The sequence below is a fragment of the Buteo buteo genome, chromosome 6 (assembly GCF_964188355.1).
Source record: "Buteo buteo chromosome 6, bButBut1.hap1.1, whole genome shotgun sequence".
Taxonomy (NCBI): Eukaryota; Metazoa; Chordata; class Aves; order Accipitriformes; family Accipitridae; genus Buteo; species Buteo buteo.
The window spans coordinates 5387867-5459044 of NC_134176.1; the positions used below are offsets into that span (position 1 = coordinate 5387867).

General features: G+C 45.3%; 1 protein-coding gene across 2 annotated transcripts; it reads left to right on the plus strand.

Moving 5' to 3' along the window:
• The first annotated feature begins 396 nt into the window (after positions 1-396).
• Positions 397-34971, plus strand: TMEM260 (transmembrane protein 260). Of its 2 annotated transcripts, XM_075029539.1 has the most exons (16): positions 397-555; positions 6122-6153; positions 6919-7070; positions 19790-19967; positions 22338-22451; positions 24760-24939; positions 27369-27409; positions 27782-27865; positions 28229-28346; positions 28527-28690; positions 29841-30012; positions 31017-31165; positions 32031-32207; positions 32781-32834; positions 33270-33360; positions 34447-34971. In XM_075029539.1, exons 1-16 carry the CDS (start codon positions 429-431, stop codon positions 34714-34716), a joined length of 2103 nt encoding a protein of 700 aa, XP_074885640.1. In that variant the 5' UTR covers positions 397-428; the 3' UTR covers positions 34717-34971. The 2 variants fall into 2 exon arrangements, with proteins under 2 accessions (XP_074885640.1, XP_074885641.1); XM_075029540.1 differs by lacking the exon at positions 6919-7070 and having other exon boundaries at positions 441-555.
• The last annotated feature ends 36207 nt before the right edge of the window (positions 34972-71178 follow it).

The window sequence follows — 71178 nt, forward strand, 5'->3', positions numbered from 1 at the left end:
GAACGACCCCGGGCGGGCGGGAAAGGCCCGAGGCCCTGTGCCGCCCCCCCCCCCCCCGCCGCTCCGCGGTGGTTTCGCCCCGCCCCCCCTCCGCCCCCCAGCGTGGTGGTCCCGCCCTGCCGCACGGCCGCCCTCACCGAGGGGCGCGCTCCTCCGCCCCGCCCTCTCCGGCTGTACCAACTACACTCGGGAGGGGGGAGAGGGAGGAGGAAGAGGGCGGGAGGTGGCGCTGATTCGGCCCACAGAGCCGGCGGCCCTACTTCTTCCCTATCTGAGCGTGTTGATGACCGGCGGTCCCGGGAGGCGGCCCGGGGGGGGGAGCGGGGAGGCGGGAGATATGAGGACGCTCCCCCCTGCGGGGCGGTGGAGTGGTACAGCCCGCCCGCCCCGCGCGGCCGAACCCGGAAGACGCGGGCGCGGCGGCGCACATGGGCGCGGGGACCGGCACCGGGAGCGGGATCGCGACCGGGACCGCGACCGCCGGGGCGCTGGGCGCTGCCGTGGCGGCTCTTTACACGGCCACGCTGCCGCCCACCCTGCCCGGCGGGGATGCGGGTAACGTACCCAGCGCCGCCAGCCCGCCCGCGAGCGGGGGAGGGGCGGCGGGGCACCCCGTGGGGCCGGGGCGTGGGGTCACCCCACCGGGGAGGTGGCACCGTGGGGACCCTCGCCCCGTAGGGGCTGGTGCATCGCGGTCACGCTTCGGGGGGGGGGGGGCGGGATGGGGGAGGCTGAGGCCTTAGGGGTTGGTGCATCGTAGTCACCATATAGGGGTGCTCATCCTATAGGGGCTGGTGTATCACTGTCACCCCATGGGGCTGCTGTCACCCCATAGGGTTGCTCACCCTATAGGGGCTGGTGTGTTGCTGTCACCCCATAGGGCTGCTCACTCCAGAGGGGCTGGTGCGTTGTTGTCACCCCATAGGGTTGCTCACCCCATAGGGTTGCTGTCACCCTATAGGATGGCTCACCCCATAGGGTTGCTGTCACCCCATAGGGTTGCTCATTCCATAGGGGCTGGTGCATCGCTGTCACCCCATAAAGTTGCTGTCACCCCATAAGTCTGCTGTTACCCCATAGGGTTGCACACCCTGCCCCCACAGGGTTGCTCACCCCATAAGGTTGCAGTCCACCCCCCCCCCATAAGCCCTGGTGCCCTGCAGTCATTCTCTGGGGTGCTCACCCCATTGGGGTTGGTGCATTTGAACCTCCCCATAGGGGCACTTGCCCCCCAGGCTGGTACATCACAGACACCCTATATTGGGGTGCACACCCCTTGGGGCTGGGGCACTGCCATCCCCCCGTGGGGTGCTCTCCCCACCGAGCCTGGTGCGTTGCAGTCACATCTCGGGGGGCTCACCCCCTTGGGGTCAGTGCTGCACAGTCACCCCGTGGGGCTGGAGCCCTCTGGCCACCCCACACTGACCTGATCCTCGCCCCCCACGTGTTTGCTTTGCAGCGAATAGTTTGCCTGTATTTGAGGCTTTCGGCAAAGGATTTGGTCAGGGGCCCTGGGGATGACGTCAGAAGGCAGATGTGGCGTCAGAAGGCAGATGTGGCGTCAGAAGGCAGATGTCCCATCCTGCCAGATGTGGTATCGCTGCTCAGGCCGTCGCTTTCTCTGGCCTGTGCAGCCGCAGCTGATGCAACAGTGAAATCTCTGGATCTGCCTGTCTGGAAGTGCAACTTGCCAACAGTGACAAACTGTCTGATGTTTTGTGTTCCACGCTGCCGATCCCACCAGGCGGGACAAAATTCTCCTGTTTGGTCCTCCTGCAGTTTTGCTGGTTTAGTCTGGTCTTGCTTAAAAAATACCTGGCTTTTGCAGCATGTGTACAGCTGTGATTTAGGGATAGGAGGGCTTGGATTTTCTAGGTGATGCTTTGATATCTTTTTTTTTTTTTTTTGATGGCGTAGGTACCCTGCATGCTTTCCTTTTTTCGTATCCCAGAAGAGCATTGAGTGGGTCTGTTTAACTCAGTGCCTCTTGGCCATCGCTAGTTTTGGATCCAAGCTGTGCATAAAATTCCTTATAAATAAATGGGCTTTTAATGGATGCATATATTTTTACAGCTTCAGTATGTGTGGAGAGAGAGAGAGATACATGTTTTAACTACAACTCTTTAAAATTTGCCGTTTGTTTTTGTTTAGAGTTACGTGAAAGACAGTTCTACTTGGTAAAAGCAGGATGGTTTTGTCTAGCTGGGTGTAAGGCAGCATGTATTCAGCGTAGCAATTCACAGACAAATGTAAAGTTGTGTGGTGATTCAAGTGGGGGTTATTTGATTTAAAGATAACAGGACGGAGCTGTGTTTTCATTACACTAAGCTCATCCCTAGTCAGCTGGCTCTTGGAGATGCAACCTTGTGTTGTCCATTTTCTCCATTCCCGTGTTTGGATCAGAGGGACCCAGTTGTCAGAGCTGTATTAAAAGAATTTCTTTTTAAATCCCTTCTCCATAGAGCTCACATCCCGCGCTCCAGACGAGGAGTGCAAGTGCACCCTTGCCAGGCTGGCTGGTGTGCACCCTGATGGCTTGTGCTTCTGCTCCCCAGTTTGTAAAAGGGCTGGCTTTGCTCCTTCTGGTTGTATCAGTTAAGATGTGATGATTGATATATTTACAGTTATTACCGTTTTGTCTTTTAAAGCACTCGCCGATGGGAGACGCGTGTCTATGAACGTGCAGGGTGCCTGTGCTCCAAGCTGTTCCTGCTGCACGAAGCCTTGGGAACCTGGTTTTTAATTGTACTTGAGCTTGGGTTTTGCCTCTGGGATGCAAATAACCGTTCGCACCCTTTACAAAGTGGGATGTAGGTAGGTTCTCCCAATAAGGTGATGCTGGGATTTATTCCCTTCTTGATGTGAATTATCCCGGTAGATACAGTGAGCGGCCAAGCAGCACAGGCATGGGTTTGCCCCACTTTCCCAGGGTTATCGTGGTTATTTTATCTCATTTTGGAGGCAGGAGAGGGATTGCTCTTCCCCTAATTTCGGAAGGCATCCTGGTTCTTCCTAGCTCAGCAGCTGCGTGTATAGAAATGCACGTGTGTACGTGCAGCGTGCGTCACTCCTCTGCTAATAACTTTTGTCAGAGGTATGGAGGACACTACCTAGGCACGTGCTGCAAACAGGGCGCAGCAGGGAGATGCCCGGGGAGTGGCTGGACTGAGGGACTGGATGCTTTAACAGGCTTCCAGCAACCCACATTAGAGGGAATTCTATTAGAGGAAATCTCTCGGCACGGTGTCCCCTCGCTAGCCCATGACCTCGCTCCCCATCTCCCCTTACTGTTTTCTTTTTACATTTTCTTCTAAATCTGCTGCCTGAGTTGCATGTGTTTACTGGAGCTGAACAGAGAGGGGCTCGTCCCCATCACCCTCTCATGCCTGTCCCAGCCAGCAGCCACCCCATCGTTGTTGTGTTAAGACTTTTTTTGGTTATTCTCCTGGTTTCTCATGGCCTGAGCAGCCCATGGGATGCTTCAGCCCTGCCGCATGGCCAGAGTCCCCTGGAAGGTCTCTGCACATCCCTGCTCGAGGCGATTAACTTGCCAGTGCCTGAGCACGGAGCTCAAACTTGTGCCATCAAAAGCACTGAAGCTACTTGTGTGAGTAAAGAGCCGCTTAAGGATTTGCTGTATCTGCTTTCAGGCAGGGAGCCTATTATTTTATTTTTTTTTTAAGCTATCTGTATATTTTTAATTGTTCCTGAAGTTTGCAGTAATCCAAAAATGTAAAAAGCAATAGGTATTTTCATTGGCAGCTTTCTTGTGTTACTTAGCGTTATAATAAAGAAATGAGAGAATGAATTCTAATTCAGAAACATCCACAGATGTTAAAACAGCTTAAAAAGGGATCAAATAAACTCAAGTTAAAAGAAAAAAAAACCCCAAACCTTCCCTCTGATGTTTCAGACATCAGCTCCCAACCTTGCTGGGTATAAGTCAGTTTTCAGGCAGCATTGGGCCCATTGCCTGAAAACCTTTATTGGGCAATCAAGTTGGACGGTCAGAAACATATTTACACCAAGATTATGCAGGAATAAACTCTTCAACTTGAGCCGGCATCTGAAGATGCTGCAGGTCATTTTCTCTCATAAGAAATATGTTAAAATCGAGTTTGCGGATGCTGTAGTCCTCCTCTGTGTGTTTTGTCATTTAATAATAGCGCTCTGCACTTATATAGCCCTTATCTTCACTTATATAGCCCATAGAGGCTGTAAGCGATGCCGGGGTATGTGGGTGGGAGATGGAGAATTACCCTTATCTGAGGTGCTGGGTGTTACGTGCTCCTTTTGGCTTTCCCAGTGGAATTCAACAGGCCTGCAGCCTGGGAGCTTATTTTTGCAGGTTTTCTTACTTTTTTTTTCCTTAATTCTTACGGGGCAAAGTTGTGCTGTTGGCTTTCAAAGCTTGGCAATGGCATCCAATGGTATTTTTTTTAATTTTTTTTTTTCCCCCCCAGCTTTCTGGTTGGTTTGTGTCTGTATTGCTTTGGGGTTATTCTTGTCCGTGATTTGAACCAACATCACAGCAACGCACGTGAACTTAATCTTTAGCCATTTTAGATGCATGTATTGCTGTATCCCAGAAGGACTTTAATGAAGGTGAAGCCGTGCCCGGCTCGGGAGCAGCATCCCAGCGATGCGATGGGTATCCACCCTTAGCCGCTGCGCAGAGCGCCGAATTTAGGGTTTCCTTTATTAGCATCATCTTTTGGTGCATGCGGGGCGATCGATTGCTTCCCAGCCTCACCGTGCCCTGGAAACATCGGAGCTGCTGAACACTAAAGGGCTCAGCTCGGGATGGATGGTTTTCCCATTGCATCTGCTTTTTCAGGGCTGTCTTGCAATAGGTTGAAACTTTCCTAAAATAGAGTAGCAATAAGAATAGCTGGCGTTTGCAAGCGCGGTAAAATCCACATCTGAGAGGCTTTTGTGCAGAAAGCCGCGGGGTTGTCCCCTGGGCATCGCACGGGGCGAGAGCTGTAATTTTAGGGCAGTTGCCAACAGCAGTAGTGCATTGACTTGCATCTTCCTTTTAAAATATATTGTTTACAGTCACGTCAAGATTTAAAGGTGCCATTTGTACAATCCTCCTCCTTTGCCTTGGATGGTAAGGACGTAATAATGTGCTGAAATTTAAAATATTGTTAATTTAGCATTTAAAGCCAACAGCGCCCTTCGTTTTGCGTCTTTACCATCTAACGATGGGACAAAGCTACCGTGACCTTGGCACTTGCAAAATTTGCAGGACCAGTAAGACCAGGCTCTGCAAAACGGGATCATGAAATTTGAGGGAAAGAAGGAAAACCAGCTGTAATTTTTAATTTTGTCGCCCTTTGGTTGTGCCCTTCGTCCCTGAATGTGTTGTGCCTATTGAATATATTTAATACCCGCTGCTCAGGAGCGTTGCAAACTGCTTCAGTGTCAAGTGCTCTAAAAATGTCAAGTATTATTAGCTATTATGCTAACATGGATCTTTTTGTGGCAGTTGTTTGTCGTGGCATAAAATACACATGAAATGCAAAATCTGAATGGTGTTTCTAATGGGAGCGGCCGCTGGATGCGGCATCCGCTGACAGGTAGAAGTGTTACTTGCAAAGCAGATGCTGCAAGAATTGCTTTAGCATCGAGGGAGAGCAGCGTTCCCAAATAACGTGGATGCAGATTTGCACGATCACTGATTATATTTTTCCCTCTTTAAAACTATAAAGCTGTGGGGTTTTTTAATGAGAAACAACTGGGTTGTTTAAGAGACAATGCAGCTTAAGCGTTGCAAACTGTAGTGCTTGAAAGTTATTGAGTCAGTTGGTTTTAAATTAAAAATATGCACAAATGTCTGCATTTTGAATATCTCGGGCCATTCTTTACCCGAGCCTACCTATACTTTCACTTATCTGTTCATAAAAGTCTTGCGAAAATATACAAAAGATATTTTGTGCAATGACATCAGAGGGAGAAAATATTCTTAGAAAATTTCATGCTGTTAAATCTCTACAGATTTACAGTTTTATCCAGTCAAATTAATGCAAAACCCCAATGCAAGCATTTGGATTTTGAAAACTTTGGAGGAGTGTCATTTCCTAATAGTAATTATTGGTTTTACATTATTTTTTCACAGGGGAGCTGATCACAGCCGCATATGAGCTTGGAGTAAGTATTAGTTTTATTGTTTAATCAATGCTCTCATTAACAGTTTTAGGAATTAAGGAAGTTTAATTAAGCATGGAGTAAAGTAGATTAATTTATTTTCAAACCACAGTTTTTACTAACTTATAAGTACAGCACGCGACAATTTACTTCAAGTTTTAAATCCAATTAAACTAAATTATAAAGCAAAGGCTTTACTGTATATACAGTAGCTGGCTTATTATCAACCCAAATTTTGTATAAGCTGGGGAGAATAAAATAAATCGGGTTAACAATTTTAATAAGTTTTATTATTTAATAAACTTTATTATGGTGCATGATCCCTTTAGGCAAGACCTTAGGACTGTCAGCGCGGTGGTAATCCGATAGCAGTGTGGTCTTTCAACTTGCTAACCAATAAAATAGTTGAGAAGCCGCTTTTTTTTAAAAAAAAAAAAAAAACAAACAAAAAAAAAAACCAACAACAGCCTTTTGAATGACCCTAATATACTGTGAACCCAAACAAGGAGCCCTTTAAGGCACGCTAATGAAACGTGGCACCTCCTTTTCTCGCCGCCTCATTATTATGGGCGAGGCGTGGAGCCAAATCCACTAAGGAAAAATATTTGCGGAGTTAAAAATTGGTACGAAAGGCTGGGTCGGGGAGAGGCGCTGCTCAGAGAAACCCCCCCCCCCCGGGCTCCTGCTGCCGGACCCCGCCGTGCCGCTCTCCTTTTGATTTCGTAGAATTTCCCTTCTTTTCAACCCCCATATCGATCTTGTCCGTAGGTCGCCCACCCTCCCGGCTACCCCCTGTTCACGCTGCTGGCCAAACTGGCCACGGGGCTGCTGCCCGTCGGCTCCCCCGCCTACCGAGTCAACCTCCTCTGCGGCTTGTTGGGAGCGGCTGCCGCCTCTTTGCTTTTTTACACGGTTTTCAGGTAAAGTCATCGGGGGTGTTTTCTCGTTGGCGTGATGCTGGCAGGGCGCTTCCCCGTCGGCTCGGGACGTTTCCGAAGGTTCCCGCTGTCCCCTCTGGCCTTCGGACTAGCGTTTCCCCCCTTCCCTCTCCAGCTGTAATTAGTTCCTCTGATTAACCTAACAGCGGTTTAATCTGAATTTGACCTTCTTTCCTGCACAAAAGGTCCCTCTTTTCTTTTTTTCTTTTTTCTTTCTGTTAAATAATAATAACAGTTATAATAGAAAGTGCACCTTTCCCTTACACAGACGTGACAGGTTGTTCAGGCTCATTATCACAAATCACCGCTCGGTTTAACTAACCAGAACTAATGAAGTTTGTCGTTCTCGGAAGATGCAGATGGTCTGTTTAAATTAACAGGATGAGCTTCACCTATCGGGGAAAACCGTGAACCCGGTTTAATCACGGCTCCCGGCAGAGGCGGATGGGCAGTTCCTGCCGGTGGTACCCGAGGACCGGGGCGAGCATCGGTGCCGGCCGCCTTCCCCCGGCAGAGGTGCTGCCGGGGACCGGCTGGATCCCATCCGTTTTTCTCCGGACCTCTAACCTTGGGAGAAAAAAGGGAACAATCGGGATGCGCACGTGGTTTGGGGGGTTTTGTTAACCCCGCTCGTCTTTGATGTGCGAGTTCTGGCTGCTCTTAACCTCAGCCTGACCCATATTTGAGAGGATTATCGCAACCCGTACAAACAATTTCTGATGTTCTTTTGCAGGGAAAATAGGGCACGTTTTGAGGCTGCAAACAGCGGAATCTGAAACGATATCGGGGCGCTTCCTTGCCGAGATTAGTTTGACAAAAGCCCTTTTCTCCCATCCGCTTCCAGAGCCGCGTCGCCCCTCGGGGAAACCTTCCCAGAGAGCGAGAGCAACCTAGAAATAAAAGCAGGAATAAATGGGGGGGGCAGATCCTGCATAGCCCGAGAGCCCTGAGCTCACTTAAACTTCGGTCCGTGGCGTCCGTCTGTCCGGGTGCATCTTCCTCTGCTGAAGAGGAGTTGCTTTTTGCCCATTGCCTTTCACGTAGCAGTGCATCAGCTCCCAGGCACACCTACTGGAGTTGCTTAAGTAATTCCTTGATGTTTCTATAGGCATTTAAAGCGATTGCTTTTACTGTTGGGTAACACATGTAATTAAGTCGGCGTTATTTAATTGAATATCCTGTATTTTACAGCGTATTTGGGGAGCTGGAAGTGCCGCTGCCCTCCCGTGCACAGTGCCAGGCGCAGCGTCAGAGCACGACTTGTTTTGATTACATTAAAAACTCCTGCAAGGAGTTGCTAAAGGTTTTGAATGTTGGGTTCTGATTTTTTTTTTAATTGTGGTTATTCCTGTTATTACAGTTACTGTGAAGATCTGCCCCGCTTTTTAGTTCTAACTCCAACGTGACAGTTCCTTACGTGCCTGTTTTGTGCATATGAAATGATGCGATCGTTGCTTTAGAGAAATAAGAATACGGGAGGCTAAATTTGGGAATTATTTTTACACTTCTAGAGGTTTAATTTTTTTTGTTGTTGTTTAATTGGATTTGGAAGACGTTGCTTCTGTCAAATTTAAAACTTGCGCAGAAGAACGGAAAACCTGGAACTGAGAAATGATAGAAACTATTAGGACTTACAGAAAATTACTTCATAGATACAAGGCACTGACAGGATCAATTATTCAGCCTAGCAGCGATTGATTTTTTGGAAATTAATTGTAAGGTATTGTGGGTCAGTTTTATTTCCGAATGACAATGTTATATTTTTCCTTTCAAGTGCCTTAAAATTCATTTATTTTTTTACGACATTCATTTAGCAAAAAAAAGTTTTTTCTCTCCTTTACCATCTAGTTTTTTTAAAAAAAAAAAAATCTTTCAGAAAATGTTTACTGGCACCGACTGCGTGAAAGCCGTAACTATCTGAAGGCGACGTGTTTTGGTTTTAACCGGGCTTGTCCGTACTCACAAAGGATCTAAACCGGTCTATCAAATCCCCCCGCATTTTTGTGTTTTAATTAAAATTTAGCTGATGGGGTGACCCCTGCGAGGTACCAGAGGAAAAATAAGCACCTGCTCCTCTTGCCGCATGAAATGTGGATGTTAATATGAAAATATGTAGATGTTAGGAATACAAATAATTGATGAAGTACACATCCTTCGGGAGCAACACGGTTCAAGTGGCAAATCTGTCTCCTCAAACAATAGCCACCCTTCAGCGGGGAGGAAGCCATCTCTATGGTAATGGGGCTGATGCTGCCCTATTGATCGAGTGGAAGAAGACATTATACAATGTCAGTTGGGTTGTTACAATTTCATTTGTCGTCTGACCTGAACTTAACCTCTAAAACCTTTCTTTTCTCCCCACCAGCCGGGCAGCCTCGCCGTTTACCCTCGCGGGGTTTTTCCGTGCCTCCCAGCATCCCCGTACAGTAAATCTCTCCCTTTTTTTCCCCATTGACTCATTTTGTTTTAAGAGGCATTTCCCGAGTTTATTCCTCGGCAGGTCGGGACAATTTCTTTTACTGCTTAAGGAAAGAGTCGCCGTTCCCTCCGTGGCTGGGTGGTGTTTGGGATGTTTGGTGTGTGCAGGATTAGGATCGAATTTATTCCTTAAACAGATTTCTCCTCTGCCAGGTGATGGCTGGCGGGATGCTCCAGACAGACACCACCGGGTTGATGGGAAGCAACCCCAACATCTTGTTTGTTTATATATTATATTATATTATTCATTTTGGGTTTTTTTTTTTTTAAGCCCGGACTGTGCTTCTTAAAACAAAGTTATGTCAAACTGCATTGATGCAAAAAGCTCTTTTGTCAGTAATCCAGACTATCGCCAAACGAGTGGTTTACTCTATTGAATTAGTTCTCAAATATTTTTTTTCCCCTCTCTGCACAGTCTTAATAAATTGCTTGTAATTATCGTAAAATGGCATTTACAAAGAGTTTTCTCGGACTGCTTGTAACTGAAGCAAATAATTCATCTTTGCTTTGAAAGACGGGGGGAGCTGCTTTATGTTTTTAGGACGCAGCAAGTGCGGCTATAGGATTGTTTCTTTAAACAACTATTTATTTGTTTTACTGTGGGAGGCAAAGCATAGCAACTTTACAAAGTAAACCAATTATCTTCTTATAATATGATTGCCAAAGTGTCATTTTCTGCACACATGATGCATTCTTTGCATTCTCTATTGCAAAGAGAAATACGATGCTTTCCCCTTCCTTAAGTGCATTTTTTTTTCGGTGTATACCTTTCATAGCTTGGCTGTTTTGCTGTATCTAAATATACAAAGTTAATTTATTGCGGGGGCAGTAGCAGGGTAGAACGTGTCATTGCCCAAGTACTTCTAGTAAGTTTTTGCCAGCTTTATTCTGGCAGAGTTGCATGTGGGTTTTTGAAAAGGGGGAAAATGTTGCATTAAATTAAGCAGTTCATGTCTCTTTGGTTTTCTGTTCTGGGTATCATGTTAAGTTTTGGCCTTTTATATATATATATATAGACAGATAGATATATAGAGATATATAGAGATATATATATATATAAAAATATATATATTCCCTGCCTCTTAAACCTTCCAGGCAACACACTATGGATGTATATGAAAACTGGAGCCAACTCTTCTCCCACTGCCAAAAAAAAGAAGCGTTACGCATGTTTCATAATCAAAACATCAAAATGGTTTGATCATTTTGAAATCATCAAGGTGTTTTGGACATGGCACTTGACCATCCTGGTGGCCCTGAGGTTTCGTGCTCCCGTGACGTGTGTCCTGGAGCTCTCACGAGAAGGTCCCTGAGAAGGACCAGGCGCGTTGGAGCACCGATGGGCGCGCGATGGGTCACCTTCGTGGTCCTCCCCAGAGGGACTTCGTGGCTGATGCTCCCCTAAAATTAACTGGTGCTGGGAAACGTTGTCTGCTGCCTGCGACGAGTGGGGAAATACTCCGTGTCCCTCGGGTGTGTGGCTTTGCTGGAGCAGGAGTCATCCCCAAATAGTTTGACTCCTTTTTTTGGGGCATGGTTTGGGGAAGATGGAGGGATAAGAGAGGAGCACTCCTGCCTGGTGTGCCGGTGCCCCCTCGGCCATCATGGGAAATTAAAATATTGGGCTTTGGGGAAGGTGGAATCTCCTTACAGGGCGTATTTGGATTTTTCCAGATTACAGATTATCGTAGATTATCGCCGTTGTAGCACAGCATGAAGATCTTGGCTGTTTGAAAAGCAGCTGTGCTTAGTAACAAGTAGTTATGAAGTTTTAGGAGGGAGAGAAGAAAGGAAGGTACTCAAGTATTAATTTGCTTTCAGAAGAATATCTACCGTGACCTCTGGCTAATTGATCGTACATATATATTATATTTTTCCCCTTGTCCCCATAATAAACCAGCACTGAGTTCAGTCTGTTTGAAGACGTTACCAAATCTGTTCATTTGCATTTTGCTCTAAAGTAGGCACATTAGGCTGCAATAACTTTGCTTCGTTTTGAAGGGGCGGGGGGAAAAAGCAGGGCAAAAAACTCTTTTTTTTTTTTTTTTTTTTTTTTTAAAGACTGAAGAGTCTTTTCTGACAGCTAGTCAGAGTTAGAATTAGTTCAAGGAAATGTTAATAATGCACTGCCTGGCTTAATCCCTTTGATATCACCAGGTATCCTCCTGTTCATGGGTTAATTGCTTTAAAAGCGGAGGCAATATTCTGAGCGGTGGGCCGCTTCACCTTTTCACAGCTGTTACCATTGAGTGACAACTAAATCCCATGTGTAAGATGAGGAAGAGCTCAATCTCCAATTGGGAGAAAATTTATGTAAACCGCAATCCCTTCAGAATGTGCGGAAGTCACAGACTTTCTTGATTTACTCTGCTTTTCCCAGAAAGCTCCATTGTTCCCTTCCCTAAGTCCCATCAACCCTTTGTAGCAGAATATCACAGCGGCGGCAGATAGCTTGAAATATATAAATGCTATCATAGCTCTGATTAATAGCGGCGCTTATGAGTCAAGTCTGATAACGGAGCAGCTCTCCACTCAATTTCAGATACCGCTAATGGAATCTGTCTCCTGCAATTGTAATGTGAGAAGGGCTAATTTGCCATGGAGCTTGGAGCTGTCACCAGCCGGGGATTGGGGGGTCAGATGGGAGCTGCCAGGTTTTTGCCCTGCAGCTTGTATCTCTCGCTTTGAATAGCGCAGCCCCCTGCCTGCCAGGGAGCTGATAGGCCGCCGGGGGGTTTATGCCACTCCGTACAATAGCGAAGGGCTGCATGGGCTGACTTGGTAATTGTGAAGCCAGCTCATTTTTATTTTATTTTATATTTTATTCTATTTTTTTTTTTTTTACTTTTTTTTTTTTTTTTTCTGCGGCTGCATAATTTCTAATAAGGGGTTTTAACAAATGTCAGATTAGGAAAAGTTTCTGCAATTACAAAAAAAAAAAAAAAACTTATAAAACATTTAAATAGCTAAAGTCGGTTCCTACCGAGGGTTGGGGTTTTGGAAGTAGGCACCGGTTATTACAGGCGCCCGGGATAAAGGCGTACCTATTTTCTAGGGATTGTGAATCAAATAATGGGTCTAACTGATAGACCCTTTCTGCTTGCAAAGACACTGGGAGAGAAGTTCTCCTTTTTAATGGCTGGAAGCACAGGTTTTACAACTCGCTCTTTAGCAAGGTGTGAGTGCGGGGTGCTATTTATTAAAGCAGCGCATCCCTATATGCGTTTTATCGATCTGTCGTGAGTTGTTCCACTCGTTGAACTGCTCTGGAATAGCTTGACGTGGAGGTGTTGAATTTAATTACCAGAATTTCGTGGGAGGGGGCTGCTGCAGGCGGGCTCCGCTCCGGTCACGGTGGTGGGCGTCCAGGAACGTGCGAGGTTTGAGGTCGGCGCGTCCCGTTCCTCCTGAAGTCCCATTGACGCGAAGGAGAAGGCGGTCGGTTATAACCAAAGTACCAGTTTTGGGTTTTTTTTTGACGGCGGTCCTGCCCGTTTGCTTGGTTTCTGTTCTCTCCTTGTGGCCATGAAGACTCGAGCAGGGGAGGCGAGCCAAGCCGTGCTCTCCTACCTCCTCCTCCGGCGCCGGGAGCGGAGGCTGCGGGCAGGGCTTAAGTGGCTATTCAGCTCCAGGTCCTTGAGGAAGAATAAAATCTGGTTTGCTATTCCCTGTAGTACCTGTGCTGGCTCTTCAGCGCTGAGAGCAAGAGAAACTGCCTTTTGTCCATCGAGTGGTTGTGACTGAGAGGCAGGCAAACCCAGAGGGACTGGGGTTTTTGGGGATAATTATTATTACTTAGGTCCTAAGCTCGTGTTTGGATTTTTATTTGTGTTTTATTTTTAAATGGTTTTTCTATTTCAGCACCAATGCACATGCCCACTTAAAATTTATCTGTGGAAAGCTTGGTTGTTGAGTCTTCTAAGTCCCATGCTTTTTAGCCTACATCAAAAAAATTTGTTTTTTTTTTTTATAAATCAAACAAGTGAAACCTCTTAAGTTAAATTCAGAACATTAAACCTACAATGCACTAGTCTGTTATACCGTGAAATAAAAATACATTGAAGGGATATATCTTTGCTACTGCAAAGCAAAGTCACAGCATTGCAGAGGCAGAAGTTGCTGGTGATGCACCTGGAGCCTGTGCAAATGTACAAGGAACCGCCAACATCAGGGCCATCGTCTGCAGGTGCAGGGAGAGACTGAAATTAAAAAAAATCCATTCATTAGTTTATTAGTGGAGATTTTAAAAAGCGGGAGAGTTTTTTCTTATTCTGCTGACTAAAAAAAAAAAAAAAAAAAAAAGATGTGAGGCTGAGATCTGCTACCTGTAAAGTTTTGGAGGGAACAGAAGGCAGAAATAATTGCCTTATTTCATTAGGTACAGATAGGTGTTTCCAGTGTTTAATACATCAGCTTCAAATATAAAACATTCTGATTATCTTACTTTTCTTCTTTATGAATCCAGTGCACTGAAGATTTCATTTAATGAAAATATTTTAATTAAATCCCAGTTCCCATACCAATCATTTAATAAGTTTTTGCAAATTATTAAATATAAAATGTCTGCCATTATTTTCTAAATAAAAAATAAAGACACTGATCGAGTTCTTTGTTAAACGTGTATAGATGTAACCTGTGCTTTTGGCTAACAAAAAGTTTTACCAAACTTAGAGGAGAGGCTAAATTTTAAATCGCAAACTGACACGTTTTAGTGACTGCCACCAAATAAGAAGCTAAAAAGTGTAATTGCAAAACCAGATTAAAATAACTAATTTCAGTTTTCCCAATTGTTCCTGCAAACTCTTAATAAAAACCCTGTGGCTAAAATATTCCTGATTAAAGCAAGTTTCTGCTGCCCATGTCCTTGAAGCTGAGGCCCAGCCACACATTCTTTCACTTGGGTGCCTGAAAAGGAAAACAAAAATAATATTTTTTTTTTTTTCTCCAGTCTTTTCCTTTTATGTTTAGGGATGCCATAGGAAAATATTTCTCACAAAGGACTGTGTGACCTCTCCTTTGCTGACTGTTTCTGTCCCTTCCGAGTGCGTTTTCAGATGATGGGAATTTCTGCCCATGTTCAGAAGATTATAGTCGGTCGACTGATAGGAAGGGACCTTCTTCCCTCTTGTCTTATCTTGATAAAGTGCTCCATGTGCTTTCAGCAGGTCTTGCCCCAAACTAGTTATTTTGCAAAATCAGAGATACAAGCTGTTCCCTTGGCTTTTCCTCCACGTAAGATAAACAAGCGCGGAGGGCAGCTTTTATTCAAGCTCGGCGCTTCAATCCTTCTCAAAGTGGGCCGGCGGTGGCAGCTGTAATACCCCTGGAAGAAGTTACGAAGACTCTCCCACTCTTGCGTTGGCTACAGATGTTTTCTTCTTTCATGAGCTGATTTCTGGGCGCCGGGGCTGTTCCGATGGCAGGGTATTACTACTCTGAATGCTCTCTTCTAGGTGACCCAGCCTTCTTCTCCAAGAGATAGTCCTTACCTAGCCCGAGCCCACAATCCCCTCTCCACTGGACAGAGCCTTATAGCAGGGCTTTGCCCACCTTTTATTCTTTGTAAAGCCCATCTTCTTGAGGGAGTCACTGCAAGGTAGCTTTATGCCGACACCGTGTTGACAGATGAACACCGGCTGGTTATTACCATTGCCACGGCTTTGTTTTTGGCAACCCGTTGATCCTCTTGTTCCAGTCATCTGTTCTTTCTCATACCGGTTCCAAAGACTGGGGGAAACGTGCTGGCTTTGGGAGAGTGGGAAGCTACCCTCCCTGCTCCCCAGAAGCAGTGGGATAAAGCCCTCCTAGAAGTTGCTTTTACATGAGGCCAGTCGAGGATCCAGCCGTCATGGGTCTTTGCCGTGTTTTATGTAGCACCTCAACTGTACTTGAAAAATGTGTTCAAAGACAGAAGCGTGAGTAGAAGTCACGTGAGGATAAATCTCTGCCGCTCTCTGTTCTGGAGCCCTGATGTGCTGTCAAAAGGACAGACAGTGTTAAGCAAACAAAAGGTGTTTTCAGGAAAAAACCCAACTGTTTCCTGACCACAGGGCACCTGCAAGCCTCCAGCCAGTGTAGATGGAAGAGTGTGTGTCTCCAGGCTGGGTGGAAGAGGCTGGAGTCTGTGTGTTTGCTTCTTGTCCAGCAAGGCTTCACTGCAGGAATTATTTGCAGTGTCTGTGTCAGACCTGGTGTTTGATTTTGGTGAGGCATGTGTCTATGTACCACGAGAAAACCCCTTCTTACCTTCCACACAAATGGCTTCTTGGTCTTGTTCCCTCTCTGTCTCGACACTGGTAGTTGGGTTATGGAGCTTTTGGGAAGTCTCCTTTACCTCTTGTGTTAACCTTCTTCCACAACATACTCTGTCTTAACCACAAAAATGCTGTCTATGCCTGTAATTAAAGCAGCTGTTATCTTCTGGCTTCCTAACGTCCTGCTTCCTTATGCAACATGTTGTAGATGGCACTGTCCTCCTTTGCAAATCTTTTCATCCTCTTTCTTGGCTTCAAGCTTCTTGACCTCGGGTCCAGAGTTCTGCCCCATCCCTTTGCTCTTTCAATTCTTCTCGTCTCTATTTTACTGTTATCTTTGTGCCTTTTCTGTTCTTTCATCTCTTTCTGCCTTACCTGACTAAACACCCACCAGTGTCTTTCCCACCCTGAAATTCTTCTTTGGTCCAAAGCGTTGTAGGTGGCTGACCTGCGTTGTCCGTGCCTGAGCTGCTTTGTCACCTCCTGGGACAGTGTGTGGGTTTGGGAGCCCATCTTGGTGCCAAGGCAAGAGAAACACAGCACAGTGTCACTCTGTGCTGGAGAAGTCCAAGAGGCTGCCAGATGGCAGAGTGCAGTGGTGCGTGGAGATCCTCGTGTCGATCAAAATGAGCAGTATAACATTAGCCCAGCCACAAGGTAGGGTTGATTTAATTTGGCCCCAGCATCGTGCTGATAGAGTTGCATGGGATTAATTTCTGCTTGTCCTGCACCATGAACTGTTGCATTGGGTGGACCTGCTGGACGTGTTTGGGTTTTTTCTGCCAGGTGGTCTTCATCCTCATCTGGAGATACATGCTCTGATTGCTTCCACTTCCAAGGGTCTTTCCTTCTGAATCAGCAAACTTGTAAATCTATCACTTCCATTGCTGGTAACAGAATCGGCAAAATCTCTTGGTCTCCAGCTTGCATTTCCTAAAGCTACTGTCTTGATGTTCTTCAAGAATGCAAGACATTTCCATTTGATTTTTTTAGCAGCTAGTATACTTGTAGGAGCTTGGTGCTCCATGCATGCAACATGCTTTCACAAAGTCAGCTTAGCAGCCTGGCTTTCCCACGAGTTTCACAGGGAACGAAAGGCAACGCCGGCTCTGTTGACAAACAGATCTGTGGACTGTGCTTAGTGCTGGATCCTGACCCTGCACTGCTCGGTGAGCAGAGGTGTCCTCTGTCCCACATAGCTGGGATAAGTCTTTAAGCTTTGGGTTGAGTAGCTTTTGCTTAAGCCTTATTTCATAAAACTTGAATCGCAGGTTTGAGACTTTTTATCAAGAGGATGGGATTTCTTTCATCTCATTTGAACTCTAATGATACGCTTGAGTCTTTTCTGGGAAAGACAAGGAGAATTGGTAAATGATTGGGACATTTGCCTGAAATGCTGCTTTTCATCCAAAGGTTTTCGGGAAGGTTGTTTTACCTTTTTTTACCTTATTTCCCTGCAAGGATTTCAAAGGGATTTACGAAGTTGTTTCTTTATAACTAAAAGTTTGTGCTGTTTAAAGGGTTTAGTCAAAACTTAGGGATGTTGTGTAGTGAGGTTTGTGTGTCGGGGGATCTCTGGGCTTTTGAATACACATGGCCCTGCTGCCCTTTCCTGGTATTTTTCTTTAGGAGCAGAAACCACTCCTGGCTAGATTCCTGCACACTCCATCTCATCTTTCCTTTTTCTATTTGGGTGCCACATCTTTCTAGTAACAGGGAGGAGGAGAGCACAACCAGAGCCCTTGAAGCTGAGAACCTTGCCAGACAGGTCGTGTGTGTCCCCTCTCCCTTGGAGGAGATGGACTCAGGGCTGCTGGGCTGGCTTGGTAGCAGAACTGACAGAGCAGCCTTCATGTCTTTTCTATATGCAACTGTGTGATTTTGAAGTGTTATATTAATGCAGTGAGTGACAGGTCTTGCCTTGGAGAATTTCATGCCAAATACCCAAACCTGTGTTGAACCACAGTGAAGTTTAGACTTTGGAAGAGTCCACCACGGTGGCATGCATTAGTGAGCACAACAGTGGATACTAGCAATTTGCCTGATTTCCTACAGAAAAGGTTCCATGTCAGCTTTCTTCAAAAGCTTATAGGGTACTTTGCAGACACAGATTTGGTCTGAAACGGTCCCACCTGCTGTCAGTTGAGAATTTTCAGACTTTTCTTTCCCCTTCCCTTGATTTTTCAAGACCCCTTCCTACAATCTTGATGCTGAAACTCTACGTCACCCTGAGCTTGTCTCGCTCTGACCTCAGACACCTGAGAGTTGGTTTCTTTTTCCCTTCTGTTAACTTAACTGCCTTACTTCTTGCCCTCCAGCTACCTCCCGCAGCTGCAGATCTCAAAATGCTTTACAAAGGAGACAAAAATCCTATTTTGCAGATACCTGGGGCAACAGGAGCAGAGTGGCTTGTCCCAGACCACCCAGCACGTCTGATGTTGGTGGCAGGAGGAGGAACAGAGACCTGCTCTTCCTGAGCCCTCATCCCAGTCCTCTCCTCCCCACGAACCCTGCTTCGCATTTTTAATGGATTAAAAATTCCCGTTCTGACTGCACAAGCCCTTCTTTGACATCTACAGAAAGAGGTTGGCTGTATGGAGGTCGTTTTGGGAAGGTGGAAAGAAAGCGTAACTAATGAGAGGAGCCCTTGCTAGGGAGTGCTCTGCCAGCAGCTCCCTCACCTCTCTTCGTAGGGGCTGTAGGTTTTGTTTATTTGGTCTCCATTTATCTCAGAGTTATGTGAGGAACCCCATAAGCAAGTCCTACGTGGATGGCCACTCTCCGATCTCTGATGGGCAGAACAAGCCACCTGGGGACTTTGGCTGTGCTAGAGGATATTGCCAGTATTTAGGAGCAAATTACACGGGTAGCTTGATGATAAAATTGGCTAGCTTATCATCATTTTGCTTTAAACCTCCTGGAAACATTAGGACTAAATGGAAGTGTGAGTACCTGGGGTGGGACTAGAAAAATACCCGTTTTGTGGTAGAGCCTGGCTTAGTCTCACAGTGGGACGGTGAATTTCTGGAGAGGAGCTTTGATCGTAGCCGCAGCTATTTCTGTCTTTGGATAAGGCGTAATTGAGCTGGTTGTGGTGCCCTACGTGGCATCTTTTCAGGGTGACTTCCTGAAGGGGACACCTTCCATGCGGGCAGAGCCAGAGCTGCCCCCGATGCGACTGGGTGGGAAGAACCGCTATTGCAGAGCAGGCATAATAGGTTTCCCGGGCTAAATCCCACCTCGTGGGCTCCCCGCGCTGACTGCAGCATCCAGCCAAGTTGGGCAAGCGGCTCTGTGGGGAGCGTGTGCCATAATCCCGTCCGGGAGTCGCAGAGGTGCCTGGCTTTCAAGCTCGCGGCCATCCCAACCCGCTCCCTCCTGCTCGCTGGAGCTGACACCCGTTTTCCCCACTCCCGATCCCGGCGGGCACTTCTCCCTGCTGGGACCACGGGTGCCGCAATCTTCACCTACCCCTGAGACACTAAACATCCCCCCTCGGGAAAGCTCTGCTAATGCTGTCCATCGTGAATAGCTCTAATCCACTCTTTATTCAGCACCCCGATGAATTTAAGGCTGCACCCTTGCTGGCGTCTCCTCCGGCGGAGAGTATCCCGTTAGAGGCGTGAATCCCTGGCTCGGCGTACCACGACCCGCTGGGCCATCGCTCATCGGGGTTTCCGAACCAAATTCAATACTGGAAGTTTTCACGGCGCTTGCGAGAAGAAGCCGACTCTTTGGTGTTGGGTGGCTTGCAAATAGACAGGGCTGGCTAACGCCTGTTCTTCCTAATTGCAATTCTTTGCGAAGAAATTATTGGGAAGATATTAACCATATAATGTTTTGGCAGGGTGCTGGGTGGCAGTCATCATTTCTGCTGCTACAGTATGTTAAAAAAAAATTAAAAAAAGAAGGACAATAAAGTAGGCTTTTTTGTTGGAAAAGAAGATTTCATGTTATCTGTGTTTGCAGGCTTTCTGGCTCATATGCTGGAGGAATCCTTGCTGCGGGGGTGTTTTCATTTTCTCGTCTAACATGGCAGTGGTCCATCGCGGCGGAGGTTTTTAGCTTAAACAATCTGTTTGTGGGGCTGCTGATGGCTCTCACCGCGCATTTTGAGGAGGCATCCACTGCAAAAGAGAGATCAAAGGTAAAACATCTCAAGCAAAGTGAATAGTTCTTTATTTTTTTTTCAATTAGTTATCACGCAGCTGTTTAATTTCCTATTCATTTAGTGCTGGTTTAGTTTTGTTTAAATAAAGAAGGCCAAATTTTGGGACTTGGTTCAGCACCTGTGCTGGCTGGTGTCCATCCCTGACCTACCTGGATGTTCAAAAGTGCCAAACACTGAAAAACGCGTCCACTTTGCTTAAGGGTTGAGTTGGGACCTGTTGGATGGGTTTGGGGTTGGTTTGTTTAATACACGCAGGGTGGAAACAGGAAAAGCAAAATGATTTTCATCTAAATGTTTTAGTGTAAAGTTTGGTTTCCTGCATCAAAGACTCAAACTAGGCTGTTCAAGTTTTTGTTTTCAGAACTGATATTTTTCCTTGGGGAAAATAGATATATTTTACAGAAAACTTCATCTGGTTAGAAACACAGGATTTTACTGAAAAACTGAAATAACCGAATTTTCAATCAGTTCTTCTTTTGAAATTAAATGTGCCCCTAAAATAATGGCATTGTTAAATACAGAGACTTTACATTTCATGCTATATTCTCTACTTTATAAACAGACTAGGCAGCCAAATGATATTTTTACTCAGCAGTCTTGTTCTTTCTACTTCTATTTGCCTGAACATCTGATCTCTTCTCCTCTCACAGACTTGCCTGCTGTGATTCCTGTAAATTGTGTGAATAAAAGGATTTTTGTCAGGCTAGGCTAGAATTTCAGGAGTCCGCAGTGGTAGTTTACTCAGCTTCGTGAGTTCTCAAATAACATGTTTTATCAGTGGTTATAGAGACCTTGTTTCGCCACTGGATTTTTATTTTTTTTTCCTTTTCTAGTGAGTACTGTCCCAAGATCCCTACAACCCGAACTCCACGAAGATGGAGTTGGGCATTTTCCAACCTGCTTCCACGTTTCATGTGCCCAATTTCCAATGGGATTTTCAGATGAGATTTTCAGAAGCAGTTAAGGAGCTTGTTTCAATGTTTTTTAGGTGTCTGACATCCCACACCTTGAAGAAGCCAGGCTGCCAACAGCAAGCTCACAGCGCTTTTCATGTATCAGATGGTCGTGCAAACATCTTCAGGGGTGTGCTTGGAGTTCATCAATACACTTGAAAAATTACTGAGGTTGTTCTGAGTCCCACAGGGCAGCTCTGAAGCCTGCAAATGTTTTTCAGAAGTTGGGGCAGGTGTTTTCATGGCAAGGCAGCATCCAACATTGAGTGCTGGGCAGTCAATTAAAAATTACCAGGTGATCCCATCACCACGCCAAGGCAAGTGTTTGCATCTCACAGGCCATCCTCACCAGTGACTGAAATAAGGAGGGGTGATGATCTGATGGTAGATGGAAGCACCGTCCTCCTTGGGGATGGCTGGGGAGGTGGGGATGGGTTGTCGGCTCCTGTCCAGCAATGTCTGTGGGACTCTGGTGGCTTGTTGCCCACCGAGGAGCTGCCCTGGGGCATGGCTTCAGGTTGTAACGTGGACCAAGTGGCCAGTGATGGTGGAAGAGGAGGCAAATTCAGAGGAGGAGCAGTGGCCAGTGGTGTACGTGGCACTGACCCAAGGTTTCTACATGGAGTTGCTCTTGTAGCCTTGTCCTCCCCCACTGAACGAAGAGGACTTGGCACTGGTTTGATGGTATGGGGACAGAGCAGAGCATATGGCAGTGTGGGGCAGAGAGAGGCTTTCCTTAGCATCAGCCAGGGATGGCCATGGTACCAATAACGAACCTGTGAATAATCCTCAGTGAGTACCAGAAATACACTTGCACCATGCTGTATAGTCTGAATACATTACCCATTTTATCAGAAAACTCTTTCAAAGCTGCTTGAAAATGAGCTTTTAGACTAATTCCCTTGCTTAGGAAGTTTGTGTCGCCCTGACTTTAGCCCTCTGTGCCTGAAGAAGAGGAAAAAATAATTCCTGTTGTATAAAATGAAGTCTCTGTACATAATGGCATTATTTTAGGGTATGGCTTCTGAAAACTTAGCATCCTTTGGGGTTAACTGCTGGGCAGTCTCCCCTGTGTAGCAGGGGTTCAGGAATTGGACCCCGGTGCATCCTTATGACATGATGGTGCTACGGATGATCTCTGTATACATGGAGACATAGCCGTTGTGTTGGATGCTTCTTTAAATAACATTTTTTGTTAAACAAATGAAATCTCCCTGTAAATAATCAAAAATAGCCTGTGTTATCTGTGTTATAATTGATCAGTGCTCACCAACGTATTTGCCTGTCTCCTGCAAGCGTGCTGTGGGCTGCACTGGAGCTCTTTTGGTCTCTGGATGTTTTTGCAAACCGTAAAGAGTAATTGTGAATGCGTTTGGTTTTTTTCCCGTTTCAGATCTCTAAAGTTGGTGCCTTTTGCTGTGGGCTCAGTTTGTGCAATCAGCACACGATAGTGCTTTATATCGCTTGTATTGTGCCTTGGGTTCTCTCCCGGCTTTTCAGAAAGACGGTACGTATTTTGCTGACCCGTGCCTCTGTTTTTGTAAGGCAGTGAGTAATTCTTCTTTGCAAGCACTCGTGCCACTTTTATGTTGATGTACAAACAGGGACAGTCAGTGGTCTGTCTAAACTAGTCAGTCATAACCCACCGAAGTTACAGTCCATCAGTCTGACACCAGAGCCACCGATGACAATTTAGGGCCCGTGCTCACACCAGCAATCGGCGACCTGCCCGTATCTCCTGGCGCAGGAGCGCTCTGCCCCACCTGCTTGCAGATACCCTGTGAGCAGCTACGAGACCGATACTTGGAGCTAAAAACTGCTCAACGTGTACGAAATAAGAGCATGTTCAATGACCTACCAAACAGGAAAGCAGATCAATACCTGTTGGTGAGAAGTCACAGCCGTGTACAGTCTGGGCACTGCTTCTCCTGGCTGACGGCACGGGCTTTCTCGTGGCATCAGCTCATTTGGAGATGAGTTTCTGTATGTCGATTCCCTGGTGGCAGCAAACGAAAGCTGTGTCCGCTCATTGCAGAGCACCTTGCAACTGCTGTTGATGGTTGAAGGCTCAACCAGAATAAGCAGCACAGCAGTAAGGCTGCAGATGCTTGTCTTTAGGGAAGTCTTCTTCAGCATCTCCTTGGGACGTGCCTCCAGCTCTGATGCAGCCAGGACTCGTGAGTCCTACAAGAGATCAGCTCTCGGGTGAAGAGCACCTGGCTCGTGCCAGCTGGGAAAGGCCAAGGGAATGCTGACCTGCAGTGAAACAGCAAGCCCCTGATCTGGTCAAATATGTCCCTTTCATCTCCTACCAGAGATCCCATTCTCAAGATGTTCCTCCTTCTACACCTCTTTTATTAAGCTTGCTAGCTGTGTAAGAAGGTGAAAACACCTTTTTGCATGCTTGGCTTATGAAGGTAATGTGCATCTGTCTGCTGTAGGTGATCTTCTGCGAGTCAGTGCATCAGGCTGGATGTAGACATGTTGTAGAAATTCTACTTTGCCCTGAAAACAAGCTCCACATCTCAATGGTGCAGATGCTCTGATCGCTTTGCCCTGAGAAGCCTCCATCTCCTCCTCCTCTCTCTTTTGCCCCGCTGAAGGTCACAGTTGGGCAGGTTTCTGCCAGGCCAGTCCTGCCTGTATTTTTCCACCCTTGACCTGATAAATCAGGTGTGGTTGTGAGTAATGGCACAGGGTATAACTAAGCCTGGAGTGAAGCATGTGAGCTGCAAGAGATAAGATGCAACTCAGGCAAGCTTGATCCAAATTCTGTTCGGCACCTCCAGCAAACCCCTTTCTGACTATATATTTCCTTTAACACAATGAAGACTCACTTTTGCAATATATTTGTGTTCTTTAAACAGAGCTCTTTTTTTTTTCAACCAGGGAGGTCCAGAGAGACCTCTGTGATTTCCAGCAAGGACAGTCCTGTGCCAATATAATACTCCTGGGAAATACTTTAGCCAGCCCAGTAGTGCCTGCTGCAGAAAACCACCTGAGAAGAAGGGTATTTGATGGAAAACAGTGACCTCTTAAGTAAAAAAGAGCCAGCTTTCTTCTGAAGGAACTCTGGCCACCACCATTATTAAGCTACTTTTTCTGCTCTGTAGATCATCATTCTGAATGGTCCCTCTTCCCCATAACCCCAACTGCTGAAGAAGTGCTTTGATTGACAGGGCAGTGGCTAACGATAAAGCAAGCGTGCAATATTCTAGGGTGGGATTTTCCAAAGCACTTAAAGGAGTTAGGCACAGAAGTCCCTTTGAAAGTCTTGTCTTCCTGACCCCTTAGGCAGTCTTGAAAATCCCACCCCAAAAGTTGGCCTATCCAATTTAGCCAGTGTAATCGCGATAAAGTAAATGGCAAAACTGACTCCTGATGATGGTGATGATGTGTGTAGTTGTACTAGAGCAGCATTTTTTTTTTTTTTTTTTGCCAGATGGAATACCAGCCAACTCTTAATCGCTGCAAAGTGGGTTATCTCAGCCTTGCAGTGCTTCAGCCATCTATGCATGTCATGCCATGATTTAAATGTGAAAGATGCAATGAGTATGATACTCATGAGTCCTAGCTAATATTATTTGCTTCACTTAAATTTCACCCTGCCATGCAAAGGAGATCAGTTTGATGCAGTTTCCTAGTAATCCACAAAATCGTAAGGTTTAACATAGCATTTTGTAGGGACTTACTATAAATTGAGAGATCAGCTCTGTGTAAATATATTTGATGTTTTTTCTTTATCTGTTCTTGAAGTTCCAGCGTGATTAAACTAAAATAAACATTGTTATGCAATATGACATATTTTGGTGCAGGAATTGTCCCTAGGCCATTTGCTGAAGTTGGGTTTATGCTTCTTGGCTGGTTTGCTGCCTTATCTCTATCTGCCGGCTTCGTCCTACCTCAATCGAGCCCGTTGGACATGGGGAGACCAGACGACTTTTCAAGGATTTTTGACCCACTTTCTCAGGGAAGAATATGGGACATTCAATCTGGTAAATAAGGGTCATTTTCTAAATGACTTTCTTTTAACTTATGCAATAGCAGAACCTTTCTATTTGTGACGATTAATGGCTTGCAGGGGAAGAAATTGAAAATGTTTTCTTTTTTAAAAACTTGTTTCTGATTTCGACCTTCTGATCTGTCAGGTTTTCTGGGAATGGGTCACGTAGCTAGGAAAGTGAAGAAATAATTCTCTTTGCCTTTACGGGGTGAGCCGTATTATTTACTGGGAGCTGTACAGGTGTCTTGTAAGAGCCCAAAGAGCAAACTGCGCTAGAGGGAGACGGCAACATCAATTTTGTATTTTTCTTGTTTTAAGACAAATAATTGTCTTACTTTTTTTGTTTTAAACTCAGCTATTTAAAGAGCAAGCAGTTTTCATTGCTGTACCTTCAAAAAACATTCCTCTTAATTGACTTCTTACTAATATTGAATTTAAATGAATGGTAGGTTTGAGGGGTCTCAGAAACCTCCGGTGAGTTATTGACAGGTCTGTGCTCTTTCCAAGGGAGGGAGGTGTTGCATGGTTGCTTGCAGAGTGCAAGGTTTGCATCTGCCTCCTCCAGCCCTGACTTAGATGTTTGGCACTGGCCACCCAAGGAAAGCAAACGCCCAGCACCCCTCCTGTCCTTCTGCTTCAGAGATTTCAGTGCAGAGAGCTGGGAAATCGCACCACTGGGGGGAAAAAAGAGAAAAACGTATGGTTTACATATTGTGTCACTCCGTGGGGTCTTGAAGGCCCATGTCCTCAGAAATTAAGTCCCCTCATCCAGCCAACATGACTCAGCGAGCACCGTTGCCATTCCATTACAGCCTTCTCGGAGAGCTGGGTGGCTGTAAGATGTGAGGCAAAAGGCTTGATAATTCCTGCTGCTGCCGCTTAATCTTTCCAAAACTCCTACAGAGATAAGATCCACCCTCTGAAGGACTTGGGAGATTTCCCCTGTTGTCCTATTCCCAGCCGTCTCCTGAGAACGAGACTCCATTGGGCAGAGCAATACCAAGGCATGCAAATCCCTTAACTCCTTTCTCCATCAAATGTGATGAATTCAAGTTGATGTTCAGGAGGCTTAGGGATGGACTGCGTGTAATCCTACACCACAAATCACATTTACGATGAACTTGTCTGAAACAGGAGCAATAAATGCAGCAAAATCCAAGCGTTCGGTCCCGACGCCAGTTGGGCTAATGCCAAAGCCCTGCCTGGATGGACAGACAGCCCTTGCGTCCCATGGCTCCGTTTTAAGGACAGGCAGGGTCAAAAAAAAAACAGAGAAAAGACCCGGGCAAGGGTTCCACCTATAAGCCAAGGGTCAGAAGTGTCATCTCCTGCGAGGGATGTGTCTGAGGCCAGAAGCCGTCAGCTGCCAGCGAGCTGGGGCTCTGCAAGAAACAGAGGTAGCAGTGGTGCTTCAGGAGCTGTGGGCTGGCTCTCCATCCTCTAACACTTCTATTTTTTAATTAAATCTTGAATGCAATTAACTATTCCATTTTTATTGAGATTAAATACTCCTTCCAGATCTCCTGGATCCGTTTACCATATCTTCTATCTGGTAGCCACCACTTTTCCAACAAGCACCTATGAAGGTAATTTCTCACCTCCACGGAGCATGTCTTCTTTCCCAGACTTGTGCCATGGATTGCAAGTCTCTGCAATAAAAATTCTCATATATCTTATATAAATCTCACACAGCTCTGCCTCCATCAGGGCAGAGGAGACAGGGGCGAATCTGGTAAGCAAGCAGGAATTGAGACCCACGTGCTTGTCTCAGGCTGCGGGGAGATGTCCCAGAAAATAATTGCACCGTGCAGATACAGGACAAGAGGACACCGCCTCAAGTTGCGCCAGGGGAGGTTTAGATTGGATATTAGGAAACATTTCTTCCCTGAAGGGGTTGTCAAGCATTGGAACAGGCTGCCAAGGGAAGCAGTAGAGTCACCATCCCTGGAGGTATTTAAAAGATGTGTAGACGTGGTGCTTAGGGACATGGTTTAGTGGTGGACTTGGCAGTGTGAGGTTTACAGTTGGACTTGATGATCTTAAAGGTCTTTTCCAACCTAAATGATTCTGTGATTCTGTGATATAGTGGAGATCATAGCTAAACCATATGGTGTGCTTGAGCTGGAGAGTAATGGGTTGGTAGCACCTTGAAAAAATGCTGTTCCAGGTGGTAAATCCTGCACAGTGGCACAAGAATGTGGGAGAAGATCTAGCAGTGAAGGTTTGAGTAGAGTTTCATGTCTTTTTGTTGTTCAAGCAATTCTTGTTCCCTTGTCACCATGGGGTACCACCTGAAGGGGTTTTGAGGAACCCTGTGTGCTCAGAGCTCTGCAAACAGAAAACGAAAAGACTTTTCCTTGCCCCAGTGATATGGCAAGCAGCGTGTGGGTTTCTCATGGGTTTTCTCTCTTTTTAATCTAGGCCAAGTCCGAGACAGGATCCAGTATGAGAGAGATGCTGGTGTGAGTAAAATCTTGACAGTGCCTTTTAGTGGAGAGAAACCTGCTGCTGCTGCTGTCATTTTGGCCAAAGTGGCTCCTGTCCTGCCTTTCCTCGGCTTGGTCCAGAGCTGGGGCCCTGTGTGTCTGGCACAGGGACAGCACGCATGTCCGTCTGTCTTCCCCACTGAAGGAAAAATGCTGGATCCCCCTCCCCAGCGATTTTTCATTCAAAATCCTGACACGTAAACCGAGCTTGTTCCCGTTTCTGGTAGACTTAATCACAGCAGAATAGGAATATGTTATGTTGTGCTTATTCCCTGCTTCTCTTGACACTTTAATTGAGTGCAAGGGGCGATTTGGGAATGACAAATCCATGCACTAATTTCTCCGCAGTTTTCAGCTGGCGCAGATGAAGTCGGAGCTCTCCCTTCCCGTCCTTGCCCTGGCACTCGTGGCCTGTGTGAGCACAGCACTGCCGTAAGTTGGAGGAGAATATTTGCTCCGATGTGCATTTTCTTACTGGCTGCATAGGCTGCTTTCTTTGCCTTCTGCTTGCTGGTGCAAAAATTTCAGCAATTGGCTGTGGTCATGTATTAATTAAGAGCGAAATATCCCTGCTCCTGGTAAGCCAGTGGCTTTGTAGATGGCAAGCTTAAAAAGTCTTGAAAACCTGATGGTTTTGTGCTTTGAAAACAGAAGTCTCATAAATTACAAAGGTAAAGAAAGGCTCATTGGCTTCTTGTATTAAATGCATTTAGGTATGCAGAGAGATGGTGGGTTTCAAGCACATATAACTTTTGTCTCGTTTTTCATCATGCCACTATGTTATTTTTTTAATAGGACAAAGCAGCAGAAATCACCTGTGATCTGGCTTTTCACTGGAATGCTCTGTCTTTATTCCCTTTTCTTCGCTTGGAGAGCAAATTTGGATATTACAAAACCTCTGTTTCTGGGCGTGGTAAGTTGCACTCCAAAAATTCGCTCTGCCGTGTTAATTTTCGGAAGAAGCCTTATACCCACCTACTCGGGAGCAGGTGGTTGTCTTGAAAGCTCCGCAAGGCACAAAAATATGGCCACTTGTTCTGTTTCCTTCTAGCTGGGGAAACAGAAATAGCATCTCTGGGGTTTTGTTTCCTAGGTGGAGCGATTCTGGCTGCAGAGCAGTGCCGTGGTGGCTGTGCTGGCGGGGCTGGGGCTGGCTTCGGTCAGAAGCGCCGTGCTGGAGGGCAGCCGGGCGCTGCCGTGGCTGGAGTGGCTTTCCGCTCTCGCTCTTGTCTTTTCTCAAGTTTGGGCAAATTACAGGTAATGAATCCCCCGGGCACTTGTCTTGGCGCAGCCTCGTGGGGCTGCGGTTGGGGTGCTGCTGTAAATTTCCCCACCCTGCTGCTGGGGTTTCTGCCCTTGTCTTGAAGTGGGAAAATCAGTTGTCACATCCCAGCTAAGCTTGCATGGTCACAGCCTGCAGGGCTCCCTTCTTTCATGTCCCTCAAAATCATCAAGCACCAACTCCAGGCTGTAAAATGGGGGTGTCGTGTAGTTTGGAGGAAGAAAACTCTGTAGATATGTAAACTTATAATGAAAGAAACTCGTAAATCTGTGCTTTATTTCCTAAGGAGGTTTGCAGAATTCATTTGACCTGAACAATCACCTTCTCCTTCCCTTGCTTTGCTTCAGGTTTCCTTGTGCCCTGGGGTTTTTCTTATTTTTTTTTCCTTTTTGGAAGAGTTAGATCTGTAGTATAGGGCTTCCTTATCCCATAACCACGCTGAAGACTCTGCAGTGGCTTGGGTAGGAATCAGTGTAGTAGCAGCAGGGATGATCTGATAGAGGTTGACCAACGAAGCGTAGACTTCATACTCGGGAATCCTTCCTTCGCACACATCTTTTCCCAAAGGCTGGTCCATAGGTGAGCCAGCCATAGCTCATGTCCTGAGCCATGTCATGGAGTGTCCTCTCCTTGAGTCCATATCTGGAGTGTGTGCGCACACAACTGTGTAAGGAAAAGGATCTCATCTCAGGTAATGTAAATCTACTTCTGCCTGATGCTAGAAAAACTTGGCTTTTTAATGCTTAATTAAAAGCGTTAAAAGGATGGGGAAGATTTCAAATACTTTACAGAACCATTGTTGTGCTGGCATTTCCAGCACCGACTCGTAAGTCTTTAGGTTTAGCCCAAGAAAAAATTAGAATGAGGGTGAAGGCGTGCAACAAGTGTGTATTTTGGCAAAACTGTAGTGGCTCATGTCTCTGGTGCTGGTTTCTGGGGGACTGTAGTCTAAATGCTTCATTTCTGTACCTCGGTTTCTCTGCAAATAGAGATGATGATTTTCAGCAAGATCTGACCAGGGTGGACTTCCCCTGTGGATGCATGTTGCATAAAATTGTTCTGAAGATATGCAAAGCGATGCAAATACCTGTTTTTAAAATACTGGTTTTTATCTGTTCTCTTAAGAGCTTGTGATCAAAGCAACAACTACGTTGTTGATAAGTTTGCAAGGAATCTGCTGTCCTCTATGCCCACCGGTGCAGTGATCTTGCTAAGAGGAGACTTGCCTGGGAATGCTCTTCGTTATGTACATTATTGTGAAGGGATGAGGCCAGATATCACCTTAGTGGACCAGGAGGTAGGTTCAGAAAGTAATATTAAAAGAGGCAACAGGCAGATTTAAAAATACAAAGCAAAAGTTCAGTTGTTCCTTTCTCTCCTCGAGGGGTTCTCTTTGTTAAGATAAAACTCATGATGCAGAAATAATTAAAATTGATTTTTTTTAAAGGGTTGTGGGTAGCTCTGGGACGGAGTGTGATGTGCAAGTCCCATTCAGGCCCAAAAAGCCAACAGGGAGACAATAGTGGGTAGAGAGAGGGGGAAGCCCAAGTCCTTCATCACGGCAGATATCCAGATGTGGTACAGGGCTGATGTTTGCCTTGCTGAGGAAGCTTTGTCCCTGCTCTTTTCTGCGGTTGCCCTGAAATACAGATGTTGGGGCAGCAGAATGCCTGTGGGAACAGCCTGGAGGGCAGCAGGTCAGCAGTTGCCCTGAGGGTGATGGGGTTTGGGGGCTTCTCCCAAGCGCTTTACCATGCTGAGGCTCATTCCCTGCATCCCCTCTGTTATCTTTGTCCCCCAAAGGTGGTTTCGCAGACTTCTGCCTCTGGTTTTCACATTAAAACAAAGGTGCTGTGTGTCCCTGGGTGGTGTTTGCACTCTTTCCTTTTTTCCTGAGAAATGGGAGAAGAAACCCCCCCCTTACAGAAGGGGACACCTACACTTCCACTGCCACGTCAGTCCTTGCACTTGGCTTTGCAACAAGAGTTTGTGACTTGTTGGGAAACCCAAAACCCAACGCTTCATATTTAATCAAACCCAAGCCCTGTTGCGTCTCTTACCAGCAGTAACTATTTTATGTTTCCTTAGAGTTTTGCCCGCTCAGCGGTGATGACCATGTGCCTCTGATCAGAAATTACTGGTGACCTGGTCTGGTGATGTGGTCCCAGACCATTGCTGAAATGGGAGGTGACTTTACTGGGCAAATAGAGTCATTACTCCTGCAGAAACCATTTCTTCTGGATGTAAAATGGAAGAAAACTTTGCTTCTTGTTTTAATTATGATAATATTTTTCGTGATAGATGATGACTTATGAATGGTACTTACCCAAACTGGCAAAGCATTTACCTGGCGTTTATTTTCCTGGGAACCGGTGGAATCCTGTGGAAGGAGTATTACCCGATGGGACACTTGTTTTTAATCTCCATCGTTTCCTCAAAGTAAATAAACAGTAAGCACTTCTTTCATATGTAACAGCTTTCCTAAAATTTTCGACCGTTTTTTTTCTTGAAATTGTTTATGGAACAGCTTGGTACTGCATCCAAAAGACCAATTTTCTCCACTGAGTTCCTCCCCGGTGGTGAGATTATTTTTGCAATTAAAGGAAATATCTATGCAGAAGTAACTCCATCCGGATATAATGTTGCTTGCTGTTTTGAGGTTGGTTTGGTTTTTAGGAAGGGAAAATAAGAAGGTGATCGGCAGAGAGTATTTACTGATTATTTTTGTTGTTGTTGTTGATAACAGTTCATCACAAAAAAAGGAACATTCCCGTGTACTCAAAATGACGATGGTTGGAGAGCAAATTGCTGCTGCTTCTCCTTCATGAACATTGTGGCCAACTGATTAGCATAGAATGAATGTATTCCAGGAATAATCATCATATAAAAATAGCTTAGTAAGAGTGGAGAAAGGATTAGATACTCACATGAATAAGAATAGCATCTGCATTTAGACTAGCCAGGGTGAGCCTTGCGAGTGTGGGTAGGCAGAAGAGCATTGCCAGGTGCCGTCGGGAAGAAATGGGCTTCTCCCACGGCTTCTGGCATGTTTGTGAGGCCGAACGTAGGGGAGAGGATGTGTCTCCTGTGCTGGCTGCACAAGATATGCAATGCCAGATGGAGTATTTGCTTGCGGCAGGAGAGCTGTTTTGCCGAAACAGAGACACAGACTGACCCGAAGACGTGTCCTTGCTGATGTGAAATGGTCTGGATGGGCATCCGTGCCGCAGAAAATACGTGGTTTGCTCAAGCATGCGGGGTGGCCCACGGTCTCTGGCATAGCTTCATGGTTGCTCTCTCTGTTTTTTTTGGCAGTAAGGAAGTGTTTGTCTGCATAGGTCTTCACGAAGGTGACTCAACCTGGAAAAGGAGCTATTCGCTCTGGCCGTGGGGTACATGTGACAAGTTGGTTCCTTCAGACGTTATGTTTGACCCAGGAAAGTGGATTCATCTTACAAGAAATCTCTATAACTGGACTGAAGACTACGGCAGGTACGAGGCAGAGGCGACTCTGCTCCTTCCCGCTCATCATTCTTCTGTCAGCAGCATACATACCCACATTCATTGCAGTGTTAGAAAAATTAAACATGAGCCGTCGTCATCATGTTTCGTGTTCTGGAACATACAATAATAAATCTGCATGTGGTATTTTTATTGGTGTTAAAAATAGAGAGGACATTTCTAGTCAAATATCAGGTCCAATTCTGATCTTAAAACTTGATCAGGAGCCAAAAAACATTAAGGACTTGGGACATCCAAAGCTTTAAATGTCACAGACTAAACTGTGATGGATGGTAAAAAGCATCTCTTCCTTTGAGGATAGCTAGGTTGCTGTGAAACACCTGATATACCAGAGGCTCCTTCTATGGAGAGAGAGGAATAAAGTTTTATGAATGACTGAGGATCAGCTGAATTCCCTGCTGTCAGAGCCATATAGGCTTCATGACGGGTTTTCTTCTGCCTGGGAGGTCTGTAGCTGCCTGGGTTAGAAGGGTTGGTTGCACGGTGGGTGAAACACAGTGACATGCATCCGATGGCTGAATTTTATATCTCATTCCCATTTAGTTTCAAGCCCTCTTCCTGGGAAGCTGTCGCCAACGAGGAGATGTGGCAAGCCAGGTGATGCTCCTTTGCTCCCTTCCAACAGCCGGTGGGCGATGCCAACTCACTGGCATGGAAATACACACCAAAATGGGCAGCTTGATGGTGCATGGCCTTATTGGATCTAAATGTGCCAAGCTTTGGAAGGAAAAGGTTGGCAGAATGAGATGAAGCATGCATGGCCTCTGGCAAATCCTTCAGGAAAGTGGTCGTTTTGTTCACTGAAATGTTCTGCTCGAAGTATCTTGAAGGAGCAGAGGGTAGCTGGGACATAGGGTGAGAAAATACATCATGGAGAGAAATTTGTATCACTGATGAGTTGAATGGGGATGCTGGTGTACTGTCCCATAAAATTGAAGAGCTTTATGGACATACTGAAGATGTGTACAACCATGCAATGTGAGCTGGTTACGTTCAGCAGTTATTATATAGAAGTTTTTCTTGTTTTTCTAGGATGAAAACAGCTTTCTTCATATTTGACCTTGCAGAAACTGCCAGTGTGACTGCAGAAGTGAAATCACAACTTTACACCTTTGCATATGCAGTAAGTCATATATTTTGGTTATGAGTGATCCCTGCAGTTTCCGTCCTTTTTTTTTTTTTTTTTTTTAATTTTTCAATTCCATAGAAATACAGTGTTCCCATATAGGTCAGCAGGTCCTTGTACTCTGCATTCTGCTTCGTTCATCGAAACTGGGAACATAGCAGATTGAAAGAGGTTTGTTCAGGGATTTTATCCATTCCTACTTGCCCCCTCAGTCATGGAGGATGCCAAACGCTAACCAGTCGACACCCTGCTTTTGCTATAATTATGTTGTCTGTTTGCTGGGCTCCAAAGCCATGCCAAGAGATTGCTTGTCCTGAAGTCCCCTCTATGCACTTGTCCCCTCTGTCATTACACAGTCATGCATCTAAGCCAGCAAGTGTAAAATCTGACAGTCTTCTCGCTGCAAATTAATTCTGCTGCATTTCACACCAAAGAATAACACCCATAAGCTGGTGTAGGTACCTCTTGAAATACTGGACCGCCTGAGATCCCAACAGATGCACAAAACGATCAGTGTGTGTCAGCAAAGAGGAGGAGTGTTTCATATCCCAGCAAAGAGTCAACAAATAGTTGCCTTTCACCTCTTGCCTGTTTTGCTGTGATTTTTGCTGTTCCGCAAAGTTCTCAGGCACGTGCCTGCTGTTGAACTTCTGAATATTCCTACTCAAGTCAACAGACTGCTTAAGTCCTGTGGAAGGTGTCCTGATCTCCTGAAATATTGAGTAAATGTCTTCCCAGGCACGGCAGTTAAATCTTTTTTTCCCCAGCCTGGTGTAACAGCTCTCTTGGGGGAGCACATAACGTGCAGTGGGGTTATGATGATCATCTGTAACGTTTCTAAACAAACAGCTGCTGTAGGAAGGGAAACATTTCAGCCCCCCTTGGATTTCTGATTCACGCTATTGTGCATCACATGGCAAACACAGAGTGAGTTACAGAAATGCTCCGACTCTGGACTTGGACATCTAAATAGCATCTGTTCCTTTATGGGCAATTTTGAAGCACTATTAAGAGCTGTTGGTCCCCTTCGTTCAATTAATTTGTGTGTGTCCCCCCCCCCCCTTTTTTTTGTCCCTTTAACAGTCGTACAAAGAAATTGTCAACTCTCATCCAAATCACCCGGTGAACTGGCACAAAAACTACGCCATCGCCTGCGAGAGGATGTTGCGTCTCCATCGGGTGGATGTGGATCCCGAAGCGTTGCTCTCCGAAACTGTGAAACATTTCCTTCTGTACACTGAGAAAGCGGAGGACGATCCCCAGCGGCAGGATATTCTGCAGGCTGTGAAGCACCTGAAGAAAGAGCTGCAGGGGCTGAGGAAAATGAAAGATCTGAGGCGGGGAGCTGGGTAGCACCCGGTCCTCCACCCGCCTGCTGAAGTGCTGAAATTTTGAAGTCAGGACTTAAAACCTGAATTACTCCTTGACAACGTGAGAATGGTTTTAAAAGGCGACAGAAATGGCAGTGGAGAGAAAATCAAGTGTGATTGCCTCTGCAGGAACGTACTGTTGTTTGATCTATGATTGCTGTTGCCAAATGAACTGATTGTATTGTTTTGTCTGTGGGGAAAAAATCTAATCACTAAATAAAATACTGGGTTTCCAAAATGAGAGTTTTCTTTTAAAAGAAACCTCTGAATCTGTTGTACCGTGAAGATTATTTTTTTTTTTATGAATGCAGCATCCTTTATAGATGCAAAAAATGTATTTAGCCTTAAATGTTTCTTCTGTTACTGAGATGTTTTCTACAGCCATTTTTCTTTAGCTGTGCTGTGTCTCTGTGTTTTTGTGGTCATGGAGCAGCACGGTTGGGTAGGTTTCCATCAGGACAAGCACGCGGGACGGTGCCCTTCGCAGGAGGCTGATCGTTTGCTGTTTCAGATGTGCTCTGTCCTCTGGCTGTGCCTGTGCCCAGGGGTGCTGCAGACCCGATGTCCTGACATGGGATGGTAGGTAGAGACCAACCCAGCTCTTTCTGCCTCCCTTGCTTTGCCGGGATGGTTATTTTCATTACACTGGGATTTTATGTTGGGATAGACTTTATAGCTCTACTTTTCCAAGAGCGAGGAAGCAACTTGGTGTATTTTCCCTTGCAGAGCACCGAGACTCTGTAGGCAGCAGCGTGGCATCTCCTGCACCGCCTTCGCCCGGGGTAGAGGGACCGTGGTGCCAAGACCCTGCACCGGGGGGGGACACAAGAGCAGCTCCCCCGGACACTGCTGTCCCCGTGGCTGGTGGCAGCTGCGCTGTGGCCTCTTTCCGTGCGAGCCCGTAACGCTCGCCTGCTCTGCCACGTCCTCGCAGGTACTGGGGATGCCAGAACTGCAATTTTAGAGATGTCGGGGGCTTTAACCGAAAGAATAGAGTGTGAATCCATCCTGCTTTTCAGTCTACCCCAAGAGCCAAGCAACTTGGTTAACAAGAGCTCAGCTACTTGTTTTCAAAAAAAAGACATAAAATAGCATGTTTTTCAAAATGTTGTCAATTAACATGTACTTCAAATGCTTAAACCAGACCCAAACCTCTGGTATTGTTACTGGAAAGTTGTGTTCATCTAAATTTTCATACTTCGGTCTGTGGTTCTGTGAGATCTCGGCCCAGTGTTCTGTAGGAGACGAATTGCTGCTGGGCCAGGATTTCATTTGGACTAGTAGAATTTTCGGAGAAGACAGACGTACTTCTGTAAAGATCCATGTTATCAAGTGGCACCTCTGGAAGCTTCCCAGAGGTTTGGCGGAGCAGATCAGCGTGTGTGCAGGAACGAGGGGTGTTACATGTGGGTGCTCTGTTGGTCTATAGTTCGAGGTGCATGTAGGTGCAGATTTAGGCTTGCGTGGCTACTAATCCTAACAGATCCTTTTAAAAGGAGACTACTTTTGTTGTTCTCTCCAAGTGCTGGTTTTCCCAGACTGACTTTCATTGAATGCTCCCTGTATAAAAATCAAGCTGCCATCTAGGAATCTCTAACTCCGGTTGCAAAATAACATCCTTTATTTTCCTCCCTCTCATTCTGATTTATTTTCATAGTATGATTTCCGTAGCAATTCCCCCTGTTAGTTCTATAAATGATTGCTGTACAAACAGCAGATGAGAAATGAACAACAAAAAGAAAGAAAACTACGGCTTCTGGGTTGCAAAGCCATAAAGCGGAGGGGAAGGGAGGAAGAGGAGCAGTTCAGGGGTGTCATTTTAACTCTTTGTGTTGTAATTGACTACATTTCAGGTCGACCGTGCCTCACTTAAATCTCTTCCTTTTTCTCAATCCCCGCAGAAGTGTTTGTACAGAGCGGGGGAATATCATACATTCCTCCGTGCAGCTTTCTCAGGGTCGGCTTTCTTCTCCTTTCTCAAAATCAGTCCTTCAGCCTAGCAGAAAAGCATTAGGAATCCAATTTTTGAATGCTTTTGTTACCTGCATTATTGAAAATCCATTCAAGCAAATATACTGAGCCGAGGGTTTTCTTTATCTTGATTAGATGCCCTTCCTTAGCTGCATAGTCTTGAAATAATTGGAAGCTTTTGTGGATTCCACTATCTACTCAGGAGAAAAGAGGGGCTGGACAAAGGTATCCCAGCCTGCAGCCCACGTCGAGTAACGTATCGTCATATATCGTAATAAGCAGCAATGCAAACTACAAGGAGAACTTTCCCACCGGCAAAGCCTTCCTAGGTGTGAAGAGCAGGGGAAACGTGATGCTTTTTTAGGGAGCAAAGCAGAACCGGCTGCAACCGTGCCGTTCACGTGCGCCGTGTCCGTATGAATCGTGTGCAGGTGTGATACGGGTGTCCGTGCTGGGTGTTCAGCTCAAAGATATCCCTGACGGCCGATCGCAAAGGGGAAAATATTAACAGCGATGGAAGTTACAAAATTCCTCCCCCTGAATCTGTTCAAATGAGATTTGCTGGTGCTTGTAGACGAAGCAGTTGCGTGGCTGTTTCTGAGCCTGTTCGCTAAAAGGCAGCGCTGAGGGATGCTGGCAGTTTAATTTTTATCAGCTCCTCTTAGGTGGCACCCTTAAGTTTATCAAACAAGCAAAGCTGATTTGCTCTTCGTTAGTCTCAGTTGCATGAATCGGTTGCCAAGTAAACAGGATTTTGCATTTTCCTAATTACTTTCATATTTGTGTTTTACCTCTATTTGTTCTCTTGCAAAACTGGTCCTAATAATTAGTCAGGCTCCTGCTGCCTAGACCTTAAAAAAAAAAAAATAAAGGGAGGGGAGGAGAAAAAAGACTTCTGAGGGTTTTTTCTCCCTTATAAATTCATTTTTGTTACAAGCATCTTTTATACATATTACTAAAGGGAGCGCACTAAGAAATGCAAATAATAGTTCTTTATTTTATTATGACAGTTAATTAATAGCAACCTGTTTTAATGAATAAAGTCACTCAGAGTCCTTCAGCACTTCCTAAGTAGAGGCCAGAATCTGTAGGGATTCTTTTTTCCCCCCCATTGTATAGCTCCGAGACTCCGCGCACTATATAGGGCCTGTATAGAAATGCTCGCTAATGAAGAGGGAGGGCGAGGAACTTGTCTGCATTCAAAGATCACTGGTGAGTCATTCAGCGAGAAAAGGCCCCTTGCTAGGAATAGTCACAGTTCCGCGGCATTGTGCTAGCAAAAGGGTTTGATCAAAGGTCTCCTGCCGAGCTTGCATGGTTTCCTTTCATACGACGACCATAATTAAAACCACTAATTCTCTTTTAAAATGCTGCAGGATGCCATGTAGGCATCTGTCTGGAGTGTCCTTTGTGCTGTCGGGAGCTGTTAAGGACCAGCGCCGAGGGCTTTTCAGCGACATGCCAGTCAGGAAGGTGATTCGACATAAGGGTGCCTCTGAAGGCTTGACAGGGCCTTGACTACACAATTCCAGCTGAATTTGCCCCTTGTCAGCTGCCAGTAAATAAATCGCAAAGAAGGGGGGCTCGAGCGGGGGGAAGCCGAAGTTTCATTACCTGATCCCTGGGGCTTTGTTGGTTTTGGCATCGCCCAGGGGGAAGCCCTTGCCCCTCGGGGCCGGGGAGCTGGAGATGGCCATTGGAGACCCCCGGCGCCCGGGCGTTTGAAGACCGTCAATACTTGTAACAGTTCAGCTGTTAGGAAGACAAATAAATGGAAGAGCCCATTAATCCCCTTTGGGTACTCGGTGCCTTTTGCCCTTTTATCGCAGCCTTATTAGGTTCCTACTCATCTTGAACCAGGAGGGATGAATTGAAGTTGTTGAGCGCTAATTGGCAAAGACTTTTCATCGCGGGCCAAGAACTTTCACTGACTTGAAAGTAACTTCGCCACGGGGAGGATCAGCAAATTCTTGCCTCGCCATTAAAACAAAACCCCCAAATCCCGTTGGGATTCAATGCGGTATTTAAAAAAAATTAGGGGGGGGGGGAAGAGGCAACTGCTAAATTGTTGGGCTTGTCCTTCGTGAGGATGTCGGCAAGTTATATTTGCTTTTTAAAAGAGAGTCACGGAGCCAGACGTGGCACAGGGCGATCCGTCCTGAAATGCAGTTGAAATCCACGTGTCTTACGTGTGTAGGCGTGCGTTACTAAAACCTGTTCTCAGGCCAGGGAGATGATCTGTAAGGTGGCACCATCGTTCTTGATAGTTTGCAACCGCTCAAGGGTCGAGGAGGGTGGTGCTGAGGTTTCCGTATGCCCAGAGACAATTCTGGCTGCCCTCGAGTCATCCCTGGGTTTGGTGATGGGATTTAGAGAGAGGAAATATTTCAGCGGGGAGGCACTTGGATGTTCTCATGTGAATTGCTTTTTAATGTTGATTTTGGTAAAGGCTGCATTAATTTGGATGTACTTATTGCTCTCTCTCCCCATGCCCCCCATTGCGTGTTTTAAATAAAGAATAAAACTTTTGCCAGGTCATAAAAGCATCTCATCCGTGATAACTGACAATGTCATGGGCCACCTCAGCCTGGAAGACATCGAGCTGAGGATTTGAGAGCACAAAATCTCATTGATGTGTTCCCCAGCCCCTGCATATGGGAGACTCGTGAAACAAGGTGGCCACGTTAAGGATGGCATCTCCCACTGGGATGCCAATGTGTGTACCCTGGCGAAGCCCAGGCATGCCGGAGCCCTCACCATCTTTCCAGCGACTTCCAGGACCGGCAGCTTGGCACAGCGCTACGTAAACAAACAGGCGGCTAAAGCTCCTGCACCGCTTGTGGTAGGGAATGAAGACATCGTTGTCTGTTTGGTTTGGATCTGCCCAACGAAGCCGGAGCAAGCGCTTCTGGCGTTGACCCTGCCAGGTGGCTGTGAGATGCCACGAAGGGCCACGCAGCGAGGATGGAGGGTGCTGGTGGCACCGCGTCCTCCACGTGTTGTCTCTTCTATGGGAGCGTTTGAGTGCTTTGGGGTATTTTAGAGTTGTAATACATCGCTGCTAGTCAGATACAGCAGAAGCTTGCTGAACTTTGGGGAAAAAGCACCTAAGAGGAGCGCGGTTTTGGGGGCCTTTTTTGTCCTGTCCTTCGATTTAGCAGTAAAGCCACTTAAAAAAATGGCATCTGAAGAACTCCGCTGCTCATAAAGCCTCCCTAGGGAGGATCTGCTGCCTGTTTCAGGCCAGAAGAAGGACTTGCATGCCCAAATTGTTGCCATTTTATTCCTAAAATTTATTATTTCTCCCTGGCTGCCTCTTGGTGCTCCCGCTATATTCAAACATGACATTTCAATAAAGGCTTTTTTGAAACAGAGTGAAAACAAGGAATGAGTATAAATTGGAATAACTTTATTCAGATGGGTGGAGTGAGGGGAATTTGTGCCGGCAAAGGGCTGGTTGGAGACGGTGTGCTGCGATTGACAGTCCCCATCCATCCAGCAGTCCTTCACAGCCTGCTTCTAACAAATCTGAGATTTTGCCTTTTGTTGGGTTGAACAAACCCAATGCAAACATACTGGTTATTAGTGAATTTTATCAGTAAATCCTTGTTGGTCAAATGACAGCAAAAATGGGGTTTGCTGGTGAGTGAGGAACAGACACAGTGGCCTCGAGGACGATGAAGGTCAGCCTGGGTACTCGATGTACGTGAGTGTTGTCATCGCTGGTTATAAAATAAGGGGAATAAGGCACTTCTCAAAGGAAGTTCCCTGTAAGTGATTATTTTCTGCCAACATCTGGGAAGGAAAAAGTAAGAATTTGCTACTTGATTGCAAGCCGTGGTTTGGCATCGAGAAAACTGGATTTTTTTAAAAATCCACTATCATAATTTTGATCCTTATACTTAATTGAACTAATTCAATTAGACCATGCCACTCTTGCATTTGATTGAAGACTGCAGTTTGGTTTTGCTAGAAGGTAAGAGTGAACCATGAATAATTCTGACTAAGTATGAAAGAGGATTTTTCTCTCTTGTGGGGGCCCAGGAGGGAGGTCGGAGCCTCCTTCAGCACTGTGTATCACATTGCCCCAAAATGCTAAGGTATTTTTTTCCACAACTTATGCTGATATTTGGTCAGTATACCCTGCTCATCCATCACATCAACTTTCCTCCAAACCTACTGAGTCCTATCTTCCATCACGTAAAAATGAGAGTCGATGACATGACATGAGGAGCACCCAGCTTCTTCACTTGCTGTTTGATTTAGGACCATTTGGGTAACTGTCACCTTCAAATAAACTTAATTACAGCAAACATGAGAAATTTGGGCAATATGGGCCAGGTGTTTTATTTCTGAAGGCTGTGTCCTATTGAGGTCCCCAGCACATCGGTGACCTCAAATATAATTTAAAATATTGGGGTTTATTGTGTTTTGAAATTCAGTGACATCATTTATAACATTTTAATTCTTCTTGTTGTCCCTGGTGTTAAAAGCAGCTAGTTTTAAGAAACCCTGGGGACCCCTAAATACCCTTTTTTTCTCCCAACCGGGATCTAGCTTTTTACCATTTCCTTAATGTTTGCAGCTAGAAATACAGCTTAAGTGGCATTATGCTAAGTAATTATTCTTACAGGATGTGAAATGAAACAAATTTTGCACAGCATGAAATTATTCCTACCACGTATGGCGTTCGGTGGCAGATTTTTTCGTTTGGACCGTAAACAAGGCTCAGTGGCAACGAAACAACACGGAGCAGGGGAGGGGGGAGTGGGGAGGAAAACACTACCAAAGGTAAGTCCTTGTAGCAAAAATATTTTTGGCTGGATCAAATATTAAACCTGCTACTACAAATTTCACGCTTTGCATTCCTAAAGCAGATGCCAAGTGATGATGCCAAAAATTAATTGGAAATAATATCGCTTGCCTTGTGTGCTCTATCCAGCAGAGGGCACAACGGATAAATGATGTGTGCGTTGCCGAATTCACTGCCGCTGATAAGGCTGTTTGTAATTATTTCTGTAAAAATATGTAGCAACATGCTTGTGTGCTTATTTACATTTGGAGATGTGGTCTGGAATGGAGGGTTTAGATTTAGAAGTATTCCCCCCACCCCATCAATACGTACAAGAGTTTCATGTTTTGTCTGCTTTATGTTTTGTTAAATTGCTAGGTTTGCTCGTTAAAGTACAGTGAGCTGATTCAGTGTTTGGATGATATCTTGAATTAAAAATTCAAACCTTGGCTGCTAATAGGGAGGTGATGCATCGTCTTCTTCCAGCAGTATTTTTACGTGGGTTTCTGTGGGTAAATAAAAATGTCGTTGCAGAGTGAAAAAAAAAAAAAAAAGGTTGAAGATAACTGTAAAGAGGGCAATATTATCCCTTTTATTTATGGAAAAATGTGAGTTGCTTGTTTACATATAACAAAATAGTAATTGGGAAGAGAAAGTTTCCCATCAGTTTCACATTCTATAGGATAAAGAATCTATGATGGCATTGGGCAGGAGATAGATGGGGAAAAGATCTAAGAGAAGTCTAAAACAACAAAAATTTTTAAAAGTCCGCTATTATTTGCATTCAATGAATCATGCAATTAGCAAAACGGATTAGGATGTTGGGGCACAGGATCACTTTTGCTGGTGCAAAATGGATAGATATTCTTCTTAAGTACAGTCCTTTGTATTCAGCAAACACATCAATCAGGAAGAGGCATAACCCTTAAATCATCTATCTGATTAGGGAAGAATTCTTTTCATAAATGATACAGATCAGAAAAAAATGTTAACATGTGCTTCCCACCCAAACCTTGTTTGGAAAGCCCCATACTTCAAATTATTCTCGCTGCTTCCAGCCCCCTTTGCCCAAGTACAGATGAAGTGGGCAGGAAGGGAAGGAGAGGGAAATGTGTGCTAGAACAAATGCAACAGCGCAGTCTTTCTCAAGTGACTGAAAAATATATTTCACGCTGCTTCCTTCCAGTTTCACAACATATAAATAGATGCTGCCTTGGAACAAGTCAACATTTGATGCAAACAACCTCAGAGCTCAATCTGTGCAAGGAAAAAAAAAAAGTCTGTTTTCATGTTCTAGTCTCTCCCTATCTTGTTTCAGGGTTATTGTTTAAATCAACACTTTCCAACTGTGTAGATTTTAGCTGGAGGTTTTTTTTCTTGCTTGTTTGTTTTGGAGAGGAGGGGGTTGTAATTTCCCAACGTATGGGAGATAAATGAGATGTTTAAAGCGCCTCAGTGGAGTGGAATAAAAGCTGGGAAATCAGAGAGATTGTAAATCTATGTTTGTTTTAGAAATAAAATAAAATAAATCAAGCAAGAGCAGGTTACAGCTGCTAATACTGAGCTGATTAAGAGCAGCGGTTACATAAAAAGCAGCTAGAGTCCATATTGTAAGTAAGTATTATTGCAGCCATGAGAAATGCAGCTCCAAAGCTTTTAAGGGCTAGTATGGTTGTTTGGTTGGTTTTGGGGTTTTTGTGTGTGTGTGTGTGTGTGAATTAAGTGCTGATGAAAGGTACAGGATTGACAGCTTTGCAAACTCAGTGCTGCTGTTTAATCACATAACCCGTAGTAGTGCCTACAAGACCTGCAAGAGCAAGTTGTCCTGGACCTCTGTTGAGTCTGTTTTTAGGGACAGAGATCACCAAGTCCCCCAGTCCAGGCTGGTAGGGTCTGAGATCTACTTGTAGATCTCTACAAGAAGAAAGCAGCCAAGAATTCTTGCAATCCCAATCCATTGTGCAATCATTGTTGGGTTGGCGAGGTTGTCCCCTCAGACCCCAAATGCCTCCCACACCTTCTACCAAGCTTGAGACTGGTGAGAAGTGGAAACCCACAGCTCTAATGAGGCAGGAAAGCAATGGGTGCTGCTATTCTGTTGTGACTGACCCGAGACCCCCAAAATTGGAGGTGCAGGGGCAGAGGAGGAGGGAAGGCTGCTCTTGCCCTTCCATGTGGTGGAGTTTCATCCAATATGTTGGAAATTTTCAGCAGTGCCTTCCCTGTAAGCCTGCTGGCAGGTAGTTCCTTTTCCCCTTAGAGGGAGTAAAAGCCATGGAGACTGACTGAACCCATTGCGAGGAGGTTTTGTGTCCACTTCCCTTGGTCAGAAGAGGCTGTTTTCCCTCCACAAGCTCACGGCACCAGGGCCCTTGCTCCGGCAAAGCGTTCTCATCAGCCTGTCCACATCCTTCATCGGAGACCTTCCCTCTGCAGCTCTTCCTCCGGCATTAGCCGAGGTGAATGTCCCGGTGTCTAAGGCTGTCCATCTCCCACCGGGTTATCCAGGTCAGGCTGATGGTAGTGGGTATTTCTACCACTCACATGGCAATGGCAAGGAGGAATTCCGACTGGGAATTCTGGAAATTATTGGGTTTGGAGGGCAGCCAGTTTAGATTAGACTAGGTCATTTTTTCTGTCATTGAAACATTTCCTTGTGATGCTCCATTCAGCCAGCAGTGAAATGGTTTGCCTCATGTGGAGGATTATTTGAGCCTTTTGGTTTCACAGTCTTCTTCCTTATAGGTCCATTTTAAAATGGAAACTGTCTGTGTTCAAAATGGGAAGTCATGCATTTTGTTTAAAAAAAACCCCACCCCTGAATTTTCAGACCTAAATTCTGAAAACACAAAATCACAATAATTATAAATTTGCTTGCCTTTTTTTTTTTTTTTTTGGTACATTTCTAATGCATTTCTTGTGGCTGAAATGTCCTGAAATCAGCCTAAATATAGGAATGGTTTTGGTGTCTTGGGACTATTTTTGATTTAGCTAGTGGCTATTCAAAATGTCTTATGTACCTTTACCTACCACTGCAAACAAGGTTTGAGGTCCTTATGGGGGCAGGTAGATATATTTCCCTGTCCTTTATTACTAGAGCAGAAAAATACAAAAATATAGGAAGAATAAAAATAAGTTTACTTGCCTCATGGTCTTCTCCAGGATCACAAGCATCATGCTGGGAGATGGTGGAGAGGATGAGGATTTTGCTAACATGGCTTGTCTCCAAGTTGCCATTGCTGGCCCACACTCCCCCAAACTACCTTACCGCTCCTGTCTGCTGGGACCCCCCCCATGTGGCTGCTCTCCCACTCCTGCCCTGACCCTGAGGTACAAGATGGAAACCCTTCCATGGTTTCCAGTCACATCCATCTCGGGTTGGAAGGTGACTCTGGAAGGTCAGCACATCCCCGCAATAGTAACTTCACATCTGTGCAGGTTTCCCTTGAATTTCATATGGTTGCATCTGTTTCCTCTGCTTTACTGATGTCTCATGGAAAATGGGACATATCCTGACCTGCCTCCTGCCTGGGTCTCCAGGGTGGGAGCAGGGGGGCATGAAGGCACCTCTCCAAATCCCCCCTTGCAGGGTCCCCTTTGCAGCTCAGCCTTCTTTCTCCCCAGCAGCCCAGGGAAGCCTCTCCTGGAAGGGGACCAGGCTGCATCCCAGCCAGCACAGCATGGAATGATTCATCCCATCCCAAGGCAGCGATCCCAGGGAGATCGGGGGGATCGCTTGGTCGGGGATCTCCTTCTCTTGGTCAGCGCTGGAGGGAACCCAGGTTGCCAGCTCAGGCGCGGGCATCTGCAGTGTAGGAAATCCCACACAAGGTGGCAAACCCTTCTGCAGCAGCAATTTGCATTTTCTGACCACAAGCAGATAACACTGTTTAGCTCTCTTGGTGTACAAGGTTGTGAAAAACCAGGCCTTATATAGACATGTGTATAAGCTAAATATTGAAATATGACTGAAACAACATTTTAGAGCTCAAGCCTGCTGGTATATTCCACTCACAGCAAACATGCAGCATCAATTGGCAGCTGCCTAGAAGAAAAGATATGAATAGAAACAGCAGGAATAAGTTGCAATGGACCAATTGAGCTGGTTTTTTAAGTGGACAAAATAAGCTGATTTCTTTGGCCTTGTTCTCAACTGCTCTGTGCCATGGCAAAGCCTTGTACTAACTTTGCATGGGCTTAGCTGCTACGCATGGCAAAAAAAGAATCTTCCCCTCTGTTATTTTGTTTAGTGGCAGCAAGAAACTACCTTCTCCTGTGCAAGGTGGTGCCCAAGAGTAGACGAAAGAGGAGGGTGCCTGCCCTGAGTACTGCGATAAGCGGCCAGAGCAGAGACTGAGCGGGAGGGAGTGATGTACCGAGAGTCCAGGGAGGGAAAGTCTTAGCTAATGCATAAGAAGAGTAAGTGATCTGTGGTCAGTGATGAGGCAAAGGCAATTTTTGTGAGTCCCTCCTGTCGCACGTGACTGCCTCCCAGTCTCTCTGAGGAAGGCTTGGTGTGCTGAGAGCTGCCTAGGATTACGGTGAAGGTGTGCGCTGAGCAGGCAGCCGAACAGCCCAGCTCAGAACACCTGGGAGAAGTGAGTGGCGTGTCCTGATTCATCGTGGTGGCCGAGAAACAGAGGAGAAACTCAGGAGTGCGTGCATAAACGCTCCTCTGGTCTCCTCTGGAGCTCAGGTTTCACCAGGTGACAGGAAACATTTTCCAAAATTGCATGTTGCTTTCCGTTGAGACGTGTTGCTGTAGCATTAGCCTGGAGGAAATTCATCAGCTATCCCTGCAGATGCAAAGGGCTGTCCAAGGATGCAGAGGTGGAGCAGAGCTTTGTGCCTGTGAGTGGTACCCATGGGTGATGAACGGTGTGCAACGATAAACCGCACCAAGAGCCACGCTGGGAGGTCTGTCTTTGCCTTTGTGCAGGTGGGCATCCTTGCCCATGCGTTGCTCGCACAGCCACCTGTACTGCACACTCCTGTGGCTGGTCGGCCTCTTCAGTGTTTGTATTGTCTGAGTTGACATCTCCACAGATGTCAGATATGACATGGAGCCAAAATATAGAGGGGATGGTCTTAAATGCAAAAGCCTGGCTCAACGCATCTCTAAAGTACTAATTACTGGAAGCTAAGGGACGTGGCTGGGGAATATTGCTCTGTGCTTCTTCCCTCACCTGATTTCCAATGGCTGGTGTTGGAGGTGGGACAACACACTAGTTTTGGACCCAAGTCCTGACCCAGTACAAACCTGACCCTGTCCTTGCAGCTGGTATTACCTTTTTTTGGTCTAGGCTCAAGGTCAGCAGTTCCCTGCGGGTCTGACTGTCCCTTGTTGTTTGACCTGTGGCAGGGGAGAAATCCCCACTTTTCCCACAAGCAGATGAGGGGACAGTGAGGTTGTGTCTTGCACGGGGGCCAACCGCCACATCCCTTTTCTCTTCAATTTCAAATGGGACTGGACCAGATTGGAAGAGCCGAAAACACATCCATGTGTCTCGAATCTTTTTGGCCAAGTCCGAGCCAACTTGGCCACATGCAACTGGAAACCCTGGAGCGAGGGGATGCCCCTTATCCTTACTTTGACATGACCAGCGCTCTGCGGGATGAGAGGAAGGGCTGGAAATGGGCAGAAAGCACGCACCAGCGCCGCACGCTCTTCTTCCGCTCCTGCCTTTAAGTCCCTGACATATAATCTTGGTCCTGATTTGGTCTCCACCTCATCTGGCTTGTGTAAGCTGCTTCCCGTGACCTTTCCTCGGCAAAGCAAAGAAGGGGGAGGGATGGGGGGCATGTTAATAGAGCCAGACCCTCCTGCCAGCGGGCAGAGGGTGCTCTTGCCTAGCATATCCCGCTCCCTCCGGATAGCCAAGGCTGTTCCCCTATAAACCAGCCCTTCCCACATGCTCCGGCCCAGGGATGCCCGAGCATCCCCACTCGCCCAGCGCGCCGACACGGATCTGCTTCATTAATATTCCTGCTCTGGTGGGTGGGTGGAGGGAGCGCCGCGTCTAACCTACTTTATTCAAATAGAAAATGTGTGTGGTGGAGTGAGAGGGAGATACAGGCTCTGCCATAATTCCAGATTTAATTGGAAATTTAGTAAATCTGCTAAAATATTTAGTGGTTTCAATTTTTTCCCCTCTTCTGTAAGAAACAAAGGATCCTGGTTTATCATGTGTCTTTCAACAACTTTAATTTCATTTGTAGATTAAGGATGGAAGTAGCATTTCCACTCGATTGCATACTGGGCATTAAGAAGACAAAAACGTTCATTGTTTGCCCGAAGTCGGAGGTTTTTTTTGCAGACATTAAGCTGTAGGTGGCATTCTTTATACCTGATATTGGGACGCTTTTGTCAGACGTTCAGTTGACAGGATTTTCTGCTGACCCATCGGAGGTGTGTGAAGCAGTGAAAACAACCAAACCGTTTCTACCAGGTGATGGGGACCCAGGGACAAGTGGGACAGTCTCATCCCAGCCCACCGGGCAGCAGATGCTCACAAAATTGGTAATTCACAGGGGTTTTTGAGCGAGCATCTGAGAGAATTAAAAAGCAAAGGTTTGGCGGCCTTTCCCATAACGTAGTCAAAACCAACCCTGGATGGGGCAGCCCTAGAGAGCCACGGAGTTGTGGTTAAACCCAGCATCAGGCCCATTTCAGAGTGATGTTTTGTACCCATGCGGGACAGGGAATGACTACACAAATAACAGAAGCTGCACTTCCGTGTGTGATTATACAAATAAGCTCCTGTTTTGGCCTTAAATGTCCCCCTTGCCTTTAAAAGTCCACCACGTGTGCAAGCAGTCTCCCACCCGACAGGCCAGAGGAGTTTTTGGGGCTCCCTCACAAGTTTTGCTGGTTTTTTTCCCAGCACCAGACAAATTGCTCCCGTGACAGTTAGTGGGAGTTTGGCCCTTGGCTCAGATAGGAGCAGGGCTGGACAGGGTGCCTGTGCGAATCCCATCTCCTCGGTTTTATTATTATTTTTTAAAATAATCCTTTGTTTATATTTTCTCTCAAAAACTCAGCCCAGCCTCTTCTGAAGCCACCTTTCTGTAATTCTCTTAACTACTGCAATGCAAACTCACCACAAAAGCTCCTTGAGAAATCAATGCTTTTGTGAACACCAGGCGAAAGGAAGAAAATTGTCGCCTAACCTTTCAGCCATCCTCATTTTCAGGGGAGCAAAGGACAATCTCTGGAGACACAGCGTTTTTTATCTGTGGCAGTTAAATCAGATTTATTAACATGCCACATTATGAAGGTGGGAAGTAACATTTGTTTTCCTGGGTCTTTAGGGAATTTATCCTGCCATCATTAAACTGGATTTTAAACCACCATTTAATGTTTTGTTATTTTTCTAGGGTGTTTTTTTAGCATCCAGCATTAATCCTGCAATTGGAAACCACAGTGGATAAAAGTACTGTGTAACTTGCTTCCAGAACAAATAAGGTACAGCAGCTAATTTTAGTTTTAGGTTTCAAGGAGGGGGAGAGGAAGGGGGTAAGGCAGCACCTTCCCTTTATACTGTGAGACAGCCTTCAAGTGCGAAAGCAAAAATTCCCAAGCTGAGATCTAGTGAATGTAGAAAAGGTTCATTTTCAAAATTGCAACAGCCTGTACTTAGGTGATATTAGAAGACACCATGACAGTAAAGTAGTTTTATGCATAGCAGCTTAGCTAACATTTTGAGAACTAGTTTAGTGAAGCTATCAGGTTTAAAAATACCAAGCCACAAAGTTTTAATGAAACTATGCTTGGATCAAAGTACCATAAAGAGCATCCAAGAACTGCTTAAAAGATCCTTGAGTGGAAATTAGAATGGATCTTCAGGATTTATTCTGTAAAGCCTGTCTATTTTGACCTTTTTTCAGTCTCATATTAAGGCTGCTGAAAGTGTGTTTTGTTTGGCTAATGCTTGGGACTTGCTGTAGCTATTAGGTCTGTTAAACTGAGGCTGCCACTAAAGTTTTAGTATGCATTAATTGACTGATAAGGACTTGGGAATCAAATGGCTGAAGGAAAGGGCTATCATAGATTTTTTTTTTCCTTTGCTTTATTTCTCTTTGCAATTCATTTACATCCTGAGCCCTATTGGTGATCCAGATTTGAATAAAGCCACAGCTTAAGCAGCGATTAGATCTCAATAGCTTGGATTTTCAATGAAATTGTGGCATCGTTTTTTACCATGCGTATTTAGTAAGAGGTGTGAAAACTGACACCTGGTGCAACTTTATCTTTTAAAACACTGCTTCATTTTATGCATATATGTACACACGTGCACAAAACATTTGCAGACGCGCATAGATATATGTGTATATAAAATCCTCCTGAAATTAGGGTATTAGTTGATAGGCCTTTGACTCTGTCAATGTCAGGGGTTAGTGGGAAACAAAGACAAGGCTAAGCAAAGCTTTGCAAGAATGGAAAGAGATAAGAAGACCTCCCCCTTCTTCAGGTTAATTTTTTAAGCATGTCATCCAAACGTTCAAAGCAGTGATCCTGTAAACGCTATTAGAAGAAGAAAGCCATCAAGAATACATAATGCAGTAAGGGTTTTTTTCCATTCTGATGTTATTATCATTACTGTTATTATTATTATTATTTGGAAGCAATATGTTTAAAGTTCACCTGCTAATCCTTAAGCTGTTGATATGACAATGTCAAAAATGATGGGATTTGGTGATTCTCATTATTGTTATGTATTGTTCTTCACTAGCGTTCCATATTAATATTTATAAATGCCAGGCAAAGTAGTCTTTTTATAGATATGAGAGCTCCCAAACTCCATTTTTATTTTTTTTCTAACAAATAAACATCCTATCCAATATAGATGATTACATTTTTGAACGAAAATTATTTCCCAAGCAATCCACTTGATGCTGAGTGCAGTTTTTTTAAACTTACTTTTCTGTGTGCAAGATGACAACCTGTAGATGTGATCTTTCCTTACCACCATTCACAACAATCCTTGTTCAAATTCAAATAAGTACTGATCGCAACGAGTGTGATCAAACTGACATGAATACTGAAATGGGTTTGAAATTCCACCAAAAGGTACTTCAAGTAGCAGTGAAATAAAGCCAATGGCTAGGAAGGAATTTGGTGATTCTTGGCCACCTTCTTAAATTGAAGCCCTGCATTTCTAGGGGTCCTGTTTTTCTCCTGTGTGAATTGTCCCAAGGATGAAGTCCTGAGGACCAGCTCCCTCCTACTGGGTAGTTTGGCTAATTGACCATTGGCACATCTGTCACAGAGGAGGAAGGTGCTTAGGGTAGCCTTCTAGGTCTTGGAAAGCCCATCTTGATTTCTATACTCTATCCCAAACTCCTCTCCAACCTTGGGAACTCATCTGGGGGTTCAGGGTGTTCACCAGGGTTAGCATCTACCTTCGGAGACTAATTATCCTATGACTGCTGTTAGTCAAAGGATGGTGAGGAATGGGATTGTTGGGTGGGGGGGACATGGGTCCTGATGTCAGGTTCCCACCTTGAGTCCCCTAGTCCCCGGGGTCCCTCGCTCCTAAGCCACCGAGGGGTGCACAGCACCGCTCTGCCTGCCTGTGTGCTGCCTTAGCTACACCCAGGGCTGAATGGTGCTACGGGGTGGCCCAGGCCAGCAGGCTGACCCCGAAGTGCATGCAGCCTTGGTGAACACTTTTGGATAGAGCACACTAGAGGCTTGCCTGGAATTGCTGAGTGGAGGACATTCACTTCCTGCAGTGGGTTTACATAGTTATTTTTAACCAGTGCCTCCAATACTACAACAAAAGAGGAGGGAAGGAAAAAAAAAACCAAACCACGAATTCCTGCTGACCTGCACAGCTGGCTTATTTGGGGCTTTGTACCAAGCGGAAGAAAAATGTGTGCCCCAATTACCAGGCAAGCAACCCAGATCCAGACTGCTTGTGAAACTCATTTTCAAAACATTTACAATGAGAGCAGCAATCACCTGGCCCAGCTTAAGAGAGTTTCCCAAAATTACCAGCACTGTGTGAAGCAGAAACATTCTGCAAAGGATGAACATTTCCAAGTTTGCATTTGGCTGGTATAACTGTCTCAATGTCTAGAAGTTTTGCTGGCATCTGTACACCCCAACTTCATCTCTGCAGTGAAAGACACAATCTCCTTTTTGCAGCGCTCTTTGCTTTTTTGAGATAGACCTTTGCACGAGCTCCTTTGCTGCACTGTCTAGGTGTGAGACTGGCAAAGTCAGACAATGGGAACAGAAACATGGGACTGTTTTGAACTTAGGGCAGGAATGAAGAGAGGAGATGGGCACAGCCAGGATGATTTATGCTGGCTTGATGCGTGCTGAAGGGGATGTGGCTGCTGGTTGTGCATAGACTGGTTGTGAGAGGGGTGAGGCTGCTTAGCTTTAATGGACCGTGCTGCTGCAAATACAGAGAGACATGAACTGATGAAGAATATATTCAGGCTGGATATCAGAAGAGAGTTTGAGACTCTCAGACAACAGAGATTTGGGAATGGCCTTAGGGCAAACGCTCCAGCTCATTTGAAGCTGATGCTTGTTCAGCCTGTGAAATGGGATTGTATGACTTGGTTGCCGGGGATGTGACGGGAAGGACTTGGTGATTAAAGGGGGCCCTTCTTGTCCTCAAATGGGTTTTAGGATGTTTTAGTTTCCTGTTTGGTGCTGGAGGTGCTTCCCAGAAAGTCCTGGAGCTGCTGTCATATTTTGAGGACCATGGCAATTTACACCACTTTTCAGGCTTTTGGTATATTCTGGCAAACACGGATGAAGTGTGTGTGCCCTGGTTGAAGTGCATGCCCTGGAAGTGAGATGAAAGAATGTGATTTTGGTATAATCAAATGTTCTGTCTTGACCTCTCGGTGGTCTGCACTGCTTTCCTATCCTTGACAGACACAAAACTGGCAACCGTTCCTTTAAGCCCCTTCCTTGAACTGTGGTCTCTAATATAACATCAGATACATTACAAAAGACCGTTTTTAGTACTTTCAGCATTTCAAATTTTGTATTTGAAGTAGTCAGTCCAACGGCTACCTATTCTACTTTCTGTACTACAAACTAGCATCTTGGCACTTGGTTTGAATAAGGGACCGTATGACATGACCGCACTGGATTTGATAACTCAAAAGATCCCCCCTCTCCCTGATGCTCATTTTCTGCTGCAGGCTTGTAGGAAGATACTCATGCCTTTTTCTTATACCTGTGACTTTCTCAGCTCCTCCTAAGCCAATCACTTGTGGGATCTTGCAGATCTTTTGCATCCAAAAGACTGGGTTTTCCCAGAGGCTTATATCCTACAGTGTACTATATACAGACACACATATACCCCGATCCTGAAAAATTTCTTTCTGAACTGGTTTCCTTGTTCTTTAGATATCTGTAAAATCAGTGTGTTGCACACACAGCCAAGAGTAGAAGAAATAATACCTCAATCAATGCTGGGCACTTAAATCACACGTTATACTAATACTACCTGAGCAGACCTTCTGGACCAGTGAGCACTGTGTAAGCATTCAGTTTCCAGATGCTGCTTGGTTATTAACAGATTTATCAAAGAGGAAGACTCAGGAGGAACTCCTCTGTACCCATAGGCTCGGTTTGAACAGTTCTCAGTATGCCTGTAAAACCAGAAGATTCTCAAGTAAATGCAGTTGCAGTGCACTGAAGAGTTCAACAAAGTGGAACTGCCCTTTGAAATGGCACCGCTGTCTGTATGCAGTGAAAACGCATCTCTGAAATGGTGAAACCCTCTCCAACCACCCATACAAAGGTATTTTTGCCCTGCATATTAACAAAGAAGTATGTTCTTGGGAACAAAAAGGATGCTCCACACCCCAAGCACACAGCTCAGCCAAGGGATGCGTTGTTGCCAGGCACTGCAGGGTCAGACAGCCTCTGCCCCGCTTTGCATCTAGCATCAGCTCCGCTCTGTGTCAGGGACCCCTTTGCACCCCAAAGCTTTGAGTGTCCTTAGTAGCAATCTTCCATGTGTTACTGACAGCCAATGCAGCTAACCATCACTGAAAACCAGCAGCAGCACCAGGTGATTCACTTCCCTAAGGGAGCACGGCAAAGTCATTTCATTGCAGGGGATCCATTTTGCCACCTCATTTCCAGCAAAGGAAGGCTTTTACTCCCTCCAACCTGCAATTGGAACTTGTTTGCCAGCATGGCCAGCAGCTTTGTGGCAGATACTGCCCTCCTTTTCTTCCCTGGCCTGCTGTTTTGAAAGGGTTGTTTGTAGCACAGAAAAGACATCACGGCTCACAAGCATGTCTCAGAAAAGAATCTGAGGATCTCCTGCCAGTGCTTTTCTTCCAAGGGATGATTCTGCCACTGCTCTGCTAATGGAGAAGTTTTGGAAGCCAGCTCGACCACCTTGTCATTGCTCATGGCCTGACACAGCCTGCGTGAGTTGCGAGGCTGCAAGGGAGGACATATGTGTAATGGAAGAGGGAAAGAAAGTTGACACAAGTGGAGAGATGGAGGGAGCCGATGTCCAGGTTGCTCAGCAGAAGGCTCACTCCCATCCAAGCAGAGCAGAGAGGAAGGGGAGGGCTTGGAAAGCCTTTCCCACAAGGGAAATGGATGCCCCGTTTGGACAACTTTTCTTCTTGCTTTCCTTGCTTATCATTTGTTCCGCCTATTCACAGGAGAGACTCAAGCAAAACAGAGGGCTTTGTGTTCCTCCCGGACTGCCTTAACGAGGGGGGAGTTTCAGGGCTGGCAGTGGGGAGTGTGTGCTCACACACCGTGGAGAGGAGATGTGCAGCATCAGGGCCCAGCTACCCACCGCGGTGGGGACAGCTGGGAAACTGAGGGCAAAAACAAAAAGGGAATTTTGTGGCCAATCTGCATCCTCCAAAATGGGATTTTCTTAAAGATGATATTGGGAAATACTTTCAGCTTGTGAAGGTGCTGAAACTCTGAGCCAGCACCAAAGACTCGTGGATTCCCCTTTCATCAGAGGTTCTGTGCGGCATCTCCCAGGGATGCTCTAGACACATTTGTGCCTCACAGGGTGTCAGTCTCTTCAATCCTACTTGTTTATGGCCAGTATGCCCATAAATCCCAAAGGCGCAGATTGCCAGAGGCTGGAGGCTTATTCTCAGGAGGCACAATTACATATTCTCTTCTCGCTCTAAATAGTGGCCAAAGTCGCTGATCTGACCGTCAGTTTCCTGACCCAGAATGGTTGTTATTAAATAGTTAAGGCCATCAATCCTAGCAAATAAAAATGTGTTTGTAATCAGAATCACTCTGGGTGTAGGTAGACCTGCCAGTTCAGTCTATAGCAGGGCATCTTTAATGTGTCCTGCTAGAAGACCAATGGTTTTTTTCTGCCAGCTCTTCAGACTTGTGTGGGTTGGATGGTTGCGTCACATTCATTTTGCTCCTGCTGCTGACAATGGACATTTCAAAGAAAACAATGATGATTTCTTGGAATAAAATTTCCTTGTAAAAAGAAAAAAATCTCAGAGCCATTTGCTGAGCTTTTATCATCACACTTGGGAGTAGAAAGGAAATTGGCCGTATGTTGCCTGTGAGCAAAGTGCTTTTCACGCCCTTCTTGAAATCCACCCATGTTTGGCCAAATTATCAGTAGTGTGCATGTTCTTAAGAGGTTTGTTGAAATTTGGCTGCTTCATTTCTCTGAAGGCATGGTCTGCAAAGCGCCTGCTCTGGCTCAATGTTGTTGAATGGGAGAGGGACTTTTTTCCCCAGAACATGCCTGACTTAACTCCCTCGCATTGACTGAGCACATCTAAGGTTAGCCAGTGAGTGAGCCACCAAAGGGCCCAACCACTTTGTTCCATATGAACAAACTGCTCTTCAGCTTTCCCTCCCAAGTTTCTTTTTTTAGTAATATACAGAAAAACAGTATCTTGGATAAAATCTGGCTGATTACAAATCTAGGTTACGAACAAACTTAAAATGAGTGTTAAAGTTGCAATATTGAGCACTCAGGAGCTGAGGAGCTCTCAGAACGCATGCTGCCTTTGCAGGCTTAAGTTGCCTTCCTACTGCCTATGGCTTATGATAATTTTTAATTACCCAATCAGGCGATATCTTTTCCCAGAGGATCCTTGTTCCTTTGCCACACAGGATGGACAAAGATCTCTTAACAGGTACCCAGTTAGTTTTTCTTTTCATGCTTATCCACCACATTATCCAAAGGCAGAAATAAATATGCATCTACTAATTAAAAGATAGATTTAAATGGTGAAACAATTTCACTTCTGATTTATACCATATTGTAAGGAGGGCCCACCATGGGAGCAGGGAAGAGAGAAGGCAGCTGTAAAATCTGACTTTGACCAGAGTCTTAGCAACCATTTCTGCTGTAGATGGCCTCGACACTGTTTGCCTTTAATCATTTAACTTTTTATAAAACTGGAATGACAATATACCACTATCTGTCTGGAAAAAGTCAACCTCTTTATTGCTTGAGAAGTGTTGCAATACAATGGTGATGGGGTCCTGTATAAACCAAGATAGGCAGCAAAACTCTGTATTTAATACATGCCCAGCACACAAATAAAATGTGAAAAATGTTTCATTTTGGTCTTTAAGTAACAGAGGGAGTCAAGGAGGAGGTAGCAGGAAGCTTAGAATTGGAAAGTGATAGCTTTGGCGATGCAGTGCAATGATTGAAAATGACATCTTCCATATACCCAATTAAAATTCATACCTTTTAACCTTCGCAGCCATCTGAGATCTGTATCATTAAGACTGATTCAACTAGATGCCTTGATATTCTAAATTATTTGTATGCCTGGTATTCCAAATAAACATTTGTGAAATTCATTTCAAAAGATGTTAACACTCGTGAAACCCATGTGCCCCAGAGGGATTATATAAATTTCCATGTCAAATATTTGAAGCAAAGCACTTGTACAGAAACAGTGTTTTTTGTGTTTTGATGCCTTTCATTTCCATAAACTAGATTACTTTCTGAAATTACTTTCACACAGAGAACAGTTTCTATTGAATTCCAGTCAGTGAGCTCCTTGGAGTGTGATGTGAATAAAATATTACTGGGTTATGTAGCTTCCAGGGTGCATATGCATCTGTGCTGTATAAGCAGGGCAAACCAAGTTTGGATTTTATCTTGAAGAGGGTTCACGCACAGAGATTTACTGTCTTAGAGTAATTGCTAAACAACTATTTCATTTACAGCCTAACAAGGAAGCTCTCTAGATTTCTGTCTCCAGCCCCTCTACCTGGCTAACAATGACATGATCTCCCTCGGTAAGTAGAGATTTGCTGGCAGGCAGCAATTCCTGGCCGTCAGTGGTTCTTGAACAGAAAAGTTTTATCTGCTTCTTGCAAACACTGATTCTGCCAAAAATTCACACGCACACATACACACAAAAATAGATCTGAGCAAACATTGCCTCCATTGTGCTTGTTTTGCCAACCCTGTGAAATGATCAAATACCAGGTATTTAAATGGGAGATGGAAGGAAAATTTTGCCGAGGGTGTAGGGGAGGGAAGCAGCTGTGAGATTAAATGTTTTTACATAAACTACACACACAATCTCCATTGTTATATAATATCCCCCGTGCGGGTGTCTTAGGTCAGCTTCTGGACGTGCTTCTAGAAAAGAGGGTGAAATGCTAAATTCGGTGAAAAATTCGGGGTCTAGCCTTGGATCCTGTAGCAAGCTTTCTGAGTAGTCCTTGGTAAGAGAATAGCTAAAGCTGGGTGGGCTCTCTGAGCACCCAGGAGAAACCCCTTACTGCTCAGATTTGTACTGTGTTTTGCAGTTGTTCAGTATATGGGACTCCCTCATTTACATCAGAAGAAATTTCACATGTGGAAATTCAGGAGCCAGGTCGTTGCAGCCAAGACCAAATGCTGGGTCTGAGCTGTTCTCTCCTGCTGTGGCAGCTGTCCCTCTGCCCAAAAAGCAGATGCACGCCCTGGTTTGGGGTATGTAAAGATTCATTTGCAGGCCAGTTAGCATTTGTCTTGCTTGCCTCGTGGTAATCCTGGGGTCATATCCTCTAACCAGCAGCAAGCTACACATTCCCTTACTTTAGCCTGGAATTGTTGTGGGTGGCTATTACGGGTACAGAAGAGGAGTTAGCTTGTGCATGCAGGGCTGGGTTTTGCAAATGCCATGGCTGAAATAAGCTTGCTGCTTTGAGCTCGGACGGATGTGTGCTCGTGAGAAAGGAAATTTGCTTTCAACTGGTAAGAGAGGCGTGAGGTTTTTGATGTTTCTCTGTGGAGTTCAAACCAGTACAGTCCAGAGTGGCGAGTGACGGAGGAGTGAGTTACAGTACAGGCAGAGACGTGATGATGAGCCACTGGTTGAACCAGTCACAGCTCTGATGAAGCTGTGGTTCTCTTGTATGAAAAGACTGAATGTTGGGGTTTTTTCCTCTTTTCAGTTTACAACAAAACAGAAATATCCTGCTGTCCTTGACAAACAGAAACATCCTGCTGTCTTTGTCCAGCCAAAACTAGGGGGAGAAGGACTTTTTTTGCCCTTTAATGACTTATCCGTCTTTCTATTGCCTCACTGTTCTGGGACATGGACTCCAGACCAGCACTGGCTCAGGAAAACAGCATCTTGTACCCCCACTTGTCACTTGTTATTTTCTGTTCCTCTGTTGGCTGTGTTCAGACAGATTCTTGATAAGGAGAAGGGAGGTGAATGAACGCTGGTACACCTCACAGCTGAGGTCAGCAGAATACAATGTTCCTGGTTTTAGGATGTTTTACACATTTTATTAAGTATGTGTAGTAAAAAACCAGTGAAATGTTGAAGGAAAAGGAAAGGAAAAGGCTGAAAGCAGTCACACTGAAAAGCAGAGCCTCACAGAAATGTCTCAAAAGACTTCAGGCTTGATTCCCCTATGAAGTGGCTGCATATGGGTTCAAAGCAGTGCTGAGAAAGCTCAAGGCCGGCTCCAGTCACAAGCCAAGTGGGTGGTTGCACCCACAGAGGGGAACAAGATGTCCATGGCTCTGCTGTCTGTTTGGCTTGGGCAGGAGCTGCGGAGGGAGGGTGAGAACAGAGAACAGGAGCAGGAAATCCAGCTTTCAGGTGTCTCCTGGCTCTGCTCCTCCTCCTGCTCCTCCCCATGGCTGCAGTCCTTTGGCTCTGGTAGCAAAACCTGTTTTGCCTGAGCATGATGAAGTCCATATTGCTCAAAAGAAACATCTGCCAGAATGCCGCTGCTGGCTCCCGTGCACATAACTCGGTGAGAGCACATGGAGGGATGCACCACTGCACGGTATTTCCCTTGAGGACACCAGGAGAAAGACCCCCATTTTACATGTAGCCCCCAGGGCATTCTGCAGCCACCTGGGTTCTATCCTTTTCAGGCTGCAAGACTTTCTTACCTGCTCATCCTTTTCCAGCAAGGACATCTGACTTGATCAGGACAAGATGCAGCTCTGCTCTCACTCACACATCAGTCCACAAACTCCCCACTAATCATTCCTCATTACACGAGGGTGACAATGCAGGGACACCAGAGCGTAGGAATGAGGGGAACAGAGTTTTGATGCAGGAATACATTAAATACAGCCTCCCTACCCTTTCAGAGATCCACCATTTCCCACTGACACAGCTCACCTGAAGGAGCTGCAGAGAGAGAATTTTTTTCACTGGTTAGTGAAAGATAAAAAGCTGATTCCCAGCAATTGCCAAAGAGCATCAAGCTAAGAACTAAATAGGGTAAAAAGAAATGGGCTGCAATATACGCTCAGTCTTTGGTGCATTTCTTTAATGCCAGTCTTTAGGGGCAGACTTTGCAAAAATCCCCAATTATTTTAGCTGGTTAATCTGGTCCAAAGTAGGCTGTTGGCCAGCCTATATGCTCTACGTATGATCTGGCTTAGCTAATCTGATAAATTCCAGTTTATTCTCTGGGTAGGTCCTGCAAATCCAGGACTATTTTAATTAGAGAAGCTGGGCAGCGACAGTTTATTGGGCAGTGGAGGTAAATTCGCAAGTCCTTGGGTCAGCGCTTGCCAGAGACGCAGGTCATTTGGGTTAACGAGTTGCCACTGCCCTAAATGATGGCTTTTCCTTCATCTCACTGCTGCTAGGCTGTTTTTAGCGTGTTTTTACAGATGAGCAGGCCTGAGAATATTACTGACTCCAGTCTTGGTCTGTGGTTCTAACACAAAGCAATTTTTGGGCAGTCCTTTCTATTTTCCAGCCTCGGTTATGCTGGCTTCTGCAGCCCTTTGAACCTAAATACAAAATGAGCATTGATTTCTAAGAGAGAGGATTCGGATCTTTAGTTTTCCTTGTGTTACTTCTTTTGCAGTGGAGCCCACTGAGATAAAGCTTCTAGCCTGTAGGTACTGTACTCCCCTTGCAGATGAGAGCTTGGGCCATGAAGATCTGTGGTCGGGGGAGACAGGACAGACAGAAGAAACCTATGGGCCATGGTTGCTTGAGGAGAAAGGCGGCTGCAGAGCCACTGAGTGCCTGGCATGAGGCAGTAGAGCTGGGATGCTCTGCCTTCAGCCACCCTCTCCTCCTCATCACAGAGCAGGCAGCTTTTGTTGCGTACAATATAGCTCCATTTTTATTGGCAAGAGCCAACCATACAAAATAAGGTCTTTTCAACCCCATTTGCCATTCTTTCTATCTGATAAACTTAATGCCATTAAAATTGAGGACGAGGTGTACAGAACTTGCCAATTTCCAATGCAGATCGTTTGTCAGAAAGCAAAAGCCTCTGTTCTTTTTCCTCAGAAGGATAAGTGAAAAGTGCCTATATTGGGACAAGAGACCATAAATAAAGCTGAAATAATGGGAGATCACTCACAAATTCTCCACGCTTTGGAAATATTTCCACTCACATTTGTAACGCTGAAGAAAGTGGAGTTTTATGTAAGAAACAGGCTGCAGAATAGGGACATCCATGTCCTAGTCCTATCTCTGCCCTAAACTTCCTGCAAAAAACCCCTTCCCGGCTGGTCTCTGTTTCTTCTCCTGTGAAATGAAATTTCTTGTCCTCCTTTCCAGCAGAGTCACTTGTGAAAGTTTTTGATCTGTGTGTGCAAGCTGCTGCCGCATGCGTGAAAGAGCAGGCAGGGAAATGCTGGAACAGGCTTCCCCAAGGAAGTGAACCAAAATTCAGCCCAGAATTGGGAGTTGTGATTCCCTGGGTACAGAGACAATGTCCTTGTGTGAAAGATGGGGCGTGGGGGGACCTTAGGCCCATTGCCACCCCGAGGTGGGAGCAGAGCCAGGCCTGCTCCTCAGCACACGTCTCAAACTCCATTTTAAGGACAGTGGAGAGGGAGCCCCGCTGGGGTTTGTTTTTCTCCCCTGACTTTGTCCCAGTGCTGGGGTATTTTGCTGATGTGGTGGAGGACGCTAACACCTTGATGGGCCCCATCTGTTCCAGCGAGGAGAGTACAGCTGAATGCTTCAAGGGTGCCCGGGTGCAGCTTGGGAACGCTCCTTGCTTTATCCATGGTGAAGCAGTTGGCATCAGCCTAGCTCCCTGGCACCCAGAGGGGGGAAATCCTGAGGTAAATTCGAGTAGACGTGATGTTAGAAAAGAACTAACCGTTAGGGCAAGTCGGGGTCGCCAGGTCTCCCAGCAGGGACAGGTGCCTGCCACTCTGCGCTTGGCCGCCAGCCAAGGACTTAGCGGTGGGACTCATGCCAGTCACGCATGAAGAGCAGACACAAGACTGGATCCGCTGCGACTCCGCTCCACCGCAGACAATAAGTAGTTTCCTTTGCTCTCCCTGCCTCTCTCGTGCGTGCGTGTTTGTGTGCAAACGCGGGGTGGCTGGTGCCCAGGTTGCTATGTGGCATCTCCAGGGCGAGCAATGCCGGCGCTGAGGATGCTGGAAGATGCTGTGAAGTCGGCGGTGACCCTTCGCGATGTTGCTGCAGCCTGGAAAATATTCTGCACGTCCCTGTCTGGTGAAGGGGGTGGGGGGCGGCAGGAGGAAAGCGAAAAGGGGCCTCCAAAGTCAGAACTGATTTCTGGGCTGCATGCAGCTATCTGCATGTACAAACCGGTATTTGCATATGCAAGTATCCAGCTGTGCATTCAGCCACTTGCTATGCTGAAGCAAAGGCAGGCGTGTGCATGTTTAATGGATCCTGCTCAGAGCTTGCTCGCTGAAATATGGTTGCTGCTTCTACCTAACTCTGAGACCAATCATCATGGGAAGTATCTGAAAATCTAGCTGGCACATCATATGATAACTGGAAGCTTTTTCTCTAGCCTTGTATTTTTGAGGCTATTTGTTTTCCATCCACAGATCTTTAGACTGTTCTTTTTAAGTACATTCTTTTTAGAAGAAAGCACTGAATATTTTTTTGCCATATAACAGAGACCATCTCTATGACCTCTCTGGAAGTTGTGCCCTGTGTATTTCAGAACAGTACAGGCAAAAAAAGGCTAGTCTGTTCAAGTCACAAAGAAAAAAATAATTTTTTCCTCTTCCTATCACCTCTTTTCCCCCTTCTCTGCCTTCCATTCTCTCATCTGCTAAATGAGATGTTTCCACAGTTTCATTCAACACAGGATGGCAGTGGTAGAGCTTGGCAGCTATGGGAGCAAATGACTTACAACCAAAGGACAGCTTGAAAGGCAAACATGCGATTCATTGAACGTCTGGCAATCCAGAGTCTGTCAGAGGCCCTTTCCAACTTGCAGCTAAGGAGCATTGGACAGTCCCTTAAATAAAATGCATTTTGCTTTAGCGTAGCAGCTGACCATGCTGACTTCTGTCATCTCTTACATCTTCTCCTATTTTCTTTTGCATTTTCCATGTGTGTTGTTCTGCTGATCTCAGTTCTGAGGGGAAGCGTAGCAATACAGCTGCTGTGCATTTCTTTGTTATTTCCTTTCCTGCCTTGGCACCTGTAGCCACTGTAACTAAGCACTTTACAGTAATCTTAAAAGCCTTCCAAAAATACTGTGACTCATTAAAACTGACTCAATAATAAAATCGATGGCAGCTTTCTATCCCTTCTGGAAAACTCATCTGCCCTGCAGTTCCAGACAAAAATAAACTAGATAGATAGTTTTTAGGTTTGGGTTTTTTTCCCAAAGCTTGACTGAAGAGACAAATGAAGTCTCATGTGATGTCAGGACCACCAGACTTTGAATTTTTAGGTGTTATCCCTGTGCACACATATGCTGTTTCTGTGCTTCTTCTCTATTGTCAGTCCTAAATCCAAGATTGTGGAGTTTGAGAAAAGCACTGAGCCAGTGCTATAGCAAATATTTAATAAAAAGGAGTGATAGGGAACGGCTTTGTCACACCAGCATTTACTAGACAAAGAGCTGCAGTCTCTGCAGGTGGAATGTGCGCAACCACGTGCATCATCCATAAGTGTGCTTGCTCCAGGCAAAGACACACGCCTGGAAAGCATCAGGACAACCGGATGGTGCCTTTAGCTCTACTTCTACTCCACCCTATGACCTGTGGGGTGAACATAAGCCAGTTGCTAGTAATATGTCTACACAGCATGGTGAAGAGGAGGAATGAGAGTAATAACTATATTTTGTGACCCACGTGCACCTCTTGTCCATGTTGCCAAGCAGTCGGTGAGGCACAAAGCATCTGCAGTGTGCTAAGAAAGAGCCGGTCTTACGGTGTCTGCTGATGGACTTAGACATGGCAAGCTTAGCTCTGCTGGGGCCCAGCTGGTCTGCCCACACAGATGCACAGGCTGGAGGTGCTGTGCTCTCCATCTGCATGAAGGGGTGAGCACAGCCTGGATCTGCCTCCAAGCAGAAAAAGCAGCTCCCACCTCTGCTTACCTGTTAGTGCGGCCACAACTCAGATCTGCACACCTGTGCACATCAGCAAAACAGGATCGCTCTGCTGACCTCCTTAGCAAAGATCTTTGAGATCAACAGAGAAAACGTTCTGTCTAAGAGCTGGAGATTATCTGGTTTAGAGTGTCTCTTTCTGCAGTCCAGAGGGGATGGAGTTATTTTAAATCTTTTTTGTGCAAAGAAGAAACCAGAAGATTATTTTCTTTCTTCAATGTCCTAAAACTCCTCAGGGCTGCTTATCTCCAATTGTGCTTGTCAAATACGCCCTTCTGCTATGCACTCTTCAGGCGAATGCATTTAAGAGCTTAGAAGATCCAGCCAGGAGAGGGGACTGGTGCCCGTATGACTTATGTGACAAATGCACACACAGTGAAACAATACCTACAATGGTGGGCTGAGAAAGACCCATGCTACCATAAAACCAAAGAATAAGGCTCAAAAGGCTTTTAGGAAGCTATTTAGTCCACCTCCCAGTCCCAGTACCCAACAAAAATGAAATCACTCCTGCTAGATATTTCCCTAACCTGTTCTTAAAGATCTCCAGTTTAGAAGAAACCGTACTACCACCAGCCTAGTTCACCACTTCACAATTCTCACTCTGCAGAGATTTTCCTACTGCCTAATTCATGTTTTCCCTTGCATCTTAATCCTGTTGCTTCTTGTCATATCCACCTTGGAAATGCACAGCAGACTGGTCCCTTCTACAAACTGCACAAAATTGCCTTGCATGGGACTGAGGTAATGTCAGTCACAGACCTGAATTCCAAAAGGTTTGTAAATTATCACTTCAATACTGACATGTTTTTACGGAAAAAAGAAGAGCTCGATTCCTCCACTCTAAATTTTTAGCGGCTATTAAATTTGGGCTCTAACTTCCTACCCACCTCCCAAATTACTAGTTGATTTGACATGTCAGCCACCAAGCAGGTGTAAGTCCCCTGTCCTTGACGTCAGTGCAGTTGACCCAGATGAAGTGCTGGCTGAGACTTCTGGAGCTGCAAAATCCTCCTGAAAAGTTGAGCAGGGAGTAATGCCTTGATCCAACAGTAAACTCAGGTGCTGCGGCTGCCAATGGTTTCTATTACTGCTGCAGGCTGTAAGCTATTAGAAAACACCTACCATCAAAATGAGCATTTTTTAGTAGTAAACTTTGTGACATGAAGACAAATGTGGAAATCACAAGACCTAATTACATCTAATTGCCAATCCATGGGAAACACTCCAGTGAACTGGCACTCTGCAAAGGGAGGAGACAAGCAGCATTGTTTTAAAACACAAATTTACCAAACATATAATTAGCTAAATACCCACACACTCTTCTAGCCACTTGTTTTGGTCTGAATCAGAGCTCCTCTGAGTGCTGAACATGGGGAAGGCATCCTCAAATGGCAACAGCTTCTTTGTTAAAAGGGTTTTAAAAGGACCGTGTTAGCGGGTAAAGTTCAAAACTAAATACAGTCTGTGATTTCCTCAAAGGTTGCCTTGAGTCATTGGTCTATTTCAGGCATTCCCAAGCTCCAACAAGGAGGTGTCGTTAGCAGGAAAGCTCAGTCGGTGCCATCCTGGCAATTTTCAGGGAGCAGCTTGTTTCCAAGTGATGGAGCATCTCCTTCCTGTTGGTGGAGCATTCAGGGACGCATGAGCATGTTATTTACCTTGACTGCCCACGTGGTTTACAAGCTCTGAAACGTTTGTTGTTTCAAATGCTGTTTGCCCAAAGTGGAATTTACCTGCACGGTGCTGACGCTGCTTCCCCATGAGTTGGCCTTAAATCCCACGTGCGGAAGGGTTTGATCCCACAGATTGCTCTGGCCGTGGGACAGCCACGCGTGGCTCAGCAACACTGGCGTTAAGGGGTGATGCTGGCTGGCTCACCCAACCGGTCATACATGGGGTGGAAGCACTAAAAATCAGCCCCACGTTTCTGCAAACGCTGTCATCCTCCCAGCAGCCTCCAGGCAGCTCAAACAAACCCAGGTCTTATTTTAACCTCCTCGTACATACAATCCCCTTCCTCAGCCGAAATAGCTGGCCCAAAAGATTAAAACAGCCTTTTACCCAGCAAGACCACGGGGAGGCCAAGGCATCTGGTTTCCTTTAAGAAAACAGCTGGGTAGAGCCATTTGTCTGAAGCATTTACCCACTATGGCCTGCACTCCACCAGCACCGCTCCATGGTGAGCGGGAAGCTGACATATAATCTCCCTGCAGCATACGTGCTAGTCTAAATGTTAGAATAATATATTAGAGGTATACACAATGTAGGCTATTATATTATAATCTATAATATATACTATTACTAATATATAAGTAATAATATTGCTGCCCTCAGGGACTGCCATGACAGGAAGCCACAGCAGTGAGGAGCACACACAAAATGGCTGCCACTGCCCTGTGGCCCTGAGGGGATGCCTCGCCACAGGGGCGTGGTGGTGGATGGGCTGTTGGCTGGGGCCTTTCCTCACCATGGGCAGACACAGCTGTGCAAGAAGCCGTGCTGGCTGTGGGGGAGACAGGGAGGTGAGGGCTGGAGACGGCTGGGCTGTGGCTGGGAGGACAGGCTGCGATGGCGGGGGCTCATGTCCCCCACCTGCATGCCCATATCTCCAGCGTCCTCCATGGTAAGAAGAGCTGTGGTGCCTCGGTTTCCCCATCTGTGAGGGAAATGATGCTATCTGCCACATATTTAGAGGTTTGCTGACGACAAATATAGCCCCAAAAGCTCCAACGGATGGGTTGCCTCCCCGTCTGTCTTCATGTTCGTGTCCCTCTGTTTTGTCTTCAGTTCAGCCACAGCAAACCCACGGTGACACTCCCCTGGATAAGCTACCACCAAGGTGAGAGGACTGAAACTGGGGCTGAATGCCCTTTTCTTTTTTTGTAAATCTTAGCAGCCCCCTTCTCTGAATGGCACAGTTACATCTGGCTGGTTTTGTTCATTTTCAGTTTAATGTAAATACCAGCCCTGGAAGTCATTTGGGAAGCTTGCATATGCTAATAATTTGTAGCTGAATTATTATTATTTTTTTACATTAAACAATAATATTGATATTTTCAAACTTTGCATGCCAAACACTGAAATTGAATTAAGCATTGTTTAAAATAACAATAATATAAATTTGTTTTAAATGAATTTAGTGTCATTTCATTGTTTGAAATGTAATGTGGGAAAATATTACTGCTGGGGCAAGAGTAAATATCTAAGTCTATTAATTTTATTGAAGTAGTGGATAGATCCACATGAACTATTTCTGTGTGTGTTTGGTTAATATTTTATTGAAAATTGGTGTTAGCTCTAACTAATGAAAATCCAAACTCACTTCACATATGAAGGTGTAAAATGCATCCAACAACTTAATAACCCATTAACTTCAATGGAATTTTTTATGCTAAAATTAAAGAAAAAAAAAAGGTGTTTCTAAGAGATGTACAAAAATTGGAAATTGGCCAATACAGTCAGCCCTTATTCTGAATTAACAGGGAAGGATAAGGAGGATGTGCAGCCGAGATCCTTCATTGTCCAGCAGTTGCCAGCACCAGTTTTTTGAAAGGACGGTGCAAGAAACTCCCGAGTATAGTGATATGAATATATACTTTTTAAATATAATGCTTTTCATGCATCAACGTTGAAGCATCTTGCAAAGGGCAGTTCAGTTAGCTCCATTTTACAGGTGGTGAAACTGAAGCACAGAGTAGGGATGTTATTTGCCTGGGCTCACCCTGTCAATGGCCAGGGGTAGAGCCAGGAACAAATCCCTGTCTCTTGACAGCTAATCCAGTGCCTAAGCCAAGATGGTCTCCTGCTTCAGGAAAATGCTTCCTTTGTAGGTAGCACTTGAGCACATGTTAAAGTCAAGGGGACTTAAACGTCTGCTCGAAGTTAAGCCTATACTTAAGTACTTTCCAAACAGAGGGTAAACTTAAACCCATGTTAAAGCGCTTTCCTGAATCTGGGCAAATCTGTCGAAAGCGTTTGATTCTTCTAACTGCCATAATTAATGGTGTGGAGAAGTTGAATTCTGGAGATTTCTATCTCTTTCCATCTCTTTCTTTGTTGTTTTTTTCCCCAGGTTTTTCAGAAAGAAGAGGAGGTAAGGAGGCTGTTATAATTTTTCAGCAGTTCTCCTAATTCTAGCTCTGCATGTCCTTCTTATCTTGATGAAATTTCAGTGTTTATTGTTACTGTTTTATTGTGGATCCTGCTACACTTGAAACTTGCATGCTTTTACATAATTATCAAATCTCAAGTCTGTGTAATGTGAATAAATGTGTTTATTAGGAGAGGACCAAACAGCCTTAACAACACAGTGGAAAATAACAGGAAGCCTAAGACAGTATCGTGTTGGGTTTGTTGACTTTAGCAAAAACATGTCCTCACTGCTGTGTGGCTGTGTATTTCTGAAGTTATGAAATTGCAGTCATGGCAGATCAGAGCACGTATCTTGTTTGACAGAAGTCAGGGTGAATATCAAAGTGGTATTCTTCCTTCCAGCAAATTAAAACTGCAGGGTTTGCGCAGTGCTCCACTCAAGAATCCCATCAGAAGGCAACTGATTTCTGTGTAACACCGATAACAGTTCAGCCGTGCCAGTGCAGACTTGGAGAGACATGTGTAGCCTCAATCATACAGGTAGACAATTTGATCTATGGGATGATGATGGTGCAGAGGAGTTCTTACCTGTTAACCTGGGTTCAAAATCTCAAACTGGTGCTTGGGGTGTTGTCTAAGCTTCAGCCAAGGACTATAAAAAGCAGCAGGCTCTATATCAGAGCCCAGACAGACAAACCTTCATGCATTCCCGGCTACTGCAAAGCTACCTAGAGCTAGGAAGACAGCTTGTGTGTACAATCATTCAGGATTCATCTTGCCCTTAACTGAGTAGCTAGTTAACAAATGTTAACACTATTAATGGTTTCAGACCTCCTGTAAGAAAGGCAAAGAGAGGGTCCCCAAAGTGTACATTTTCATGGCCAGCAGTAACTCATGCTGATGTCTGAAGCAGGTGAAATTAGTAGGGCAGGGCAACTCAAGGGTTTGGACATGTAAAATGCTGGGGATTTCTTTAAAAGGTGTAGAAGTTATCTGGAATTTGCCTTGTTTACCAGTAAGAAAAACCCGTCAGGAAGGGATTTAGACCTGAGCAGATAAATAATAGCCTTGAAAAGGATATATGGAGTGAAATGGAATGTGCTAGCAATGGAAGAAGGGGTAGATCAGGTAAGGAAGCCATGTCTTGAAGGTTAGGAGATGAAGGTCTAAAGTTAGAGTATGAAACTAGGAGGATATGGTACAGTAAGGAAAAGAAACAATAAAAGGCTCAGTAGCCATAAAAGTTAAAAGAAAAAGAACAAACGGGTCTACCATGCAATAAACATGTGTTAGGGGTTAGTATGTGTCATCCAGACATTGAAGGGACACTACGTCGACTTTCCCTAGGGATGAAGATGGCTAATGGGAACAAGTGAATAGAACTGGAGAGGGTCATGTGCAATATGCAGAACTCCAAGCACTTCGTGTGTTCAAGTCTGTAAGGATCAGATCAGCCCCAGGAGAGAGAAGGAACTGACACATGAAACCACCATCCCTATACCAAAGATTCTCAATAAACTGTTCAAAGCCCGAGTACTCTGCCCTGAGCATTTGACTAGAAAGTAGCAAACACAATACCTGTAATAAAAGATGGAGCAGCTGTTGAATAGTGATTAGGGAAACTCCTGGCTGTACCTCAATACTATGCAGTGCTTTAGAGCAGCTTTTTAAAGAACTGAACACATGAAGGCACATGAAATATGGGCTAAATGCAAGGTGGGTTTCTGAGAGAGAGATTGTGCTGGGCTCCTTGGAGAGCTTTCACTAAGCAGAAGTCAAGAACAGTGTGATGCCCCAGTCTAGCTGGGTTCCTCTGAAGAATTGAATACATTGTGCTGTACGGGAAATTTGTGATGATGATGGACAAGGTGAGGATTAAAACCAGTGTTCTGTTATGGGGCAGAGTGGTCAAAGGGGCAAGGATGGAAGGTGACTTGGGAAGAAGAAATGAGGAACTGCAAAATGGTTATGGAGTTGCTTGAGCTAATGAAACACAGTGCTGATAGAAAATTTGGAAGCCTTGTTGACTCAGATCAACTTACAGAATTTGGGTATTGTGAAGTACAAAGTCAATGCACATTGGGACCAATAACAGAAGTTGCTGCCTTAAACCACAGACTCTTCAGCTTGAAAGACAGACATAGCGGAAGACTGTGTTAAATGCTTAGGGAATAAAGATGGGCCACTGTGCAACCTGGCTGTGAACAGAACAACCATAATCCTAGAATATATCCATTTTATTGCAGAACTGTAGTAGTGTTAATATTGTTGTAGGAGACACAAAGGAAAACCTGAGTGGGACAGTTGTGGTTACCCATGTTTAAGATTCAGACTGGCAGAGTTACTGGGGTGACTGGGGAAATGGAGAACCTATTTTATAAAAGGAGACTGAAAGAGCAGGGCTTGTTCAGCCTAATAACATGAAGGCTGGGAAGAGATAGGCCTGCTCTCCAGAAATGCATTGGGGGGGTAAACACTAGGGAGGGATAAGAGCTATATAAGCTGAAATGTTGGCACAAGAACAAATAGGCAGGAACTGGCTCTGAATAAATAAAGGCTGGAAGTTAGAGGGGAGCTTTAAACTGACAGAGGAAAGGGGCTCTGCAACAGACCCCACCAGTGTGAGCGGGACAAAAATAATTCAATAGTTTTAAGACGGTGTTTGATAAACCAATGAAATCTATGCAGTTTTGTTCCCTGTGGTCTAAAGAATCAGACTTGATGACTTAGAACAGCCCTTCAAATTCTACAGTGAATTTAACATCCTAAGATGCACATGACAGATAATGTATGTTGGAGTAATTATTTTAGGCTCTCTGCATCCTCTGGCAAGCTTTAATTACCTGGCAGCAGCAGCACAGTAGGAAGGTGGAGCGGGCAGGAATCAGTTCCTGTTCACTGCTACAAGCAATGTAGCTACATACTTAGTCACTGAGAGCAATGGTGCTTCTGCTGTGCTGGCATCTTCACCAATAGAGGCTTCCTGCATCATCCGTGGTGCCTGTCCTCAGAACTGTGACTCTTCCCATGACTAGATAGTAGGAACTGAAACCCACCAGTCAGCAAAGCATCTGGAAATTGTCACCTGAAATACTGTTCTGCAACGGTTTCTTGGCTCTGGTGAGTCCAGCAGATAATCGAGGCAGGTTAGAAATGGATGTTATCATGAAAGACTGCAGCCAAACTGTGACTGATTTAACTCCAAGTTTCCTTGTACCCTACAAATGTTCCCAAGTACCCTACAGATGTTTTTACCCCCTCAGAGAGTGTTTCTCAAAGAAAACCCTCCTGAGACTGCATGAGTTCTGCAATCTGCTGTATTCTAAAATGATCAATTAAAACACTAAGTTTGCATAAGGTAAAGATAATCTGATGCAAACCACCTGAAGGTCACAGAGCCTGAATATAAGGTCACCAAGGGATCTCCAGGTTCATGTCATCAGGTGGAAGAATAACGATGGATGTGTTTTGACAATGTTTATGTTTAATTTAACAATTAACACTGGCCTCACCTATTGATCTTTAAGCAAACATTCGTTACGATGCACAATGACATTGTAGTTAGCAACTCCGGATTGTATTAGTGGCAGTTTCAGCTGAGCTGCATTAAGAAATGCTAATTGCAACAGTCTTGAGGAAGGAAAACTGAAACAAAAGGATAGCCACGTCTGATGAATGTCCCCGCTCTGGACAGAGATGCCATTAACAGAGGCCTTAGAGGGGAAACAGCTCTTTTCTTTTTCCCATTTGAGTGATATATAGTTCAGTCTTATCTCATTGCCAGCTCTGAGTGAGATTGA

Bases quoted from the DNA above. Each gene is read 5' to 3' on its own strand.
- TMEM260 (XM_075029539.1), top strand. From the start codon at position 429: ATGGGCGCGGGGACCGGCACCGGGAGCGGGATCGCGACCGGGACCGCG. The intron at 22,452-24,759 runs GTACGTATTTTG...ATTTTGGTGCAG, and splicing joins CCCGGCTTTTCAGAAAGACG to GAATTGTCCCTAGGCCATTT. The intron at 32,208-32,780 runs GTACGAGGCAGA...ATTCCCATTTAG, and splicing joins TGGACTGAAGACTACGGCAG to TTTCAAGCCCTCTTCCTGGG.